The sequence below is a fragment of the Chenopodium album genome, chromosome 1 (assembly GCF_948465745.1).
Source record: "Chenopodium album chromosome 1, dcCheAlbu1.1, whole genome shotgun sequence".
NCBI lineage: Eukaryota > Viridiplantae > Streptophyta > Magnoliopsida > Caryophyllales > Amaranthaceae > Chenopodium > Chenopodium album.
Genome location: NC_137834.1, coordinates 26,570,808 through 26,642,896, shown reverse-complemented (window position 1 = coordinate 26,642,896; position 72,089 = coordinate 26,570,808). Strand labels below are relative to the sequence as shown.

The window sequence follows — 72,089 nt, the reverse complement described above, 5'->3', positions numbered from 1 at the left end:
GGAGACCGTCCCTGACAGCAAGATGAGTGCAAAGATGCGCACTTGCTGCTCTCGGGTGGTCGCACCATCGTCTAAAGCCGCTGCTAGAGTCGAGCGACGAATCCCCTAACGCTGAACTGAGACGACTCTACCTCAGCTCAAGACCAAATGGTAATCGGACCCAACAACTCCTCGACCTCAGGGGAAAAGACGTCGATCCCACTATCAAACGGCAGTGGCACAAAACTAAACTCGAGTTCTGTGATGAGACTGAAGTCGGTAGGAGTGACCATCATCTCACCCCAAGGAAAGTGGAAGGTATTGGTGGTATCCCAAAAGAACTCCACTAGAGCACGAACTACATGGTGACTCCCGCTGGAGGCAACCATTGCCTCGGAGGTCTCGTACAACGCAGTAAGACCGCAAGACTCCCACAGAAGTCTCGTCTTGACATCTCTGGCGATGTACATCTTGTACAGATCGCCCAAGCCGTCACAGCCAGAGCCATGACAGCGCGTCCTCCCAACGGTGATACCCCGTCTCACCCTCTCAGAAATGTGGTGGACGGGGGAAAAGAACAAGGTCCACTCATCCCACTCAGGGAGTCGACCAAGCGAAGTGGACGGCTCGACATCGTCCTCCATGGGCTCATGCTCCCATCGAACGTCTCGGGACCGTGAACCAGAACCTCGCTGTCTAGCCATGCTACATTGTGCAGAATTATCATTAATTAAGGTTCTATAGTATCTAAGGTTCGCCTAGCCGCATGATACTATGTTCACAAAAAAACAGAGTACGTATTACTAAAACAGAGCACAAATTCAAATTGAGCATGCACGGCATTTTTCAAGAAATCAAATAATTTCTTGCAATATTATAGTAATTATTGTGACAAATTGGACAAGAGTTGCTAGCAAGAACATAAAAAACGAGCCACATTGTATTCCCGGCCTCATGAGGTCCAACAATGGCAATTCGTTCATTTCTTCACCAAATTGAGTCAAACAAGTCTCAAATTACTCCCAAGGCAATATATAAACATAATCAAGAAATTTCATGGCATAAAATTTGACAAACAAAGAGAATTGAGCATTCTAAATTTTGAATTTTCATGAAATTCGAAAATAAACACATGTAAAATTCATTAAAACCGGTGTGATTTTGAAGAAAACTTACATAGATCGGGAAAATGGATGAAGTAAGCTTTGATTTGCAACAAATTTGAGTGAATTTGGTTGAGAAATGAGCAAGAACGAAGCAAATGAATTTCTGGAAATTATCGAGCAAAAACGCGACGAGCAGCAGCGAAAATGAAGAAGAAAGGGGTATTTAAGGAATACCTTATTCTGGCGCCAAGCGCTAGACCTTGGCGTCAATAGATAGGCTTGGCGCCTGGCGCTAATCCCAGCGTCTGGCGCTACGGCCAGTTATGTGGCGCTGACGTTATTTCAGCGGCGCTAGAATGTTCAGCCACTCAGTGCGGTTGTTCTAGTTTTTTGCAATATGTTTTGGGTTCCTTGGTACGCCAGTTAGCTCCTCAAAGCAATTTGACACAATTTTTAGTAATCGGCTTGATTGCACAAAGTGATCGACCTGATGAAAGATCGTCTCACTTAGCTTAAAGCGCCTAAGCATTGGCTCATTAACAAAAGGCACCGACATACTGGTTCATTCGCGAAAGGCACCGACGTATTGGTTCATAATTCGCAAAAGGCACCGACGTACAGGTTTAAAAATAACAAGAGCGCCGACGTACAGGCATAGCGGAAGCAAAGTTCAAGCGAGCTTTTAAAGATCGAAAGGCGGAGATCTTCGGTAACTTCCTTGGAAATTATCTCCACAAATGAGGATAGCTTCAAGCGAGGATATCTTAGACGGCATTCCCTAGATATCGGAGAGCTGTCAAAAAACAACGGAAGGTGATTGTTTCAAGCAAAGCAATCTTCGATAGTATTCCCTTGGACGTGGAATATTATCAAAGAGGAGAGGATCGTTTCAAGCGAAGCAATCTTCAATATTGGAAGCAGTTATAAGAGTAGCGGTTTTCAAGCGGGATAGCATTCTCTTGGCAGGAGGTCATTAAAACAAGGATACAGCAGCAAATCGGTTACTTTCAGAGACTTGTGCTTGACGGTGCAAGATACGCGTTTCTTAACTCTTTTATCTGTTTAACTAATGCTAGTTTGCAGGTATCGGCATTACAAGAGTGGTTTAGGATCGCAGAACGTTCTGAATCATTCTCCGTCCCTATCGATACTTTGACTTTTGTTTTCGAAACTCGCGTTTCTCCAAACTCAGTCAAAGTGGGCGCTTCTGTAGACACCCCATTTGTGTCTCCCCAAAACAAAACCCAGTGATGTGTACCTTTCACAACGAATCATAATTGAATGAAGTGAAAGTGTGGAAAGTTTAGTGATGCGGATAGTTTTAATTTCTTTTCTCTTCTCTCTGTTTTTGAAAACTTATTTTAAGAAAAAAGTCAATCCAGTTTGGTTGATCCATGATCTGGGTCCAATATTAGTGTAGTTGGATAAGACTTGACAAGAGCTTTCCAACGATATATTATAAGCCCAATTCCGATGAATATTGAGGAAGTTATGGCCAAATTACTGAACTAGGCCCGGTTTGAGCCTCATATGCGGCCCAATGATCTAGAGGAGGGCCTAATATGGATTTTTCATTCCTTATTTAATTAGCATTGATAATTGACTTTTGTTGACTTTTCAGAGTTTTAATTAAAATCAAAGAGCATTTTTGAGGAAAAATACGATTTTATCCTCCTCCTGTACGGCAATTTCTATTTGATTTTAAGAAAACGCGTCAAATTCCTAGTCAGCGCCAAACACCAGCTGTAGCGCCTGACGCTATGCTTGGCGCCTGGCGCTAGCCTTGGCGTCTGGCGCCAAGGTCAGCGTTTGGCGCTAATTCCTGTTTTACGCGTTAGAACTCTGTTTTTGATATTTTATCTTTTTGGCTGATTTTCTTTATAAATAACGTCGTAAAAACTCCGTTTTCATTCACCTACAATCTCTACAATCTACCAATTCTCTCTCTCTCTCTTTTCTAAACTAGCCTTCTCTCAAATATAAAAATTCCACATTCATTAGATTTAGAAACACCTAGCTATATTCGAAGTTGCCTTCGCCCTAGACGTGAAAGGTTTTAATTTCTGAGGGTTTGGTCCCAAATCTCTATTTCAATTATTTAATTTAATTGTTTGTTTATTATTTTTCTTGAAGTTACTAACGTGTGTATTTTGTTATTAGAAAGAGGTACGAGGCATCAAAGTAAGTATTTTAATGGTTTTTATGATGTAGAAATCATGTTTAGGTTGTTATTATGATTCCTAGTATCATGTCTAGGGTAAATTTAATATCAAGTATGATTGTTATGATGCCTTCTATTTTCTTTCCTAATATTTATGATTGTTAGTATCATGTTAGGGTTAAAGCTTTGATTTTTATTGCTTAGTGACATGCTAGGGTTTGTTATTAATCTTGTTAGTATCATGCCTAGGACCTTGCTATTATTATTATTATGCTTTAACATTATTATGATTATTTTTTTTAATTTTGATTGTTATGATTATAATTTTACGATTTTTATAATTATTGTGATAATTATGATGATTTATTATGTTTCTTGATATTATTTATTGCTTGATCACACCTTTTATGCATGTTTAAAGGGAATTGGTACTTGTAATCACGCTTAATAAGATAATTAATAATCTTGTTTAGGATCAATTTGATTATAATTCAAGTGATCGCCAATAATAGATTTATTTGTGCATTAATATTTAACCAACATAGATAAACAGGTTTAGGGTAATCCTATTGATTGCATGTTAGTCAGAAAGCGCACATGAATACGATCAGAATAAAGTAGAGGCCTATTATTAGGGCAGGTTCAATCTCTTTTAGGTTGGATTTGTACCTTCATCCCCGAACCCTATTTGGTTCAAGACCTTATGGAGTTGACGATCTCTTGGATCGTTAAGGGGTGTAACCTTCACCCTATGAACGGTTTACAAGTTCCTAAAACTTGTTGGCGACTCTTTTGCTCTATCTTCTTTCCCTTTGGACGCCACCGTACTTTAGTGTATGATCACAGTGGGGTTCAAGCTAGGGGATTAACGCTTCAAATATTCCCTACAGTAATTAAAGTGGCTCTAAAGAGCCAAAAACACTACTAATTATGACCAAGGGACGGGGGTAAAACACTATATAAAATAGACACATCACCGCCCAAGTGTTGCCGTTATAATCCCCTATTACGGCAGGCGTTTGACAACATCAAAGCGGACTAGTACTCATACAAGAGAACTCACAATACTCATGGTCGGGGAAATAGGTTCCGATAGCCATAATGAGAAGTATACTTATGAAGATTTTTTATCTCTTAAAGTATTCTCATAGGTCGATCCAGTATTGTTCTAAACCAATTCCTGTGGAAATGATTTATGACAATCATGTCCTCGTAGCACAAGAAACGGTGCTATAAATCAGACTACACACTAATCTAAATTGGTCATTAATCGTCCATTGTTTAAATGACCTTGATTAGGGATAATTTTCGATTATAATATTTATTGTTCAATTAATAGGTGTTTCCTTACCAAGACTGGTCTTGATACCCTATTTTGAATATTCCAAGAATCAAATGGACTCATTATTTAATCCTAAACCACACTTAAATAGCAAACGGAGTGATAAAATATTGCATGAAATTTATTACTCCAAAACTTGAATGGGTTTTCTTAGTGTCTTACATTAAATGTTCAAAATTTAACTAAAACACTAAACAAGGAAATCAAAGCCAGTCTCCTACATGCTTGATTCTCATTTCCTCAACGTGCTTGTTGTGCTTCACTTGAGGCAAAGGTTCAATAAGTGGATCAGCTACATTTTCATCCGTTCCAACTTTGAAAATTCTGATTTCATCTTCTGATTTCCATTCTCGAATCATGTGAAACCGCCGTTTGACATGTTTGACTTTCTAATGTTCCCTTGGCTCTCTAGCCTGAGCAATAGCTCCATTGTTGTCACAATAGAGGGCTACTGGACCCTTTTTGGAGGGTACAACATCAAGTTCACCAATGAACTTATGAATCCAAACAGCCTCCTTAGCTGCTTCAGCAGCTGCTAAGTACTCGGCTTCAGTTGTAGAATTTGCAGTTGTACTCTACTTGGCACTCTTCTAACTAAACGCCCCTCCATTTAGACAGAACACGTTTTCAGATTGCGATTTGAAATCGTCTCTGTCTATCTGGAAGCTTGCGTTGGTATAACCTTCTACAACTAATTCCTCTGAACCACCATACACCAGGAATTTATCCTTGTTCCTTTTCAGGTACTTTAGGATATTCTTGGCTGCAGTCCAATGGGCCTCTCCTGGATCTGATTGGTAACGGCTTGTAGCACTCAAGGCATATGATAAATCTGGCCTTGTACATATCATGGCATACATGATCGATCCAATAAACGAAGCATATGGAATCAGATTCATTCTTTCCCGCTCATCAGGTTTATGTGGACACTGCTTCTTGCTTAGGGTTATGCCATGTGACATTGGCAGGTGACCTCTCTTGGCCTCCTCCATGCCAAATCGAGCAAGCACCTTATCAATATAAGTACTTTGACTCAATCCAATCATCCTTTTTGATCTATCCCTATAGATCTTAATGCCTAGTATGTACTGAGCCTATTCTAAGTCTTTCATTGAGAAGCATTTTCCAAGACAGGCCTTTACAGAATCTAACAACGGAATGTTGTTTCCAATGAGCAATATGTCATCGACATATAAGACTAGGAAGGCGATGTCACTCCCACTGACCTTCTTGTAAACACAAGATTCATCTGGATTCTTGATAAAACCAAACTTACCGATGGCTTCATCGAATCGCAGATTTGAACTTCTGCTTGCTTGCTTTAGTCCATAAATGGACTTCTTAAGCTTACAAACCTTCTCATCATTGTTTTGGTCGACAAAACCTTCAGGCTGTGTCATGTACACAGTTTCTTCCAAAATACCATTAAAGAAGGCGGTTTTGACGTCCATCTTCCATATCTCATAATTGTAATATGCAGCAATCGCTAGGAGGATCCGAACGGATTTCAGCATTGCGACTGGTGAAAAGGTTTCATTGTAATCAATACCATGAACTTGTATGTAACCTTTTGCTACCAATCTAGCTTTGTAAATGAATACATTTCCATCTTTGTCGGTTTTCATCTTGAAAATCCAATTACATCCGATAGGTGTATAACCTTTGGGTAAGTCAGTTAACCAAGTCCCAGACTTGATTTTCAAACATGGAATCCATTTCAAATCTCATGCCCTCATGCCATTTAGCAGAGTCGGTGCTTGGCAGCGCTTGCTTGTAGGTTGCCGGTTCATCTTCATCCATAATCAAGATGTCCTCTGAGATCTCGGTTAATACTAAACCAAGATATCTATCAAGTTGAGATCTCGGCCTCTGAGACCTACTTAGGGTAATGGATTGAGCATTTGCAATGTCGGTTTGACTTTGCACATTTTGATCATTTTGAATTGCGTCAACAGATGCTGTTTAAGCACTTTGACTGTCAATCTGATTTTGTTGCTCATCCTCACGAACTTTGTCGAGTTCGATTTTCCTCCCACTTGTCATTTTGGAAAGGTGTTCCTTCTCCAAAAAGACACCATCGCGAGAAACAAACACTTTGTTCTTCGATTTGTTGTAGAAGTAATACCCTTTGGTTTCTTTTGGGTAGCCCATAAAGTAAACCTTGTCAAATTTGGGATGAAGTTTGTCAGAAATCAACTTCTTGACGTATGCTTCGTATCCCCATATCTTTAGAAAAGACAACCTAGGAGGTTTCTTCGTCCATAATTCATATGGAGTCTTTTCTACAGCTTTTGATGGTGCACGATTCAGTGTTAGTGTCGCAGTTAGAAGTGCGTGTCCCCTGAAAGAGATAGGAAGATCACTAAGACCCATTGTTGATCGTACCATGTCTAAAAAGGTCCGATTTCTCCTTTCGGATACTCCATTCCATTGTGGAGTTCCTAGAGGTGTCAATTCTGAAAGTATACCCTTTTCTTTCACATGGTCATCAAATTCTTGGCTCAAGTATTCACCACCTCGATCCGATCGAAGGTCTTTGATTTTCTTGCCAAGCTGATTTTCAACTTCACTTTGAAATTCTTTGAACTTTTCAAACGATTCAGATTTATGCGACATTAGGTAGACATAACCATATCTACTATAGTCATCCGTGAAGGCGATAAAATATCGGTGTCCGTTTCTTGTGGTGGAGCTCATTGGTCCACATACATCAATGTGTATTAGACCTAATAAGTCTCCTGCCCTTTCTCCCAGCTTGGAGAATGGCTGCTTAATCATCTTGCCTAATAAAAATCCCTCGCAATTCTCAAACGATTCTAAATCGAAAGAGTTAAGAACACCTTCCTACAGAAGTCTCTTGATGCGTTTGATGTTAATGTGGCCAAGACGACAATGCCACAAGTAAGTTTGGTTTGACTCCATGGTCTTAGCTCTTTTGTTAGTATTATTCACATTATAAACTTGTTTGTCTAAATCAAGCACATAAAGACCATTTTCAGAATGTGTGATACCATATAAAACATTATCGAGATAAAACGAACATTCATTGTCTTTTACTCGAAATTCAAAATCCATAGCGTCCAACGCCGAAATTGAAATGATGTTTTTGGTAATGTTAGGAACATAATAAACATTATCTAGTTCCAAAACTAGCCCGGTGGGCAAAGACAAGCTGAGAGTTCCTACGGATACAACACCAATTCTGGCTCCATTGTCGACCCGGAGTTCAACCTCTCCCTTCTCTAGCCTTCTAGCGTTCCTTAGTCCCTGATAATTGGAACAAAGGTGTGAGCCACATCCGGTATCTAATACCCATGATGCTAAGCTAGTGAGGTTAAAGTCTATGACGAATATACCTGATTTAGAAGTAACGGTTCCGTTCATCTTATATTCCTTGAACTTGAGGCAATCTCTCTTCCAATGTCCCTTCTTCTTACAGTAGAAACATTCGGAATCAGATTTAGAAGATGCTACCTTCTTTTCTTTGTTAACCTTGGTAGCTTTAGACTTAGGCGGAAGGGTTTTCTTCTTGCCCTTCCCCTTAAAGCCTTTCTTCTTCTTGCCTAAGAATTTGAACGACTTTCCATTTTTAATCATGAGCATATCATGCTTCCCCTCATCCTTGAGCGTTTGCTCTGCTTGCTTCAACATACCATGAAGCTCGGTGAGGGTTTTCTTCATGTTATGCATGTTATAGTTCATCTTGAACTGATCATAGCCTTTGTGCAGTGAGTGGAGAATGATGTTAATTGCCATCTCGGTTGAATACCCCGCATCAAGCCTTCCCATGTTCTCAAACAATCCTATCATTTTGAGTACATGTGGGCTGACTGGCTCTCCTTTCTTGAGCTTGCTCTCAAGGATCCGCCTATGGGTTTCAAACCTTTCAGTTCGGGCCTGCTCTTGGAACATATTCTGCAGTTCAGAAATGATCTCAAAAGTTGTCTCCTTCTCAAAGAAAGTTTTTTGAAGCTCAGGAGACATTGTGGCCAACATGATGCATTTGACATCTCGATTAGCACTTTGCCATCAATTTAGGGTAGCCCGAGTCACCTCCTCATTGGGAGCCTCAGGCATTTCCTCATCAAGGACATATTCCTTTTGCTCTTGCATGAGAACATTTCGCAAGTTCCTTTGCCAATCAAGAAAATTTGGTCCACGTAACTTCTCATTGTCGAGAATTGAGCGTAACGAGAATTGGTTGTTTGAGTTATTTGAAGACATGATTCTACAATTAAAAAGAATTTGAAATGAAAAACCATTCATAATACTTAAATAAGATTGAATTCATGCATTTTAATAAAACTTATTTAAAACATCTTATTCACACATTTAAAATTTGTCCCTATTTTGGGTGAGAATAAGTCAATTCCAAGATCCGAAGAAACAAATAGTGGTTAAGCATGCTTTGGATTATCTTAACACTCAATCTCCTAAGGTAAGCAACGCTTTGCTAATGGCTCTAAGCCACTCTTGGTTAAATAAATTGTCGCATCTAATGCTCTCTCAACAATTTATTCACTTTTCCACGACATGTTAGGACTCCATCACTCATATCGTTGAGTACAACCAAAACCAACTTGCATACCCGGTATACCTTACGTTCCTTGGAGAGGTAGTGATGCCTCGCTTTGGCGTAGCCCACCACTGCCCTCGTTCGTTTGGTAAGTGTTGTTTTGGAATGGCAAGTTTTACTCAATATTTAGGGACATAGGGTTTCTATGGTTGTTGATTTAAGTGAACTTAATTAATCATCACAACATTTGAAATCCTAAACATGAATCTAACATATAATTCATATACATAAACACACACACACACACACACACTCACACACACACACACACACACACACACACACACACACACACACACACATATATATATATATCGAAAGACATAAATAGAGATGCATTTGGCAACTAGCATGACCCCTTGAGATCTTCATATCTTCAAAAGGTCTTCATTTGCAACTTCATGGCTTCATCTTCCAAGACTTGACCAAAAATTAAATGCAACTACTAGTATCTACGATTAGGACTAATCTAAATATTAAGGTACAAAAATACTCAACGGTACACAAACCGTATTTAGATTTACAAAAATACATCACGGATCGCAGTCCGTATTTTCTATCCTAATCGGGCCCCACTAGTTGCCATTTCATAAAACCTGTGAGAGAATATACATTCCATTCATCCATTCACTATCTGTGAATGGCCCATGCATTTTACAACGATAAACGTGTAACAATGCATAAACACGCGAGAACTAGTAACTAATCTAGGTGGTTAATCCAATTAACACGCCAAATTAAAACTAGTCAAAGTTGTCTTAACTGGTTATGTAAATAAGCGCAATTAATTTTTGAAGCTCCCACTAAATTCCGCATCCAACTTAATTAATCCAATTAATTAAGCCGGTAAAACCCAAAATTTGTCAAAATAAATTTTGCCAATACCGCTCAAAACCGAGGCCTAGCCTCCAAAATTTATTAAAATAATTAAAACCAATATTAGATTAATAAAATAAAATAATTAAAATGACAATTCAAGAAAAAATTAAGTAGTCCAAAATGTCTAAGTGCCTAGCACTAAGACATGGAGTGCTCACATCCCGCACAACAGTTTGATGCTCAATTAACGTGGAAGTGGGCCCGATGTCGCTAAGCGTTACACCGCCCACAACATTGCAGTACATTGCTTTGCAAGCAACGTCTACGTATACTCCCCTTTACTCGACGTATGCACCAAGCCCAAGCACACCATGCTCGTGCACCACACCCGTGCCACAGCAGCCCATACACCACGCACCACAGCATGCACGCACGCACCATCAAGGCAGCGTGTTGCTGCTGCTATGCGGCCGTGCGCACCAGCCATGGCTTGGCTGCACGCACCCTCAAGGCAGCCCCTTGGCAGCCACATGTGGGCTGCTATGCAGCTCAGCTAGCCAAGGGTGCTTATGCCTTGATTTGCATGCCATAGCCACGGGACTTTGATCCCAAAATTTTCCGTGACATTATAATTAATTCTAAATTAATTTTAGAACTAATTTATTGAGCAAAATGAAAATTTTAAACAAGTCTAACTTAAAATAAAATTTTCAAAGTGCATCTAACCAAAATAATTCCCAAGAACCATTCTTTAATTAAATTGGTTTAACTTGGTGCAACAAAAATAAGAGGGCAATTACTCATTATTAATTTAATTAATTTAAATTAATCTTGAGTTTTTGACAAAATAAGAGGGCGTTGGAAAAATGAACATAAGTTCAATAAAGATTCCAACTTTAATACTTGTGAATACTTGAAAAAAAAATTATATCTTCCAATGTGAAGATAAACAATTTTCTATCACAAAGTTTCAAACTTCATGATTCCAATCAACTAAAAAATGATTAAATCAATAAAGTTTAACAAAAATTCGTGGAATTTAGTAACATAAAGTTTCAATCACTTAACACAATTAAAGATTGAATCTTTAGTACTTGTAAGCCTCAAAGAACAACAATTTCACACTTAATGCAATTAGTTTGCAATTATGTGAAAAATAAAACCAAGCTTTCAAACACAAATTACCACCAAGTAATCATTTCTAAAGAGGTTTAAAATTTCATATAAAATATGTATTGAACCAATTACATAACCACCATAAATATGCAATTAATTTTTAAGGTTAGAAAGACTTAAAATTTTTCGTTAAAACGAAAAAATCCCTCGAAAAGTGCATTTCTGGTCGTTTTTTGGCTAAAAATCGAGTTCTAAAAGGGTAAAACTATTTCCAAAACGCCTTTTCCACCCAAAATTCACTATTTTTGGGTCGAAATCTGGGCTCGGGAGGTGAAGACAGCTATAATACGAGGTTAAAATACATAAAACGAGCTACTAATCTAATTAGCAACTCAAAACCAGAAAAATTAAGCCATAAAAACACCTTGAAAAATATTATGATTTTAAAAATAAACGAGCAAGGCTCTGATACCACTGTTGGGGTTTGGTGAGTCTGACTCACCGCGGAAACAAACCCAAAACCAAGACCGCACTCACAATAAATAAAAACCATAAACATAAATAAATTAATCAAAAGATTAAGAAAAGATAATTACCTTTGGAGCGTGCTTCGCCCAAATGGAAGGGGTTCTTACTTCGAAAGCTAGCCTCGAAAATACGACGGCCTCCAACGATAGTCCACCCACAACTCGACCACCGAAAACGGTCCATTGCCTTGGGGTTAGCAAGGCCCGACCAAAACCTGAGTGATTAATGAGTTAAAAGGTTTTCACAATAGTGATGCCTTTTTCAACTCTGACTCAAGTGATTTTCCCAATACCCCAACTTGGGTATTGTAGACACCCATTTGTGTCTCCCCAAAACCAAACCGGGTGATGAGTACCTTTCACGTCGAATCATAATCGAATGAAGTGAAAGTGTGGAAAGTCTAGTGTTGCGGATAGTTTTAATTTCTTTTCTTCTCTCTCTGTTTTTGAAAACCTATTTTAAAAAAACAGCCAATCCAGTCTGACGCTAATGCCTGGCGCCTGGCGCTAGCCTTAGCGCCTGACGCTAACTTCTTTTTTTCTCGTCGAAACTCTGATTTGTTTTTCTATCCTTTTGGCTGATTTTCTCTATAAATAGCCTTCTAAAATCTCCGTTTTTCATCACCAATTATCAACAACTCTCTAATTCTCTTCTCTCTCGAATCTAAAGCTTATTCTTATTCTTTCTCTCTTTTCTAAAGCAACCTTTTTTCAAACAAAATTCCGCATTCACAAGATCTTGAAAGACCTAGCCAAATTCGAAGTTGCCTTCGCCCTAGACGTGAAAGGTTTTAATTTCTGTGGGTTTGGTCCCAAATCTTTATTTCAATTATTTAATTTAATTCTTTGATTTTATATTTTCTTTACTAACGCGTGTATTTTGTTATTAGAAAGAGATACGAGGCATCCAAGTAAGTGCTTTAATTTATTCATTGATATTATTATATAGAAATCATATTTATGTTATTTTTTTTATTCCTAGCATCATGTTTAGGGTAATTTCTAATATCAAATATGACAATTGTGATTTCTGTGACACTTCCTATGTTCTTTCCTAATATTCATGTTAGTATCATGTTAGGGTTGAAGCTTTGATTTTTAATGTTTAGTGACATGATAGTGTTTGTTATTAAACTTGTTAGTATCATGCCTAGGATCTTGCTATTAATATTATGCCTTAACATGATTATTTTTATAATTGTTATGATTATTGTTTTAATTATAATTATTATAATTATTTATTATGATGATTATTATGTTGCTTGATTATATTTATTGTTATTGCTTGATCACGCCTTTTATGCATGTTTAAAGGGAATTGGTACTTGTAATCACGCTTATATAAGATAACTAATAATCTTGTTTAGGATCAATTTGATTATAATTCCAGTGATCGCCAATAATAGTTTATTTGTGCATTAATATTCAACCAACTTAGATAAACAGGTTTAGGGTTAAACCTATTGATTGCATGTTAGTCAGGAAGCGCACATGAATACGATCAGAATAAAGTAGAGGCCTATTATTAGGGCAGGTTCAATCTCTTTTAGGTTGGATTTATACCTTCATCCCCGAACTACCAGTCATGGTTCCAGACCTATTGGAGTTGACGATCTCTTGGATCGTTAAGGGGTGTAACCTTCACCTCGTGAACGGTTTACAAGTTCCGAAAACTTGTTGGCGACTCTTTTGCTCTATCTTCTTTCCCTTTGGACGCCACCGTACTTTAGTGTATGATCACAGTGGGGTTCAAGTTTGGGATAATGCTTGAAATATTCCCTACATGTATTTATAGGAAAAATAAGAGAGTGAAAAGCTCTCCCATCAATGTGGGAGAATTTTATTTTTCCACTTTATTTTAAAGCTAAAATAAAATTAACAATCAAACTAATAATAATAAGTCAACAAGTGACAAGCTCATGAGAGAGGTTAGGTGAGGACCATTTGGAGGAGGAGGGGACCAAACTTGCTCCCTACTCCTTCTCCCAAAACCGGCTAACACGCCCCCTCAAACTCCTCTCACCTCGCGCCACGTGGCACCCACCCTTGGGCACCAAGGCACCCAAGGTGGGCTGCCTTGCCGTGGCTGCCCAGTAGGTCCAGCAGTGCTAGCATGCGCGCAATGGCCCAGTCATACTGCTACTAGATGTTGCGGCTGGCGCGCAATGCGTGCTAGCTGCTGCGGCTTGTTGGGGCATGGGTGCTAGCCAATGCGTGCACAAGGCAGCCCCTTAGCAGCGCTAGCACGCACTAGGCTTGTGCCTAGTCTTGCAATGCTAGCCTTAGTGTGCTAGCACGCACCAGCCAACCTAGGCTTGGCTTGGTGCGCATGCTAGCCACCATGCTAGGTTATATGCCCTTAGCACTCGTTTTCCTCGGGGCATTCTGATGCTAGGGGTATTTTGGTCTTTATTGATTTATTATTATTTTCATGTCTCGTCTTTTATTATTTTTCGACTCAACTTCCAACGTTCAGTTTCGACGCTCTAAGCTCGAATTCCCGACGTCTAAATATTAATTAATCGGTTGACTTATTAATTAATTCATAATTAATTAGTCGCTTCGGTTCGTTAGTTGCTTGGGTGTGACCCGAAGGGTTTAGTGAAGATTAAGATGTAATATTAATTATTTATTAATATTACTGATCGGAAGCGGCCTCCACCCAGGCATTCCGATCACTTGACCTTACTGAATATATTAGCTTTCTAATAATTCTGAACCCACTAACGGAATAGTACACTTGTTCGAAGGACACCATTCATTTCAATAAAGTCCAAGTATCATCTTCTGTGACCATCAAGTCTGGAAAGTCTTCTAGGAAATCCGGGACCACAGATCCTTTAATTACCTTTTGACGCATGAATCTTACATCGAATTGGGCTAAATTGACTATCCACCTTAATATGTGCCCATTGTGTGTTGACTTCTCGAATAGATACTTGAGTGGATCCATTTGGGAAACTACAAAGACTGTATGCATGAGCATGTAATTTCTTAGCTTGGTTGTGGTCCACAACAATGCGAGGCACAATTTCTCAAGTGGTGTGTAGCGTACTTCATACTCGAGCATTTTTTTGCTTAGGTAATAGATTGCATTTTCTTTTACTTCTACTTCTTGTCCGAGCATAGCCCCCATTGTCTCCTTGGTGACTGTCAAGTATAACCTAAGAGGTATTCTTGGAAGTGCTGGTGCTAATACGGGAGGATTTGCGAGATAGGCTTTGATCTTTTCAAAGGCTTTTTGACATTCATCGTCCCATATTACTGGTAATTTTTTTTTAGTTTCTTGAATATTGGTTCGCATATCATTGTTAATTTCGATATGAACCTGCTTATATATTGCAACCGGCCAATGAACCCTCAAATTTGTTTCACGGTTTTGGGCGGTGGCATTGACATGATTGCCTTGATCTTGGTTGGGTCTATCTCTATTCCTCTAGAGCTTATGACATACCCCAAGAGCTTTCCTGAGGTGACTCCAAAAGCACACTTGGATGGATTCAACCTCATGTTGTATTTTCTTAGCTTTTCGAAGAATTTTCTTAAGGCTACTTGATGTCCTGGTAGATCTTTTGATTTCACAATCATGTCGTCCACATATACTTCAACCTCCTTGTGCATCATGTCATGGAGTAGGGCAGTTGCTGCTCGTTGGTAAGTAGCACCCGCGTTTTTTAACCCGAATGGCATCACCGTGGAACAGTAACTACCCACGGTGTTATGAATGTTGTTTTCTCCATATCTTCTTCTGCCATGAGAATTTGATTGTATCCCGCGTATCCATCCATAAACGAGAGAAGTGCATGATTTGTTGTATTATCTACCAAAATATCGATGTGTGGTAAAGGGAAGTCGTCCTTTGGACTTGCCTTATTTAAGTCTCGATAGTCGACACACATTCTTACCCTTCCATCCTTCTTTGGAACTGGGACCACTTTGGCTACCCATTCGGGGTATTTGGATACCCTGATAAAACCTGCAATTATTTGTTTTTGAACTTCTTCTTTTATTTTAAGAGCAACGTCGGGTTTCATTCGACGCAACTTCTGTTTTACAGGTTTCATTCCTGGAATTAGTGATATAGTGTGTTGAGTTATTTCTCTGTTAATGCCTAGCATATCTTCATATGACCAAGCAAATACATCAATAAATTCTTTAAGTAGATTAATTAAATCGGTTCTTTCTTGTTCATTAAGTGTTAATCTGATTTTAACTTCTATTTTAATGGTTGAATCATTTTAGATATCAACTATCTCAGTTTCCTCAATTATCGGTGTTTTATTTTCAAGTGTTCCCATTGCTTTAATAATTTCTTTTTCATTTTCATTGTTAGTTAAGCTATGCTTGTCATCTTGGGTTAATGAAAAACACGAGGAGTAAGCAGAAGAAGACATATTATTGAATTCTGAAATCATTACATCGGAAAGGGAAATTTCCTCAGGGACTTGATTACTAACTATCCTAGGGGTAGAAATAGAAGAAATAGGGGGTGCTACAGCTAAAGACTTGGAAGACTCTAATGGAAAAGACTCTGACTCTGACTCTGACTCTAACGACTCTTCGAACATCGGTCCTTGCCCTGTTGTTATGGAGATTTTCCTTCCACTTGGAGTAATCACCTTGACCGTCTTGCGCCATCCTTGTACTAATCCTTCCGCTGGAGTGATGAGCTTTGAAGGGTCAAAGTTCTCGCTCTGTAGGACCGTTTGGATGATGAGGAGTTATCCTCTATATATTTCGGCTCATCTTTTTCTCGCCCAAATAGTAATCCCATGACATTAAAGTCAAAGAATGGGGGTGCTTTCTCCTTGTGAATAGGAGTTGGGATTTCATCTAGAAAGTAGCAATCCAGAAAGATTTCAAACCCCGGTTGCCTTATGCCATTTAAAACAAAAGGCTTGGGAAATTCATAGCACGGATAGTCTTCTCCTTCTCTTATGTATTTTCCATTGAGAGTAAGAGGATACTGATCCATTAAGATTGCTTTCTTTTGGATGCGAGCATTCCTACGTGCCTTAGACCTTTCCTGGGCTCGCTTAAGATCTTCCCGAGTCGGTTCGAAACCAAGTCTGAAAGTATCTAACTTAGGGAGGCCGGGTAATTCAAGTTGTCTTACTCTTTCCCTTTTCTTTCCTATAGTCATTTCAAGAAAAAGCTCTTGTCTCTTAAGAATACCATTTATTGTCATATTAGAGTGGGGGTCGTGACAGAAAGGGGTCCTTTCATCCTCCTCGATTAAGGAGACCTCTTCATTAAAGCCCCACAAGTCTTCATCATCTTCATCGTGCTCCACATTAATGATCTGATTTTCAACAGCTTTAATCCTCAATGGGTGAAGCATCGATTGTGATGGGGATTCCTCCAACTATGGATTTTACCTATTGGTGAAGAGATGAAGGGACGGCCTTGAGGTCATGAAGCCAAGGGCGTCCCAACAATAAATTGAATGAAGCTTTAATATCTACCACTTGAAAAGTAGTGGCATGTTCTATTGCTCCCGCCGTTATATTTATAGTAATTTTACCAAGAGCTTGGCGACAAGTATTGTCATAAGCTCTTATTCCTTGTGTTAACGGGGTTAAGTCTTCATCCCTTATGCCTAACATCCTCGTAGTTCTGAGTGGACAGACATTAATCGCTGATCCAGTGTCTACAAGAGTCATTGGGACGTTCATTCTCTTGCAGACTACTGTGAGGTTTAGTGCCTTGTAATGCTTGTCACCTTCTTGAGGTAAATCTTTGTCAGAAAAGGTGATCAAGTTGATAGGACTAGGGAGATCACTCGTAAGGAAGATAGCCAACCCCTCAGGAGTGGTGTCGGAATCTATCCATATCTTATCCAAGGCATTCATTACTGCTAACCTATATTCTCGAGACGTAGCTAGAAGTTTCCATACATTCATCTCAAACTTGGTCTTTTTGAATTGCTTGACAATGTCATTATCTTCTATAATAGGTATGGGAACTTGCTACACGACTAGAATAGGTTGTGTAGAGACGAGAGGTTGCGTTCTCCTAGATCTTATGAGGACGTCTATAGGTGAATCCTCTTCATCCCAAAATTCACCTATCGAATACGAAACTGAAAGTGGAGGTTTTTCCATGTCTTTTAGGTAGACGTCTTCTTCATCGCTGTCCCAAACCCCGTTAATGCTTATGTCTTCTTCTTGTGGGAAGAACTAGCTTCTTATCATCAATCATCTTCTGAATTAAATCTTTAAATTTAAAACAGCTTTCATTAGTATGACCTCCTGATTGATGGTATGGACAGTAGAATCGGTCTGTCCTCTTTAAGGATTCAAATGGTCTTGTTTCAACGAGAGGTTTGACTTTACCATTCTCGGAGAGCATTTTGAAAATTTTAGCATAGGTAGTCCCAATTGGAGTATAAAGTTTATTACTCTTTTTGGGTGTGTCAATTCCCTGGAGAGGGAATGTTTTCTTCTTCATGAGTTCTGAAGCTCCTCCCCTTGTTTCTTTGCAAATTCAATAGCCTCACGTAGTAAGTCTATTCCCCCCCCCCACATGAACCATATAAGCATTCGCACATCTTCCTTGGTTGTTGGTTCTGGAAAATCATCCATGACATCGAAAAAGGTTTCCTCCTCTTCTTTGATAGCATGAATTTCTTCAACAGGTTTGATGAGAGATGAGGGATCAACATCGTTTTCCTCATCAGAGATGGCCAAGGAATGGGAGAGAGGCGCATTGTCGATGCTTGGCTTCTTACTGGCAGGGGGCAATGGTAGTTTGTTGTTATCAATTAAATCTTGGATAGCTTCCTTGAGCTTCCAACAATTCTCAGTGAGATGGCCCCTACCTTGGTTATATTTGCAGTGTGCATTGGGGTTCCAATTAGATGTCCTCTTTTCAAATGGTCCAATAGGAGTTATAAGACCTTTTGCATTCAGTCCGTCAAATGCGGTGTCATAACTCATACCGATAGGAGTAAAGTTTCTCCTAAATGATTTCTTTTGTCCTTTGTTGTTCATAGCAAGGACTTCACTCAAATGAAAGGTGCTAACATTATTTGAGTGGGTGGTTTTGGAAGAAGAAGGATTGTCGTTCTTCTTGCCTTTCCAGCCACTGTTGGAGTTATTATTAGCAGCTTTTTGTTTAGCAAGGTCGTCTTCAATGTTAATCCCAATATCATAGACGGCCTTGAAGGTGTGTAGATTGTTTTGATATTTTAGATGCATGGAGTACTTTCTTGAAGGTTCTTGATGAACAACCTCACATATTCTTTTTCACTTGGTACTTCAATCATCCTAGCAGAGGTTTCTCTCCATTTATTGAAGAAAGAAGTGAAACCTTCATTTTCTTTCTGTTTCAGTATTTCAAGCTCCCTATGATCAGTTTCAACTTGAATATTGCATTTGTACCTATCAATGAAAGCGTTTACTATCGATTCCCAAGTAGAGTTTTTCTCTTTATCAAGGGAGAAGAACCATTGTTGGCAAATGGTTTCAAGAGATAAGGAAAATAGAGAAGGAAATACTTTTTTATCGATACCCTTAATACTCATTATTGTTTCAAAAGCTCTTAAATGAAAATAAGGGTTATCAGTTGCCTTGTCGTTGGCATTGAACTTCTGCAGAAGAAGCTCCTTGTCCACCGAGACCCCTTGTGAACTAATGCCCTAGAACTTGTAATCACTAGATAGCTTGCTCAAGCTTTCTTGCATAAGATCCATTTGTTGTAGTTTCACAGGGTCATTAATTTGGAGGGTTAAGGTCTTCAGTAGTTCAGTAACACCAGCCATTTGCTTCTTGAGCTCATTAACTTCTTCTTGACTCGCCATTATCTTCTTGGCTTTCCTTTTTCGAGCGATTGGTTTGTCAAAAAGTTGTACTTGAACAAAAAGGTTGTCTCTGATCAAACGCCCTTCCTTTCTTGACCACGCGCTGTAAATTAAACCATTTTTATTTTAATGACTTGACTCAAATTGACTTTGACTTTACGGGTTTATAAAGAAAAAGAAAAAAAAAGGCAAAAATAGGGTGTATATTTTTAGGAAATAAGGGTTCAAACAAGTGGTTTAATTGGAGGATTATTATCCGACTTACCTCCTAAAAAAATGACGGAAAACACGCGCATACAAGACTCTCTAGACATGGTCAAAGTGTATATACATATAAGTGTGTGCTTTTTATTTGTGAGTGCAAGTGACATGCTTTGACTCTTGTGTAAGACCATGGGACTTAGTGTCTAGACTCAATTAAGGACTTAACAAAGGTACTGTTATCAACAAAATAGTCGAACTGATTAGCAAACTGTTTAATTAGACTCATCGTGATGACTCTAGCAAAATTCTAAACTGTCGCCAAAGCAATAGGACTGTCGTCGCACTCTGCAGTGCAGCGCCAGGCGACAGAGATGTCGCTCGGCATTGCACATCAGCGTGTGGCGCTGCCGCCCAAATCGTGGCACCAGTACTGTAGCGTTAATCTGGGATTGCTTTCAGTATTTTTACACTACGGGACATGCCTAAAGTCGTACTAAGTCAATTCCGATTAAAGTATTAGACTTTAATTACTCAAATTAATTAATTAGGCAAAGCCCTTTTAGTCAGTAATCAGTTTATTTTTGTCTTAAACACAAGTAAAACAAACGGTTAGGAAAAACACATAAAGTATGCACAAGAAATAATGCACAATTAGTCAAGTAGTCACAACATGATGCAATGAGTTTGCAACCTAACCATGGCTCTAGTTCTCTAAAGTTCGGGATATGGGTTAGTAAAAGAGGGTTCATGGTTAATTGTCTAGCTGCACCGCGCGGAAGCCTTACCTTTTGAAGGGTTGGTGCGAGTGGATGGGACACCGCAAATTAAAAACTCGCTTCAATGGTTTGGTGAATTCAACATTCTCGGATGTACCCTTTGTTACACAGAGCGTTCAATAAGGTAAATGGAGCATGAATTCCCAAAGGGTTATGTCCATATGTAGAACACATATGGATTTTTGAAAAGTGAGAAAAACTCAATCAGGAAGTAGAATCGAGCAAACAGTGCTAAAAACTGGTCAAAATTAGAACTCATATTATTTCAGGCTCGGTATTGGAAGAACTTGGCGCCAACGAACAGAGGCTGTCGCCGTAATATGGCTTTGTCGCCTGGCGACATTAGTGTCACCTGGCGACAGAGTCATATCATCGGCGACAGACTCTGTTTTCTAAACGCCAGTTCCTACATGCCTCAGCCGCTTTCTGTGTTCGATAAAATTTTCCAGTTTTTCGCAGCATTATTTCGATCCTAGTTGTGAAAGATATTCCTCAAATTTCCTACGTGTAAAAATCCTATGTTTTTAACTCATTACGGATGGTCTTTCCAAAGAGATCTTTTTTATGCATATAACAATAATGTTATTCATAATTACGCACATGAAATACTTAGAACTTTTCGAGTCTCATCCACTCATTCTAAATCATTGCCGAAATAAATTTCAGGAATTAAAATAGAAATTGTCCCCAGTGGAGTCGCCAAAAACTGTAGGGAATATTTTAAGTATTACCCCAAACTTGAACCCTACTGTGATCATACACTTAAGCATGGTGGCGTCCAAAGGGAAGGAAGCTAGAGCAAAAGAGTCGCCAACAAGTTTTAGGAACTTGTAAACCATTCACAGGGTGAAGGTTACACCCCTTAACGATCAAGAAGATCGTTAACTCCAATTGGTCTGGAACCATGTCTGGAAGTTCGGGGATGAAGGTACAAATCCAATCTAAAAGAGATCAAACCTGCCCTAATAATAGGCCTCTACTTTATTATAATCGTATTCATGTGCGCTTTCTGACTAACATGCAATCATTAGGTTTACCCTAAACCTGTTTATCTATGTTGGTTGAATTTAATGCACAAATAAAACTATTATTGGCGATCACTTGAATTATAATCATATTAACCCTAAACAAGATTATTAATTATCTTATTAAGCATGATTACAAGTACCAATTCCCTTTAAACATGCAGTAAAAGGTGTGATCAAGCAATAACAATAAATATAATCAAGCAACATAATGATAATAATAATAATAATAATAATAATAATAATAATAATAATAATAATAATAATAATAATAATAATAATAATAATAATAATAATAATAATAATAATAATAATAATAATAATAATAATAATAATAATAATAATAATAATAATAATAATAATAATAATAATAATAATTATCATAATCATGTCCATGTTAAAGCATAATAATAGCAAGATCCTAGGCATGATACTAACAAGATTAATAACAAACCCTAGCAAGTCACTAAACAATAAAAATCAAAGCTCTAGCCTTAACATGATACTAACATGAATATTAAGAAAGAAAATAGGAAGCATCATAGAGATCATAATAAGCATATTTGATATTATAACCTTTTCCCTAAACATGATACTAGGAATCACTGAAACATCCTAAGCATGATTTCTATATCATAATATCAATGCAAACAATTAAAGAACTTACTTAGATGCCTCGTACCTCTTTCTAATAACAAAATACACACGTTAGTAACTTCAGGGAAAATAATAAAACAAACAATTAAATTAAATAATTGAAAGAGAGTTTTGGGACCAAACCCTCAGAAATTAAACCTTTCACGTCTAGTGCGAAGGCAACTTCGAACTTGGCTAGGTGTGTCTAGATCTTGTGAATGCGGAATTTTGTATAAGAAAAGCTAGGTTAGAAAAAAGAGAGAGAGTAATCAAGAATTTCTTGATGAGAGTTGGTGATTGAAAACGGAGGTTTTAGGAGGCTATTTATAGAGAAAATCAGCCGGATATGATAAAAAACGAATTAGAGTTTCGAAAAGAATAAAACACGACGTTGTCGCCAAACACCCGCCTGTCGCCAGACGACAAGGATGTCTGACAAGGAAATAAACGTGTCGTCAATTGTCTATCCCTAGATCAAATACAATTTATACAACCTAAACAAACCTAATACGAGTATAAGGCAAGCATAGGGGTCGAACCACAGAGAACGGTAAACACCACCAAATGTTATCGACAATTAAGCTAGTCCGGAATAGGGGATAAATAAACTAAAGTCTAAAAATGCTAAAACAAGAAATAAAACATTAAGGGAAATGGTTTAGGTATAGCATTCACTTGAACATAAACAAAGGCATAGAAATTGAATTAATTATGAACTAAACATGCTCAAATATCGAAATAAAGGATCCAATCTAGCCGCCTTCCGGGGTCAATTGGCTTCTCCTAACATAGCCTCTATGTTTCCACATTAGAACCATATACTAGAAGGTACTATTAAATAACAATCGATAGTAATGAACCTTAACTAAGTCAACTTCCGTTTCTTGTTAGCAAAGATTCACCTTTAATCAACCAACAATGTGCACTTGCAAGAAGATTAAAGAATATCAAGCATATAAAGACTTTAATCACAAATAAATCAATTCTAAACCCTAGAACATGCTCAAGGTCCAACTACACCACAACCATCCCCTTAATGGGGAAATTACTCACTAATCATGATAATAACAAGATTAATCAACAAATAATCAAGAATCAACATGATCAACAAGCAATACCAACAACTAAAATAATAATCAAAATAAACAAATAAAAATAGAGGAGAGAGAGTAAGAAATTGCTCATTAATTGAAGATGAAGGTCTACAAAGGATTGAACAAGCTCCTTCTTCAAAATCCAAGTTCATTAATGAAGAAAACCTCACTTTCTCTCTCTACCAAAGAAGACTAATCCTAACCTAACCTAAAACTAATTAGAGAGAAGAATAGATAGTTATTCCATTCCCCTTTTTCTAATTACCCCAAAATTGGGTATTTATACTAAGCTAAAAACTAGGAAAAGAAAATAAAAATAGAAAAAGAAAACAAAAGAGAAAAGAAAATAAGAAAAGGAAAAGGAAAAGAAAGTAAAAAAAAAGAAAAAGAAAAAGAAAACCAAAATCCCCCAAAACATCAGCTACCCCGATTTCTTTCTTCTTCTCCTTCACATTAGCTGCTTCAAGTTGAACTCCATTGAAGCTCATCTTATCACCACCGTTCATCAACCATCATCATCAAATCGAGGCCGTTCGATCCTCATTAAAAGCCATGTGCATAGCTCGTGAAATAGTTCGATCGAACCGGGGTTGGTGCGGCCGAACTACGGGGTTGGTTCGGTCGAACCATGGGTATGTTCGACCACTCCTCTTCGAATAACAAAACCCCCAAAGTCTCTGACTCGAAGTTCGGCCGAACATCTCAATGGGTTTGCTCGAACTTGATTGATTTTCAATTTGTTCTGATTTTTTCTGTAATTGATGCTGGTGGTTTGCGGGGTGAAGCAGGGGAGTTAATTGGTGGCTGTTGCGAGGTGAGGGTGGCTGTAAATTGGTGGCAGCAGGGGAGTGGTGTTGCGGGGTGCGCGTTGGTGTTGCAATTGCGGGTTGGTTTGGGGTATGGTTGTTGCGGCAGCTATGAGGGGTGTTCTGATTGGTGGTGTTGGTGTTGTGAGGGTGAGTGGAATTGATGGTTGATGGTGGTTGTTGTTGCTGATTGGTGGTCGTTACGGAGGTGATTGAGGGAGGCAGCAGCTATGAGGGGTGTTGTGGTGCTTGCGGGGTTGCAGGCTGGTTGTGGTCGTGTGAGGTGGTGAGAGCAGGGGGTAGCTGCTGTTGCGGGGCAATGGTGCGAATTGTAGTAGGGGGAAAGGGAGGTGAGTGGTGGTGTGTGTGGTGGAGGATAAGGGAGGGGTGTGGTGTAGTTTAAGCTGGCAGCAACAGGGCAGCAGCTTTAGAACAAATTTGCACCTCAAATCCCGGACTTTGAACTCGAACACGACTTTAAAACCCGAAACACCAAACTCGACCTACAACAAAAACACGAGGCATTATCAAAAAAACAAAATAAAAATAAAATAAATAAAATAGAGATAAATAAAATAAAATAGAAAATAAGGGACATAAAACTAAACTAATAAAAATAAAACAAAAACTATACAAGCAAACAAAGTAAAATAAAATACGAAAATAAACTAAAGCTAATAAAATAAAGAAAAATAAACTAAAACGCTCCAAAACTACCAAATAAACAAGAAACTTTATTAAAAAAGAAAACAAGAGAAAGAAAGGGAAAATAAGATAAAATAAACACGAAAATGACTCTAGAACTACTCCCTAAGAGTGACATAAATGTCACTCATCAATGTCGCTAGGCAACAGACGTGTCGTACAACGCTTCAAAAAGTTTTCCGCGCGTTTTCTTATTTTGATAAAATTTAAGCAGACGAGAGGGTAAAATTGTAATTTCCTTAAAAACACTTCTTTTATTCTAATTAAAACTCTTAAAAGTCAATTTATCAATGCTAATCAAATTAGGATTCAAAAGAACCTTCTAGAAGATTCTAGAAAACTATAATCAATCCTAATCGCATTAGGAATGATAAATCAATAATAGGCCCTCCTCTAGATCATTGGGCCGCATATAAAGATCAAACCGGGCCCAGTTTAGTAATTTGGCCATAACTTCCTCATTATTCATCGGAATTGAGCTTATAATATATCGTTGGAAAGCTCTTTTCGAACCCGACCCAACTACACTATTATTCGACCCTTGATAAGGACCAAAACAACTGGATTGGCTGTTTTCATAAAATAGGTTTTCAAATATAGAGAGAAAGAGAAGAAATAAAAACTAACCGCAACACTAGACTTTCAACACTTTCACTTCATTCGACGTGAAAGGTACTCATCACCGGGTTTGGTTTTGAGGAGACACAAATGGGTGTCTACACACATATAATAATTTTGTTGACCAAATTGAATTTACAGCTCAAAAAAGGGAGGAAACAATTTCCTCCGCACCCCACCGCGGCATAATGCTATTGGCCGCAGGGGGGTGCGGAGTCCCCTGCCAACACCTCTGCTCCGCCGTTTCAAGAGAAACAACAGCACGTTGAAGTGAAGCAGCCACTTGCGGCAGAAATTGTACAGCATCAGCACGAAAGGCAGCTGCCACCTGAGGCAGAAACTGCCTAGTCAATGCGCTCGGAGGAGCACTCCCTAGGTCCGGAAACTGCCACGGACCAGCACAGTCATTCTGAGCAGCCCTCCCCCCAGGCAGTTCCTACGGCACAACAGTCTTCTCGTGTGTTGGGTCGTGGTTTTCGGGATAATTATCCCTCGGTTTTGCTCCGTGATTTTGTTACACACACGGTTGTTGCTAATAGTCGCTCTCCTACTTCCAATCAGACTCCAGGTACCCCATATCCCCTGGCACACTACATAAACTATGACATGTTTTCTGTGAATTATCGCAAATTTCTTGCAGCCGTAGTTTTGGGAAAGGATCCAAAATCCTTTAGAGAAGCCATGAAATCTGAAGATTGGCAACGTTCTATGAAAGAAGAAATACGGGCATTAGAAGACAATGGGACTTGGACTTTAGAGTATCTTCCTCCCGGTAAGAAGTCTCTAGGCAGTCAATGGGTGTACAAGACGAATTTTTTGTCTAATGGTGATGTTGAACGTCTCAAGTCTCGCTTGGTTTTTTTTGGTAATCATCAGCGGGAAGGTATAGATTATAATGAGACATTCGCTCCGGTTGCAAAAATGACTACAGTTCGAGCTTTTCTTGCTATAGCCACTTCTAAAATTGGGAGCTTCATCAGATGGATGTTCATAATGCTTTTCTACATGGTGATCTAGAAGAGGAGGTGTACATGAAATTACCTTTGGGTTTTGAGAGCTTGGATCCAAACTTGGTGTGTCATTTGAGAAAGTCTTTGTATGGGTTGAAACAGGCTCCAAGGTGTTGGTTTGCAAAACTCATTACGACTCTGAAAGGGTACGGTTTTATTCAATCTTACTCTGATTATTCTCTTTTCACATACACTAAAGGCAATGTTCAGATTAATGTCTTAGTTTATGTTGTTGATCTTATTATTTATGGGAATGACTCCGCTGAATTAACCGTGTTCAAGGCTTATCTTGGTGATTATTTCAAGATCAAGATGAAGGATCTTGGTCCTTTAAAGTATTTTTTGGGCATTGAGGTAGCTCGTAGTAAATATGGATTACTTTTGTGTCAACGTAAATATATTTTGGATATTATTTCAAAAGCAGGGTTGTTAGGGGCAAAGCCAAGTGGCTTTCCGATTGAGAAAAATCATAAGCTTAGCCTTGCTAGTGGTGAGTTACTTGCTACTACTTAGTCTTATCGCAGACTAGTAGGATGGTTAATTTATCTCTTGGTTACTAGACCAGATTTGGCGTATTTTGTTCATATTCTCTCGCAATTTATGCAAGAACCTCGCATTGAGCACTGGGAGGCGGCTCTGAGGGTAGTTCGTTATTTGAAGGATACCCCAGGTTAGGGTATTTTGTTGAGTGCGGATAGTGACTTGATTTTACAAGGTTGGTGTGATTCAGATTGGGCGGCGTGTCCTTTTACTCGTCGTTCGTTGACAGGTTGGCTTGTGTTTCTTGGTAAATCCCCTATTTCCTGGAAAACCAAGAAATAACCTACAGTTTTCTATTCTTCCTCTGAATCTAAGTATCGATCAATGGCGTCGATTACACACGAGTTGAAATGGTTGAAGACTTTACTTTTAAGTTTGGGGGTTCAACACCCTAAAGCAATCAAATTGTTTTGTAATAGTTAATCGGAACTCAATATAGCCAGAAATCCAGTTTTCCATGAACGAACAAATCACATTGAGATTGATTGTCATATTGTTCGTGATGCTATTACAGAAGGACTAATTGCTCCATCTTATGTTTCCACTAAGGAGCAATTGGCGGATATTTTCATTAAAGCGCTTGGGAAGACTCAGTTTAATCACCTCCTTTCCAAGTTGGGCATCTTTGATCCACATGCTCCAACTTGAGGGGGGTATTGCGGGATATATTTTGGGAATATTTTTTGGAATATTTTAGGATATATTTGGTTCCATATTTTATGCCTAGAATATCTTTAAGATATATTTTTGGTAGTTTCCTAATCTTATCAAATTAGGGTTAGCTTGTATTTTATATATTTGGGTTGAGGCCATCAATAACAATCAAGTCATTCTCTTCTATATATTTTATCTCTAATTTAGCAAAACACAATTGCTAGGTATAATTGGAACGACTTGTTGATCGAAATTTTGTTCTATGTTTCAACTAGATTATGCATACAAGATTTTGAGAGTGGTTAGTTAAGATTATGAATGAAGGACAAATAACAATGAAGAACGATGATGGCCTTTTGATTTTCTTAATTATAATTATAATTTAATTTTCGAAAATGATTTTTAAAACTAAAAATAAAATTTTCAAATGCTATAATTACATATTTTAATAAAAAATATACATGTATTAACAATTATTCATACATGCATGATACATTTGGCTATTAAAAATAAATTAAAATTTAACCAATTATAAGTTTATAACATGTCACGTCAGCATGTTATGGTCCCTTTCTTTGAAGATTGACATAGTAGACACTTCCAAAATAACATAATAGGAATTATATTATGGGACGGAGGGAGTATATATTTTCTTAATTACTCAATTATATTTAATGAAGTGGTGGAAGTCTGGAGAGTCTTCAAATGAAATTATCAAGCCAAGATGTTTTGAACATTTAAATAATTTAGCTTAGCAATCTTTGTTTTTCCACATTGTTTGTAAGTTTTTGTATCTACTACGGAGTAGATATCAACTAATTTTAGTATTTTACTGACATGTTTTAAAAAGTACGGAGTACAAATTAATTAGCTGATGAGTGAGTTGCATCTTACATTCTTACCGTATATACAAAAAAATGCAAATTACAATGAAGTCTGTAGAACTACACGCGCTTTTTTACTCACTTGTTTAATATACAAGCTTAACTTATCTCTCAACACTTCTCAAAATCAAATTGATCATCATTCTACTTGTATGATGTAAAAACCTAAATCTCTTGTGTAATAGAGTTTCAATTAAATCTTTAGTATTACTTGGTTACAATTTTTTTGATCTTTAATGATCTTTTAGTATGGTTTGAAAATGTTATTGACAACTACTATATGGGAGACCTAATGAATATGATGATCTGATATACTTCGAATTCTAATCTAGTAATTAAAGAAATCTTTAGCTGAAGTTTTGATGTCACGAGAGTGCTGAAATCAGTAGCAGTAGCCAGTAGGCTATCTGTTTTGAAAAGCAGGGGTTTCAGCGTAGTTATAAATACTTCGGTTTTATATGAATCATTGATGCCTTAATTCATCGATTTTGATTGAGCACGAGATAATGAATTTGACTAGTTGGTTAAGTTTTGAAGCTACAACTTGAAAAGGCTCTTGAACCAAGTCATACTAATAGATTTGACTAGTTGATTCTGTACTACTACTTATAAATATCAACCAAGTCATACTAATTCTGTTGTGCAAGAACTAATAGATTTAGAGTGGCAAATGATTCAGATGAACATCAATGCAACACAACATTAAAATGTTATCAAATAGTGTATCACTTTATCACTTAAGAATCTGCAACATTACGCAAAAGTTTATTAGGAGACGAATTAAAATCAAGAAATATCTAACTTAAAACTTTAATAGAAAACAGAGGAGATGCAAACCAACCACTCCAAGGTCAATCAAGAATCATTCTTTCAATAAACTACATTGTAAATAAAATTATGAATATAATTTAACACAGTATTTGAACCAAAAGAGCATGCTAGGCTTTAATTACTGTTTATGCTAATTTTTGCTAAGTGGGATTGAATATCAAAATCTAGGCTACGGATCAACTAAGCAAAATAAAATGTAAGGCGAAAAGTAAAAAGAGAGTAAACGACACAAGGGATTGGTGACGCGGAAAACCCAATGAAGGTAAAAACCGCGGGTAGAATGAGGATCTACCAAACTTTCACTATGTAAAAAGTAATATCGGTTTACAAGGTTTAATGTAGGATGAACGTTGTGAGATAAAGGCTATACTCATTGCTACTATGACCTTTATATAGATGATTTTCTAGGTCACATCCTAGCCGTTGCAGGAAGATAATGTCGTGCCCATGATTTTAGGACGTTAGTTGCGGAGATTAATTCTCTTCTGTTTTGAATTCCAACGGACTGGAGTGGCTGAAGTTGGACTAAGTCTGAGCTTATCCCGTCCCTAGGAAATAGGAGGTCGTTACTTGACTTGGTCTTCTGTCGATGCTTCAGGCTTCGTCGAACTTATGGCTTCGTCGAGGGGAGTCTTCGTCATTGACCTTCGTTGACAGTCGTTGACTTAGTCTTGCATATTTTTACCCATAACAATTTGCCCCTAATTGCTAAAACGTGGATGACTACACACTTTTGGCAATTACTTAAAAAATAAAAATGCAAGACAAAATAAAAAATAAAAAATAAAAATGACAAAAAACAGACACAAATCAAATGACTGGAAAATTTCAAATTATCTGGAGGGCGTTTTCGTCCTTTACCACGCACGTCCTTCAAAGCAGTTTATTCCACTTCTCCCACTCCCTTAATCTAACCGTCCCTTCACTCTTTATTAACTGCAACACGCTTCGCGCTTCCCCAAACTTCTACCCTCTTCTACTTGCTTCTCTCCAATTCCTCTCTTTCTTGCGAGGTTTTTCTGGCGGTTTGGTGGCAGCATGCGGCGGCAATTTCAAACTCTCGGCATCTTCAATTACCAGGTAATCTACTTTACTTCCTTTTGCATTAATCAATTTTAGGCACAATGTCGAAAAAAATTCCAAAAACTAGAACTAGGTTTTCTCTTCGCGTTGTTGAAAAACAAGGAACAATTGTTTCACAGCAGAATTCAAAGTCTCAGTCTAAGTCGTTGATGGCTCCAAACATGACGATTGATTTCGTCAAGATGGCGGGATTTCCCGGCACTACCTTTGCCTATATTCCGGAGCCCGGCCAGACGGTGGCGGATTGTCCTGAGGATTTCGTTGTTTTCTTTAGATATCCTTTTGATGAAACGACAATTAAATTTCCTTTCCCGCCCCTGGTTCGTTCTTTCTTTGAAGTTCTAGGCATTAGTCCTGGACAGTTGATGTCGTCTGGTTGGAGAATTTTGTCAGTAATAGTGGAATTGACCAAAGATTGGGAGGATCCCTTTACTTTGGAAGATTTGGCAGCAGGGTATAAGATAAAGATGGCGGAAAGTGGTTTCGTTAGTCTGTGCAAAAAAGGAGATCGGTTGGTTTTGAATACTAATGTGAATGACAGGGGTTGGAAGAAATGGTTCTTGTTTGTAAAAAGGGTGTCGTTGGGTAACGATGGTTTGTGGTTGACGGAAGGATGGCCGACGAAGGGTAAGTATTTCTATGGTATTCTTATTCTTATAGCTTGATTGTAGCTAAAATGGTTTGATCTTTTCCCCCATAATGCAGAGTTGGACTTAGGCTTTCTTGAGTCGTCGGAGACCTCTTCGTCGAAGGTGAAAGAATTCCTTGCCATCAATCCTTCAGCAAGAACGTTTGTGCGAAAGAAGAAGCCGATAGGCGATCAAGCGGGGCAAGACCAGAGTACTCCAGTGAGCACACCGAATCAAGCAGAAGATTCCGAAGAAACAATGTCAACTCGTAAGTATTTACTTATTTTCGTTGCGTCGTCATTATGTCATTGCTGTATAGTTAACAGTTTCCGATGCTTTGTCAGAGTCGGCCGCTTAAGGCACTCGTCGAGGTCGAAGCTTGACTTAACAAGAGGCTGACTTGCGAATGAGGAGGAAGCGAGGGTTGGCGTCCCGAGAGCAGCAGCCGGCGCCTATGGTCGAGAAGGTGGAGCTTGTCCTGACTCCGCCACCTGAGAGGACGGTTGATGAGTCGGGGACGATTACGCTGTCGGCGACCCCTCCGCGCAAGCAGCAGAAGACCGCTGATGAGCCCCCGGTTCCTGACATCTTGATGCGTTTTCCTGCCAACTTCTTGGATCGCCGCAAGGATGACCAACATTCGTTGTTTCCTGCCCTGAATCAACTGTTGTTTCCTAAGTTCAGGGAGGTCTTGGCCGGATCGTCCATCTTGGACATAGCCTCTGAAGCTGCCTCGGTTCACTTATACGTAAGTCTTTATTTTGGTTTCGTTTTTACTTGTCAATTGTTACCTTCGAGGTTTGTAATTAAGGATGTGTTTGGCCAGTGTCTGCAAAATTCTTTGGTGTTGAGGGACAGGGTGATCGGGCTGGCTAAGGAGATGCAAAGGTTGGACGGTGCTGCCAAGAATAGTGAGGCTCAGCGCAAGACTGTTGTTAATGTATTTCAGATAACCAAGAAGGAGCTGGACAAGATGAAGAAGAAGGTGGACGATCTGGAGAAGTAGCTACAAGTTCAATCGAAGACGATGGAGGAGGAAACTCAAAAGCTCAAGGATCAGCTGGAGGAACAAGCTAGGCATTTGGAAGATAAGGTGGGGGTTATCGCTGTCAAGGATGAGGCTTTGTCGAAGGTTCAGGATGAGTTGGCATCGACCCAGAAGGAATTGGACGACACGCTGGATGACTATGCCGAGCTAGATATCAAAGTGAGGGCAAAGCTGATGAAGCAGTTTCTGGATGGAAAGGATTCAGAATGGCGTCCTCAAGAGGTAATCGACCGTTTCCTTGCAAACGGCGGGACACTTGACGAACTGGAAGAGGACGCTGCAGTGGCGTCGACCGCGGATTCAGGTCGTGGTCCTTCCGTCACTATTGCTTCGTCTGTCGCTGCAGTTGATGTCCAGTCTAACGTCGTCGAGGATCGGCCTGTGATTGCTGACGACCAGCCGTCTGTTGTTGAAGACCAGCCTACTACTGTTGTCGACCAATCCGTCGGCGGTGATGAGGAGCCGCGGGTTGAAGTTGTTGATGACAACGTCCGAGCTAATGAAATCGTCAAGGAGGTCGTCGATGGGCTCCCTGCTGATGGGATCGATGCTTGAAGGTCGTCGTTTGTGACGGTTTGAACTTTGCTTTGTATGTTTTAGACGATGTTTTGCTTTTGCTTCAAGAACTTGTATTTTGATTTGGTAACACGTATCTTTTGTTCCACTTGAGGGCAAGTGGTTCTTTTGACAATTTGCTTTCGTTTTGTATGCTAAGTATTCCTTTGCTTTTGCTCAAGTTTTTATCTGTGGACGTAAGGTAAAAATCAATTAAAGTCTGTTTGCTAAAAATGATAAGTCAAATAAGCGAGAAAATTTGTTTGCTAAAAATGATAAGTCGACGAGTAAGATTATTAAATTCCAAAAGACTTCGAAAAACTTTTTATTAACTTTTTTAAGACAACATGTCTAAATAAAAATTGACGCTTTTAAATACAGATGTGTAGCTACACAATATGCCTCGCTGAAGACTTTGTGATTTTAGGCCTATCGTCGCATTGTTTGCCAATGCCCCTTGCGTCCCTGCGTCGACGCTGAACCCTGAAGACTAGTTCGTGGCTCAGGTATCGGGTGTTTTGCGTCAGACGCTAAGGTCAAGTGTTGCCCTGGGCTTCGTCGTGCTTTCGATTGTCGATTGTACGGTGGCTTTGCTCGCTTTTTGAAGGATGCTAGTGTAGCTAACGTCCGTCGTCGTTTGTTTCCTTAGTGGAATGTCTCGTCGGTTGTTTGTACTGCAAAACAAACGTGGTTAAAGCACCGTTGGCCGTTGGCACGGCCAACGGCCCTCCGATGCTTAAGTTAGTACACTTAGTCATAAATAAAAACTTTGAATGAATGAGGTAAGCAGAGTGTTTTATTTAGAACATTACTGTTTTGTCGACGAACGCTTTTAACTGTCTGTTTAAAAGTAGTATTTTCTGAGATGGGTTGCGTTCCAACTTCGTGGAACGGGGTTACCTTGCTGGTCGGTTAATCGATATGCACCGTTGCCGATGACTTGGGTAATTTCATATGGTCCTTCCCATGGGGGGGCGAGCTTTCCGTCGGCCGGATTCTTTGTATTCTGGAATGCTTTCCTTAGTACCCAGTCTCCTAATTGAAACGTTTTGGCTCTGACGTTTTTGTTGAAGCTTCTAGCGACGATTTGTTGTTGCGCTGCCATTCTGATTAACGCTATTTCTCTTAGTTCTTCAACTGCATCTAAATTATCTTCCATTTCCTCTTGATTTCTCTCCTCTGTCATGAGACCGAACCTCGACGTTGGGAAATCAGCCTCGACTGGAAGAACGGCTTCGCACCCATAGACAAGGGAGAAGGGCGTCTGCCCCGTCACTTCTCTCGGCGTCGTCCGGTTAGCCCATAGGACTGATGGGAGCTCGTCAGCCCATTTGCCTTTTGCTTCTTTTAGCCTTTTCTTAATGGCTTCCATGAAGACTTTGTTGCTAGACTCAGCTTGTCCATTGGCTTGTGGGTATCTTGCGAAATTTCTGCAAAAATGAACGAGTTTTGTCACTAATAAACTGTGACTCATTGTCACAGACGATCACCGATGGAATTCCGAACCTGCGTATAATGTTAGTCCATATGAATGCATGTAATGACTTCCTTGTCCGTCACCTGTTTCAAAGCAACTGCTTCAATCCATTTAGAAAAATAGTCAGTTAGTGCTAGCATATATACTCTTTTTCCCGGCGCCGCGGGTAGCTTCCCGACGATGTCCATTCCCCACCTCATGAAGGGCCATGGAGATAATTTCTGGTGGAGAGGCTCCGACGGCTTATGGACGGTGTTGGCAAATCGCTGACAGCTGTCGCATTTGGTCACATATTGTATTGCGTCTTCATGAAGCGTTGGCCAAAAATATCCTTGTCGTTTTGCAATTTTGGCTAGTCTTCTCCCTCCGACATGACTGCTGCATATTCCATCATGCAAGTGGCTAAGGACGGACTGTTGTTCATGCTTTTGGATGCATCTTTGGGATAACCCCGACGCTGATTTGTGGAATAGGACTCCGTCAATGATGTGGTATCGGGAGGCTTTGTATTTTAGTTTTCGTGATTCTGCTTTGTCACTGGGTAGAATATCTCTGGTCAAGTAGTCTATGATAGGTTTGGTCCAGTTGTCGTCGTTGTTAACGTCGTCGACTGGTAGGATTTCCTTAAAGGATACGGACGGTTTTTGTAAATGGACTAAGGGGATATTTGTGAAGGTGGTCTTTTTGAGGGCGGAGGCTAGGTTTGCTAATGCGTCGGCTTGGGCGTTTTGGTCTCTTGGGATTTGAGAGATGGTAAAAGGATCAAAATTTTTGGATTTTTCTTTGGCTATGTCGAGGTACGCTGACATTTTGGAGTCTTTTGCTGCGAAGTCACCTGTTATTTGGCTGACGACGAGGAGGGAGTCACTGTACACATCCAAGGTTGTTGCGCCTAAGTCTTTAGCAACGGTCATTCCTGCAATCAAAGCTTCATATTCTGCTTCGTTGTTAGTTGCTTTAAAATCACAAGATACAGACCTTACTATCATGTCCCCTTGTGGCGACTTTAGCACCATTCCCAGGCCCACTCCTCGTTGGTTGGATGAGCCGTCGACGAACAGGATCCATTTACTTTTGCTCTGGACGTTATTTATTTCTTCGAGCTCTTTGTTGGCTATAACCTGTAAGTCGGGGCTGAAGTCAGCCACAAAATCTGCGAGAGCTTGGGATTTAATTGCTTTTCTGGGTTGGTATTCGATGTCCATCGTGCTCAACGAGATGCTCCACTTACCCAAACGCCCTGTCAGGTCTGGTTTTCTTAAGACAGACTTAAGCGGATAATTAGTCATCACCACTACGTGGTGGGTTTCAAAATAATGCCTTAGCTTTTTAATAGCAGTAATTAAAGCGAGGGCTAACTTTTCTAAGGAAGTGTATCTTACCTCGGCTGGGAGCAAAGTTTTACTTACATAGTAAACCGGAAGTTGCCCAGCTTCGTCGTCTTCTCTTGTCAGGACTGCGCTGACGGCTACAGCACTGACGACAATATAAAGCTGCAAAGGCTCATTAGTTTTGGGTTTCGACAGGAAGGGTGGCGTCATTAAGTATTTTTTCAAATCTTGTAGAGATTTCTCATGATCGTCAGTCCATTCAAAACCTTTATTTTTTCTTAAAACTTTGTAAAATAAATGACATTTGTTTGACGATCGGGAGATGAAGCGATTTAATGCTGCCACTCGTCCTGTCAATTTTTGGGTTTCTTTAACATTTTGGGGAGATTGAATATTTATTAGGACTCTGACTTGGTCAGGGCTAGCCTCAATTCCCCTTTGTGTTACTACATAGCCCAAAATTTTCTAGCGGATACTCTAAATGAACATTTAGTGGGGTTAAGTTTCATACCATATTTTCGCAATACCTCAAAGGTTTGTCTGAGGTGATCGACGTGGTCCTTCGACTTCTTAGATTTCACCAGCATATCGTCGATGTATACCTCCATCGTCTCTCCTAGCTGGTCCTTGAACATCTTGTTAACGAGTCTTTGGTACGTCGAACCTGCATTTTTTAGTCCAAATGGCATAACTTTATAACAATATATACCTTTGTCGGTCATGAAGGCCGTCTTCTCCTGATCGTCGGGATGCATTAGGATCTGATTATATCCGGAGTAGGCGTCCATGAATGTTAAGAGCTCGTGACCTGCCGTTGCATCTACCATGGCGTCGATGTGCGGGAGCGGGAACAGATCCTTAGGGCATGCTTTATTGAGATCGGTGAAATCGATGCACACTCTCCACTTGCCATTCTTTTTGTTGACGACGACAACATTTGCGAGCCAATCTGGATACTTGACTTCTCTTATTTTTCCTATGTCGATCAGCTGCTGTACTTCGTCGTTGATGATTTTATTCCTTTCCGGAGCAAACTTCCGACGCTTCTGCTTGACGGGCTTATGATTTGGGTCGACGTTCAGCTTATGCGAGATGATGCTCGGGTCTATACCAGTCATATCCTTATGCGACCAGGCGAAACAGTCTTTGTTCTCTCGAAGAAAGGCTAATATGCTGTCTTTGAGTTCAGGTGTTAGGTTGGCTCCGACACGAATGGTTTGATCAGGTTTTTCGGGGTCTAAAGATATTTCGTCGATTTCGAGGTCGTTGGGGTTGTCTGGTGTCGGGCCATGCTGTAATTGCTATGCGGTTCTCATGGTTGGTTTAAGGGTTGTTTTGTAGCAGTGTTTGGCTTCGCGGGGTTCCCCTTTAATTTCTTTGACTCCCCACGGGGTAGGAAATTTGATTGATTGGTGGTAGGTGGAAGGAATGGATTTCAATCGGTGGATCCAGGGTCGTCCTAATATGGCATTATAGGCTGATGGGCAGTCGACGATGTTGAATTTGGTTTGAGGGTTTAGGCCTCCTGCATAGGTTGGAAGGGTTATGTCTCCGAGAGTTGACATGCTTTCTCCACTGAAACCGACCAGAGTCGTTGACCTTCTGTTGATGTCGCTATCTTTTAATCCCATATCTTCCATGGCCCTTCTGAACAGGACATTTGCGGAGCTTCCTCCGTCGACCAACACCCTTCGAAGCAGACAATTCCCGACGACCAAAGAAATTACCAAAGAGTCTTCATGCTCTCTGTTGATGTTATTGACGTCGTCATCATCGAAAGTAATCGACATCGCTTCTAGCTTCTTTTCCAGGGGGTCTCTGATCTCGTCCGGGACATCTGCATTTTTTATCGTCGACTTTGCGATCCTTTTTGCTGCATAGTAGGTTAGTCCACAAATATCAGAACCACCAGTGATAACATTAACTATTACCTTTGGTACAGGGGGCTTGGGAGGTCCAGCTGTTGCCGTCTTTTCGGGCTCACGGCGACCTGCGTCATTGCTTTTCTTTTTCCCTAATAGATGCTTGAGGTTGCCTCTCTTCAGCTGGAAGGCGATTTCTCTTCGTAAGGCATAGCATTCTTCCGTCTTATGACCATGATCGCTATGGAACTCGCACAATTTGCTCATATCTTTCTCTGATTCTGGCTTGTTACTTTTTTACGGCCAGCGCACTTTGCTTCCCAAGGGCTCCAATTCTTTTACTACCGCTACGATATTCACGTCGAAGCCATACTCCGATATCTCGGGGTATTGGGGGGCGTCGAGGATATCTTTTACCTGCACATCATTAACAGAATTGATCTACCTGTTGCCTCATAAGGTTGATGCCGCCACGATCCTCTTGGGTTGCTAGCGGCCTTACGATCGGACAAACTTCTGGAACTTGGATAGGAACTGCGATTGGCGATATCTTCGTCGAAGCGCATTTGAGCCACGGCTCTGGTCCGGACTTCTTCGAACGTTGAGCATGGGTATTAGACCATATCTTTATACAGATCCGAGTCCGTATGCAGTCCGCGGAGGAAGGCTTCAATGGCAGTCCTATTGTCGACATTCTTGATTGAGACTTTCTCTTTGTTGAACTGAGACCAATAAGCTCTGATGGTCTCCTTAGGACCTTGGACGATCCGATACAGATCGCTCGTCTGCTTGTCGAACTGCCTGCTACTTTCAAAATGGGAATAGAATTTGTTAACTAACATAGCAAAACTAGTTATACTACCTGGTTCAAGTTTGCCGAGCCACTTGAGGGCGGGGCCTGTCAGCGTCGCACCAAACAACTTACACATGCATGCTTCCCAACACTCGAACAGGATCGAAGCTTGCCACATTCGCTGCTTGTAGTACTCGACATGCTGCTCTGGACAGGTCGTTCCGTCATATAGCGATGTAAACGTTGGGAGCGACAATCTTCTGGGAATTCGGGCCAGGGCCAAATCGTCGCAGAAAGGGGTAGCTGCGAATCCATCTGGAGCTTCTCGCTGGACGGGGATCGGCATGCCGGGCATCTTTTTCATCATTGACAGGACCTTGGAGTTCTGCTTTTCTAAGGCAACCAGCCTCTGGAGTAGGATTTCCGTCTAATCGGGCTGCGGGCTACCTTGATCGTCGCCTGAAGTCCGAATGGTTCCTTGCCCAGCATTCCTAACAGGGGGGTCCACGTTCATTTCTCCGTCACTGGATTCAGTATCAGTATCATGGGGGGACTCAATGACATCCAGCAACGACATTCTAGGAATCAGACCTAGCTGCCTAGGCTGGCGACGACGATTGTTTTGGGCGGATTCCAATTGCTGGCGGAGAGCGGCTGCATCGGAATCTGACGCTTCTTTTTCCTTGCTGAGACGCTCATTGGATTCCCTAGCTGCTTCGAGATCGGCTTGAACTTTATCATAGGCAGCTTTTAGCTGTTCAGGGGTCATTTCGTCGGCTGACATGTTGAAGGTTTGGCGAGAAATTTTTAGATTTTACCTAGTTGTAGCCCCACGGTGGGCGCCAAATTGTTTATGCTAATTTTTGCTAAGTGGGATTGAATATCAAAATCTAGGCTACGGATCAACTAAGAAAAATTAAATGTAAGGCGAATAGTAAAAAGAAAGTAAACGACACAAGGGATTGGTGACGCGGAAAATCCAATGAAGGTAAAAACCGCGGGTTGAATGAGGATCTACCAAACTTTCACTATGTAAAAAGTAATATCGGTTTACAAGGTTTAATGTAGGATGAACGTTGTGAGATGATGGCTATACTCGTTGCTACTATGACCTTTATATAGATGATTTGCTAGGTCACATCCTAGCCGTTGCAAGGAGATAATGTCGTGCCCATGATTTTAGGACGTTAGTTGCGGAGATTAATTCTCTTCTGTTTCGCATTCCAACGGAATGGAGTGGATGAAGTTGGACTAAGTCTGAGCTTATCCCTTCCCTAGGAAATAGGAGGTCGTTACTTGACTTGGTCTTCTGTCGATGCTTTAGGCTTCGTCAAACTTATGGCTTAGTCGAGGGGAGTCTTCGTCATTGACCTTCGTTGACTGTCGTTGACTTAGTCTTGCATATTTTTACCCATAACAATTACCAAGATCGTCAATAACTAGTACGGAGTACTAAATTATATTGTGCTTAGCCAAGCGAATGCTCCGACGACCGAGGAATGAAGTTCTTATTTGAAACTTTGACATGTTTACCAGAATAAGTGATCTCAATACCTGAAGAATTCCGAAGACCAAACAGTTTCTCACACAAATCATATTCTTTCGACATGACATTTTCTTCGGTACCATATGCACAATACACTACCGATAGCAATTCTATCTTCTTCGGGCAATTTAATATATGTTCGACATTCTTTAATAAACCAGCAGCCTTAGTTAGCCATTATATCACTAATTGCAGGACCTTTAAATAGGGACACCATCTTAGAAAAGACACCACACTATTAATACTTCGGACAGTTTATCAAAGCTAGCAGCGCATTCGTATCGTAAACTACGAATAACAGCATTCAAAGTCCTGCCTTTTAGGCTAAGGGATTTTATACTAGATATCAGCTTCACGAGTCCTACTACATCATCTTGCTTCCAAGGATGTCGTAAACAAATATCTGCTTTTATTAGCGCACCTGTATCCCCCATAACACGAAGTAACGGCATCCTAACAACATGTAATGTAAATTCTTCCAGCTTTGACACATTGATTACAAGCTCTACTTGTAGTTTGTTTGGATTATACTTTTCCATAACAACCAATCTTTTGAGATTATGAGCCGATAAATCCAAAATTTGCGCAATGTTAGCTTCAATTCGCACATTTAAATCTTCCAACAGTGGACAACCCCTTAAAATTTTAGCCAACAAATTATAACCGGCCAATAATTGTAGTTTCTTCAATTTTGGAAGAGTCACATCAAATCCTTCATCGAGACATTTGATACTAATATCTCCGATCAGTGTAAGCTCAACAAGAGATTGACATTGAAGAATACAAGCAGGTACAAGAATTCTTTCCATTGATACTAAATATCCCTGCGCTTCCATTACAAATTCTTCTGGATTTCGGGGGCATATACCACGAATACAAAATTCAATATCGGAAAACTCTTTCCATTTCTCAGGAGAACGAAATAAAAATGGTGAATTTTCGTCGAGGTGAGCAGCGGAAGGATGTGGTTGACAGCCGCAGAGAAATCATGAGTTCGAAACGGGAGACAAGTTCGGGTGAAGACTATGTTTGTGATGTGAGTCCAGAGGTAACGCCATTGGTGCGATAAGACGGAGGTTGATGCGGCGGATTTGATTGGTAGGAGAGACAGAATTTGTATAAGAATGGCGTCTGGGAGAAAACTTAATCGATCAATCTCTTCAATTGCTTTGAATCGTTTTTTCGCAGCCATGTTAACAAGGGTTTTTGTAGTACTAAAGCTTAAACAGGAGATGGGGACTTCGACTAAAAACGTCAACAAGCTAAAAAACCCTAGCCTCCTCTCTCTCTTCTCTCTCCTAAACTCTAGCCTCCATTATTAATTTTGAAGGAGCTTTCATCGGATTTCACTGGTGGAAAGCCCCAATCTTTATTTTCCTTTAAGCTATTTGTTTCTAAGGTTACAATAATAATGTCTCCCTTGAAAGAAATGGTCTATCTCCTTCGAAAGACAAGGTTTTTTCGATCTCTTTCGAAAGACAAGGTTTTTCAAACTCCTTCGAAAGACAAGGTTTTTTTTGGGTTTAATTTGGTCTCCGGTTGTGCGGGGCTACAAATGATTATGGCTCGAATTCGGGTTACGGAATCAGCACAAGAATTAACTTTCTCACAAAATTGCGAAGCGACGACGGATCCACTCAAAAAGTTGTATGAGACAACGAATCGAGAATGTGCTGAATTGTTATATTTATGTATTTGGATTCTTAGCCCTTTCCCGATTAATTCTTGTTTGATTTTGATAAATTCGTTTTCATTATCGTTAATTGTCAATTGTAGATGTCGTATGCCTTTATTTAATGGAATTTAATGTCCTTTAGGACTTTTTTCTAAAAATATTATAAAAAAAAAAAAAAAAAAAAAAAGAGAGGGGGACTTCAAAAGACTTGAAATAAAGTTTTCAAGTTATAAGGCTTTAGGTATTTTACTTACATTTTTTTTATGAGTGTTTTACTTACATTGGGTCCTGTTTGGCTGATTTTTTTTTTATGATTTTTTTTATAAAGTTAAACTGTTGTTGGGTGATTTTTTTTTGTTTTTTTAAAAAAAAATTTTTGACGGGATTGTTGACTTTGTTGTTGAGTTTTTTTTTTTTTTTTTGAAACCTTGTTGTTGAGTGATTTTAAGTGTCATGTCTATTCTTTAAAAAAAAAAAAAAAAAAAAAGCGTCAAGCGATTATTACGGAGTAGTCAATTAAATCAGTAAATCACCCCTATCTATTCCATTTTCTTAAAAAAAATTGAGTATAGGACTATAGGGTGCTCGAGACTTTAATTTGGCGGGTAAGGTAAACTTGGATTTTTTGTTTGGAAATACGCTATATTTACCGTAAGTCAATCAAAATGGTTTTGGAAAAGATATACTCTAGTTATTTCTTATTTCTATCTTTTTAACTTCTTTAGTTAGATCAATTTGGTAAGGTAAGTAGCGATTGATTTCTATACGTATATACAAACTTCAAGAGCATTATGTATTTATGCATAATGGAGGTAGAATATTCAAAAGTGACTTGGTTGTTCTGAAATATGCTCTCTTTCTCTAGCTATCTCTCTCTCTCTCTCAGGGGTCATCAAGGAACTCCCATCTTGCCTAGGCAAGATGGCCGTGGGAGCTCTTCTTTGAGTTAAGTTAGCTATTCTTCTCAAATTTTATTTCTTTTTTACATGATTCAGCCTTGGAGTGTTTTTCTTAGTCCTGTCCTGTTTCTTTCTTTTCTTTCTAAGTCCGCTTTCTTTAGTTTTAAGCCACGGAGTTGCCTTCTCTTGAAATCTTTGATCAAGAAACATATGATAATAACATGCTTGAAAGTGCTAGTTTGACTAAAGGTGTTCATGAAGGTAATCAGATTATTCCTTCAATGAAAAGTGACAACGTAGTTGTTTAGGGTAAAAATAACTCCAAAAACATGGTCCAATCCCGTAGTGACACGTGGCCCAGTCAAAGGGCGACACGTGTCCCTACGAGAAGATGACGCGTGTCAGATGCCTAAAGAGCACCTGAAATCAACAAGAGAAAGGGCCCTTATTACACCAGGGCCCAAATCCCAAGGAAAGTCATTAAAAGCCGCAAAGCGGCGCCCCCATACGACACGTGGCATTCTCTGATTGCGCAGCCAATCATGTCACGGAATTTTAGGGTACAAACCCTAAAGGGGCACACACTCCCACCCCTATAAATACCCCAATCATTTATGATGGGAGGAATGGATGCTGACATAACCTTAAAAAAGAGCATTAAAGAGCTTCAACTTCTCTCTACTTTCTCTCTCTAAACTTTCCGTTTCCCGATCTCTAACTTGATCGTCGGAGGCGAATATTCCGGTAAAGAAATATTCGTTTATTTTGCAGGTGTCCCTGTCTCATTGCCTGAAGAGCGCGACCAGTATTCGAGGAGATCATAAAAAACCCCGAAACATTTGGCGCCGTCTGTGAGATCAAATTTTTATCTAAGGTCATTTTGCATAATAAAAAACGGGGAGGTCACCATTGGTGCGTAGTAGAAATTGGGGATCACCGTTGAGAATTTTCTAAAATAGAGTGATTATAGAGAAAGGTAAAGGGGAGGATATTTCACAATTTTGCTTTATGTTTTTAACTACTAAGTATAGATTCCATAACTCGTGAAATATAAGTGACTGAAGTGCATCATTTTCACCATTTAAAAAAATTAAAATTAATATATACTGTTCATATTTACTGAATTGAATTGATTAGAGCTGAATTGAACTGAATAGAGATGAAATGAATATTTTATGAGAAAAGAAAATTACGAACTGAACTGAAATTAAGCTGAAGTGAAAAGACCCTTAGTGCACATTATATCTATTATATGTCCGTCTAAAAAAAAAATTATAATATGAAGTTTGAAAAAATTTATTCATTCCATTTCTTGACCGTAAAAAATCTATTAGAATTGAGATCGTGTGATAAATAAGGTGAATAATAGGAATTAGGAACAAATCTCACCTTTTAATCACCCTACATCCGACGGCTCACATATCTCCTGCATTCATTAATGACATTTTTGTAATTTTGCAAATTTTTAAATTTTTTTTCCAGTTTTTTAACTTTTAAGGCAATTTCATTTACTTGATGACTGATTTTATTTAATTTTACTAACTTTTTATTTACTTGTTAGAAATGAAACTGGAAATCACTTTATAAAGTTGAAATATTACGAAAATGCCATTAATGACATGGGAAGCATGTTGACCGTCCGATTAACACGATCTAAGAGCCTTGATTAGTTTTTAGTTCTCATTATAACTTGGTTCTCATTATAACTTGGTTCTACATATATACTCAACAAATTTATAAATAAATATAACTGATGTTATTACTTTCCACATGTGAACCTCTTATAAAAAAAATTTCCTCCAAAATAATAATGACATCATTATTTTATTAACATAAATAAGTATTTGAAAATTGTAAATTAATTATACATTTTCCTAACAGATTTTTATATTTAAATTGACTAATTATACAATTTTTATTGGAGAAAATAAAGGAAAGTCGGACTATTCCATTTTCTTATAAACATTATCTTTTTTTCTTGCTCTGTATATTTTATATATATTATATGAATTGGGGTTTCCACTCTTTATTAATTTCTCAATTTATTAAATTTTGTTTAAATTATTTGTACTACGTACATATTACACACAAATAAGTTAAAAAATATAGTTAAAATGATAAAATAATGGAAAATTTGATTCTTATAATCCAACCTTTCACCCGTCTTTTTCTATTAATCCCACCTTTTGATTATACATGATTACTCCCACCTTAACACCCCATTCTAGTTCATTAGGCAAAGGTGACCGATAACCTTTTCTTCAGGTAATTTATTTTATTATTTTTTTCTTTTACAATTTTTAACAAAAATAATAATGAATTAAAAAAATAATAAAAAATTAAAGACATCCCCTACCAACCCCTTCCCCGACCAGGCGACCACCCTCGCCCATGCCAACCCTATTCATCCAGTTTCCAATCACTCCCTCTTCTTCCTGCACCCTCCCCCTCCAATGGTAGATCATGTATAATCAAAAGGTTGGATTAATAGAATAAGACTGGTGAAATATTGGATTATTAGAATCAAATTTCCTAAATAATGTTAAAATTGTGCATCGCACGAGTTTAATCTAGTTTTTTTTTTTTTATTAATGTGGTTTAAAAAAAAAAAAAAAAAAAAAAAAAAAAAAAAACCCTGTTATGATAATATCTAAATATGGATGACTATTATCCCATGTACAATCTAGAATATTCTAGAGTTGGGTATTTGGTCTTATCCATTGATGGATCCCTAGGTAATGTACATTATATATATCCCGTACTAGATGGAATATGAAATACAACGTAACAATCTTCCCTCATCTCTCTATATTTTCTCTTCCATATTCAACACGTTATCAGCGCCAGGCCATTGCTACTCAACTGAGTAGGATTGCCAAACATTTATCTAGAATCCCATATTATTATTATCATGTAAGTATGATCGTAGCCCATAACAATTATAATTTAACATTTATCTACTTTTGCATGCTTATTTATTGGAATATCAACATATATAACGAATATAGAGCATGATATATAATTTAAGGTTCCATTCTTATTTTCCTCCATGCTAACGTTCTCATATTCTATTTCGTTCTTATTTATGCATGATTATTATCATGTTTATTTATGCATGATTATAACGTTTAGTACATATTTTGGATACTATTTATATATACTTATCTTTTAATACTATTTTGTATAGTGAAAAATGTCGAACCTTGCCAAGATCGAATTTGTGGCCCTTGATATTACCGAGAATAATTATTTATCATGGGTGTTAGATGCTGAAATACACCTAGATGCTAAAGGGCTTGGTGAAACAATAAAAGAGGCTAATAAGGAAACACCTCAAGATAAGGCTAAAGCCATGATTTTTCTTCGCCATCACCTCCATGAAAGGCTCAAAAATGAATATTTAACTGTGAAAGACCCACAAATCCTTTGGAGTAATCTAAAGGAAAGGTATGACCACCAAAAAACAGTGATACTCCCTAGAGCTCGTTATGAATGGTTGAATTTGAGATTGCAAGATTTTAAATCTGTTAGTGAATATAACTCAGCTATATTATGTTTAAAATAACTTCTCAATTGAAATTATGTGGAGAAAATATTACTGATGCAGAAATGCTTGAAAAGACATACTCCACTTTCCATGCTAATAATATTGTCCTGCAGACACAATATAGAGAAAAAGGTTTTAAAAAATATTCTGAATTAATATCTTGTCTTCTTGTGGCTGAGCAAAATAATGAGTTGTTAATGAAAAATCATGAATCACGTCCTACTGGCTCTACTCCATTCCCTGAAGCGAATGTGACAACCCATAACGGGAAAGAAACTAAAAATAGATACCATTCCAGCAGTAGTGGTCGAGATAGAGGTCGTGGTCGTGGCCAATGGCGCGGCCGGGGTCGTGGACGTGGATATGGTAGAGGTCGTGGAGGTCATTTCACAAACTCACATTCCCACCAGAAGTGGGAACGTAGGGATGAAAAAGAGAAAAGTGATACCAATATATGTTACTGTTGTGGAGGAAAAGGTCATTGGTCTCGGGTTTGTAGAACTCCAAAGCATCTTATTGAAATTTACCAAGAATCCTTGAAGAAAGGAAAGAAAGTTGAGGCAAACCTTGTTCTTGAAGATGGTAAAGGTGATTTTGATTTTGGCAATGCAAATCATTTCGATGTTGCTAATTTCCTTACTTCCCTGTAAGGGAATAATTTTGATTTTGGCAATATAACTTATTTAGAAGTTGTTGATTTCTTCACTACCCCAGAAGGGAATAATTAATATTATATTGTTTTGTGTCAATTTTAAGTATTAGACTTATGTTTGCTTATTCTAGTGATTTACTTAAGTTTATTTCTTTCGTTGTAATAAGGACTTTTGCTTTATAAATTTAAGAACTATTTGAGTGTTTTTATTGATTTATGTGTTTTATCATCTTTATTTTTATGCTTAATATTTTGACATGTATTTTATTTCATGAAGAACATGGATATAACTCAAGTTCAATTTGCTATGAATGGTGAAGAATTATGTCTTGCTGACAGTGCAACTACTCATACAATACTTAAAAATAAAAAATATTTCTCTCATTTGATGATGAAAAGAACTAATGTGAGTACCATATCGGGTAGTACAAATATCATTGAGGGCTCCGGAAGAGCAACTATAAAGTTGCCTTGGGGAACTGAAATTAAAATAATTGATGCTTTATACTCCCCATTGTCTCAAAGAAATTTATTAAGTTTTAAGGATATTCGCAACAATGGTTATCATATTGAGACAATCAATGAAAAAAATAACGAATTCCTTCAAATCACAAATATAACTCAAGGCTCAAAACATGTTTTGGAGAAACTACCTACATTCTCTATTGGTTTGTACTACACAAAAATTAATGCTATTAAAGCTCGTGCTATAGTAAACCAGAAGTTTACTGATGATTTTGTTGTTTGGCATGACCGGTTAGGCCATCCCGGTTCAATAATGATGCGAAAAATAATTACAAATTCATGTGGACATTCTTTGAAGAGCTAGCAGATTCTTCATAATAATTTCTCATGTGCTGCTTGCTCAGAAGGCAAGTTGATTATTCGTTCATCACCAGCTAAAATTAATTTTGAATCAATTAGTTTTCTGGAACGTATACAAGGAGATATTTGTGGGCCCATACATCCCCCATGTGGACCATTTAGATATGTTATGGTTTTAATTGATGCATCAACTAGATGGTCACATGTGTCTTTGTTATCAACTTGTAACCTGGCGTTTGCGAGATTACTTGCCAAATTGATTAAGTTACGGGCACATTTTCCAGATACACCCATTAAGACTATTCGGCTTGACAATGCTGGTGAATTTACATCTCAAGCTTTTAATGATTATTGCATGTCCATTGGGATAAATTTTGAACATCTTGTAGCACATGTTCATACACAAAACGGTCTGGCAGAGTCATTAATAAAACGTATTCAGTTAATTGCTAGACCATTTCTTATGAAATCCAATCTCCCAATTTCTGCTTGGGGACATGCTATATTACATGCAGCAGCACTAATTCGCATTAGGCCAACAAGTTATCACAAGTTCTCCCCATTACAATTGGTTTATAGTTAGGAACCAAATATTTCCCATCTAAGAATTTTTGGATGTGTGGTTTATGTTCCAATAGCTCCACCACAACGCACTAAGATGGGTCCTCAAAGGAGGTTGGGGATATATGTTGGGTTTGAATCCCCGTCAATAATTAAATATCTTGAGCCTACAACAGGGGATTTATTTACGGCTCGTTTTGCAGATTGTCATTTTAACGAGTCACTTTTCCCAACATTAGGGGAGAAAAGAGAGAGCTGGAAAAGGAAATTAAATGGAATGAATTATCATTATCCTATCTTGATCCTCGAACTAAACTATGTGACCTGGAAGTTCAAAAGATAATTCATTTACAAAGTTTAGCAAATCAATTGCCAGACTCGTTTGCTGACCCAAAAAGAGTGACCAAGTCACATATTCCAGCTGTAAATGCTCCATTTAAAATGGATGTCCCGGAAGGACAAAATAAATTTGCTAATGAGTCTAAACCACGTCAGAAACGTGGAAGACCAATAGGTTCCAAAGATAAGAATCCTCGGAAAAGAAAAGGAGCATTGATTGATGATGGTCAAATTGAAGAAACAATTTCCGAAGGATATCCAGAAGAGACTTTAGACATGATACAAGAAGAAATTCAAGTACCTGATAATGAAGAAATTTCAACAAATTATATCACGTCTGGAATTACATGGAACCGAAATCAAATTGATGTCGATGATGTTTTTGCATGCAATGTAGCATTAGATGTTATGGATAATAATGAGGATCATGAACCAAAATCCATTGAAGAATGTAGACAAAGAAATGATTGGCCAAAATGGAAAGAAGCAATTGAAGCAGAATTAAAATCTCTTGGAAAAGAAGAAGTATTCGGACCTGTAGTCCGTACACCTGAAGGTGTAAAACCAGTGGGACATAAATGGGTCTTTGTGAAAAAGAGAGATGAAAAGGGTGAAGTTGTAAGATATAAGGCACGCTTGGTTGCACAAGGATTCTCATAAAGACCTGGTATTGATTATAAGGAGACATATTCTCCTGTGGTGGATGCAACTACTTTTAGATATTTGATTAGTCTGGCAATAAGAGAAGGACTTGACTTACGTTTGATGGATGTAGTCACAGCTTATTTATATGGCCCACTGGATAATGACATTTACATGAAGCTCCCATAAGGATTTAAACTGCCAGAAGCAGTAAAATCTAGTTCTCGAGAACAATTCTGTATTAAATTGAACAAATCTCTTTATGGATTGAAACAATCTGGGCGTATGTGGTATAACCGTCTAAGTGAGTATTTGTTGAAAGAAGGTTATAAGAATGATCCTATCAGCCCATGTATTTTTATAAAGAAATTTGGATCGGGATTTGTTATAATTGCAGTGTATGTTGATGATTTGAATATCATTGGAACTCCTGATGAGATTTCAGTGACTGTAGATTATTTAAAAAAAGCTAGAGTTCGAAATGAAAGATATAGGAAAGAAAAAATTCTGCTTGGGGTTACAAATAGAGCACCTAGAGAATAGAATCCTTGTGCATCAATCAACATACATAGAAAAGGTTCTTAAAAGATTTTCTTTGGATACAGCACATCCATTGAGCAACCCTATGGTTGTAAGATCACTTGAAGAAGAGAAAGATCCATTCGGACCTCGGGAAAATGATGAAGGAATTCTTGGTCCTGAAGTACCGTATCTTAGTGCAATTGGAGCACTAATGTACCTTGCAAGTCATACACGACCCGACATATCATTTTCAGTTAATTTATTAGCAAGGTTTAGTTCATGTCACACTCGAAGGCATTGGAATGAGATTAAACATTTACTTCGTTACCTTCAAGGTACGAAGGATATGGGTTTATTTTTCCCAAAGTTGTCCAAGGAAAATTTGATTGGTGGTTACTTATCTGATCCTCATTATGGTCGGTCACAAACTGGATATGTGTTCACATACGGTGGTTGATGAGTCTATTATATATATATATATATATATATATATATATATATATATATATATATATATATATATATATATATATATATATATATATATATATATATATATATATATATTTATATATTTATTCCTTGTCCCATGGTTATATTTGTGCTTCTTTGAGCTCCACATAGCTATTTTTATTACTAATATACGTTTTTTAGTATTTTTGTAGAGTTGGTATTATTTTGTAGGAAATTTTGCAGATTTATAATAATTCCTGAGCTTATCGAGCCACTACAAAGATATTGGAGTTTGATCGTATTTTATGACCGGATATTTTAAGCCCAAGGCCGAGTTAGGAAAATTTAATTTGGTGATTAAGCACTCAGTTTGGTGAAGGATTAATTTACAAGCTAAAGATCAATTGCATAAAAGACAAGATTAAAGACCCAAAGACAAAGAGCCCAATCGGACGAAGCACTTCAGTGTAGGGGCGTGATGTTTAAGAGGTCAAGTTTCTTATGGGTTTGGCTTGATTGTTTAAGTCGGTCTACAATTCTACAAATGTTGGCAGAATGATGAGATAATAGGAGCAAAGATTATCTTCTTGTATAAGCTTTTAAGATAGGTTTTGTCAGCTTATGATTGTTTGGATAATACTTATAGTTTGATTGGGATTAGGAGGCTTTGACTTTTCTTATTTATAAGGAGGTAGTACGTAAGTTTGGAGGAGGTAGATTAGGTAGTTTTAGTTGTAGTTTTAGCTTCTAGATTTTGTTCTTAACTTGTTTAGCTTTTTCTCTTTATTTAATTATATTTCTTATTGCTTTTAATTATTCTTTATTTAATTGCTTTGATTAGTTTAGTTTTAATTATGTGTGAGTAGTTCTATTTCTAGTGTTTGTGGGGATCCATAAATAATATGAAGGGGTAATTTATTGTTGTTAATTATCAATGCTAGATTAATTTTCTATTGATTGATTTAATGCTCTGTGACTAGATTTGCGTGCGCAGATCTTTTATGCATGAGTTTGACAATATTGATTCGAGATTCGACAGATGAGAATTAATATTTAGGTTTAGTTTCAATAGGCAGGTTAATTTATAAATGGTTAAGTCGAGATTCGAGAGATGAGATTTAATGCCGGTAGATTAATTGTGTGATTGTAATACGTAGCGAAAGCCCTTTATGATCTAATTAATGTATGCATTGATGATTGATTATTATGCTTTACCCTGGAATATTATTTATTGGTGAACCTATACCCTAGGCCTTTTATTCATTGTTTTCTCCTTATTCTTTATCTTCGTAGTTTAGGTTCCTTTGATTACAATATATTGGTTACTTTATAATCTAGATTATATTAATTAATTAGGAATAGAAAGACTCGTTTCTCTGTGGATTCGACCCTACTTCCCTATCTACATTAGTTAAAGGATTTAGGAATTACTTTTGATTAGGTGATACGACTTTAGCCTGTCAGTGGTACTGCCATTTCTTGGCATTCCATGAAACAAACCATTGCAGCTACTTCTTCCGGATCATTCTGAGATTTTAGCAATTCAAGAGGCTAGTCGTAAATGTGTATGATTAAGGTCGGTAGTTCAACATATAAAAGAAGTTTGTGGTTTATCATCTGGGAAAGAGGCACCAACAACTTTATATGAGGATAACGCAGCTTGTATTGCTCAACTAAAGGAAGGATACATCAAAGGCGACAGAACAAAGCATATCTTACCCAAATTTTTCTTCACTCATGATCTTCAGCAGAATGGAGATATAAATGTATTGCAGATTCGTTCAAGTGAGAATTTAGCAGACTTATTTACTAAGGCTCTTCTGACAGCAATATTCAAAAAGTTAGCTTACGGCATTGAATTGCGTCGTCTTAAAGATCTCAAGTGATGTAGTCATGAGAGGGAGTTAATTCGCGCTGCACTCTTTTTGCCTTAACCATGGTTTTTTTTCCACTGGGTTTTCCTGGTAAGGTTTTTAACGAGGCAGCATCTTATGCGCATTATAGTGTATTATTTTGTATGGGTTTTATAGTAAATGTTAGTTATTGTTTTATTCAATATATAGTCATCCAAGGGGGAGTGTTATGATAATATCTAAATATGGATGACTATTATCCCATGTACAATCTAGAATATTCTAGAGTTGGGTATTTGGTCTTATCCATTGATGGATCCCTAGGTAATGTACATTATATATATCCCGTACTAGATGGAATATGAAATACAACGTAACAATCTTCCCTCATCTCTCTATATTTTCTCTTCCATATTTAACAAAACCTTCATTCTTTTCCACCTCCTCCATCTCTCTTTCTTTTAAGCTTTAGCAATAAATCTCATCACAATTATTATACTCCCTCCGTCCCCTTTTGATAGTCACTTATGCCATTTTTAGTGACCCAAAATGTTAGTCATATTTGCTTTTTTCCAGTACCATAAATATTCTTTTTTTTTTTAGGAAATACAAGTTGATATCAGATATCAACAAAACTTGTTAATATCAAGGTTAATTTTATAATTTAGCTACCACACTAAGGGTAATTTTGTAATTTTAGCAACCACACCCCTTTCTCTCCCCTCTATCACCACCGTGCAACCTCTACTACCACCCACATCACCACCTTTACCTTCACGAATCGACCCCATCCGACCACTAATCGACCCCAGCCGACCACCACACGACCATCGCACCAACATTCGACCGCCGCAACACCACTACTCCACTAGCTACCACCCACAACACCACCTTTAGCCTCACTAGCCTCTACCTTCGCGAATCGTCCCCAACCGACCACCACAGGCCGCTACACCAACATTCGACCGCCGTAACACCACTAGTACGAGCAAATCCCTTTCCCTAAAGGGTTTGTATGGCCCCAATTTTCATAAATTGCTACTAGGGTGTCGTTTTTTGGCCGGCCGCTTTAGATCCGCTAATGTCATCGACCTTGGGCATGGGAATGGAAGAGAGAGAAGGAAGTAGTGGCCATGGGAATGGAGGAGAGAGAAAGAAAAATTGGTCATGTGAGGGGAGGAGAGAGAAAAATTTGTGATATTAACAAATTTTTGTTGATATCGGTTATCAACTGGGTCTGGCTCTTTTTTTTTTACCAAAATTCTCTCCCATTTGCAAAAATATTTGTGCAAATTTAATTTTTTCATGTAAAATTTATTTTCCCATATACTTTAATTACTTTCTCTCTCTACTTTTTTGCTTACCAATGTAAATTTACTTTTTCAATGTACTTTTGCTACTTCTTATTTATGTTTATTAATTCCCGTGATTTTCTACCAAAAGTGACTATCAAAAGGCAACGGATAGAGTATGATAGTATACCTATATTAATCTTTGTATGTTATATCAAAAGTTAACTACAGAAAAGCATATATATGAATCATTAGCGATACTCAAGCAATTCATTTTTATTGAATAAACAGATTTGTTTAGTCTTCAATCTTAAAAGTATATATATAATATATCTACCCAATTTTAGTTTGTTTTCTTGATAGGTATGTTTATAACATCTATCAATGATGTTTATGTAAATATTTTTGTTGTTGTTATCATTCTATTTTAAGGGTTTGATCTCTAGATTCAAATCATTCACTTAATTACTTATTTTCATAAAACTATCACTTCAGAATGAACTCACATTATTATGCCAAAGATTGCTTTGTGCAGCACCATACCGGTAGCATCATCAAGAATGAAACCAAGAAATCCCTCACTTCCGAAAACAGGGGAGACTCAAACAAACTAATTTACTATATCAAAATTAAAATACAAGGAATAATACGAATATCAACTAAAACACATGAACTAAAAGATCATATTAGGCTTTTAATTATTAAGCTAACAAACTACTACTTACTAAACTACTTTGTGCTTAGCCAAACGAATACTTCTACGACGAGGAATGAAGCTCTTATTTGAACCGTTAACAAATTGACCTATGAACTTGATCTCACAAGTTGAGGGATTCTCAAGGCGGAACAATTTCTCACATAACTCATGCTCTCGCCATATGGCTTCTCCTTTTGAATAGCATTGCCGGTCTAGGTACACATCGACTGATAGCAATTCTAACACTTTTCCACAACTCAAAATATACTTGATCATCTTTACATCTTCATCAGTATCACTAAGGTATTTGATCTCTACGTACTTTAACCGAGTCCCACAAGTAGGCCAATGTTCAGGCAAATTCGATTTTATAAAGTGACTCGAATGTTGAGGTAGTGATAAGTGGAACACCTCTAAACAAGGACAACATCTTAGAAGTAGCACCACATCATTCCACCTAATAAACTCAATACCACCAAGTTTAATACCATCAATATTATCATACACGACGATTCTTAGTTTGGACAACTTAGCAAAGCTAGGAAGAGGGTCATACTGTAATCTATTAGCAAGAACATTAAAAGTACTAGTATCTAAGCTAAGGGATTTTACACGAGAAATCAAGTACGCGAGTGTTGTACCACCATTACGGAAATCTTCTTCTTTCAAAGGACCATATCCTCAACGAATATCTGCTTTTTTTAATGCACCTATACTCCCAACAAATCGAACCAACATTAGACCAGGAGCCTGTAATGTAATTTCTTCCAGCTTTGACAGATTGATCACGAATTTCGGTTGCAGAAGGGTTGGTTCATCCCATTCAATAACCAATTTCTTGAGATTATGGGTCGATAAATCTACAATCTGCTCAATCATTCTAAATTTATTTGTCGACAGACTTAAATCTTCCAACAGTGGACAACACCTGAGAATTTCAGCCAACTGATGACAATTGAAGCCAGATAATTGAAGTTTCCTCAACTTCGGAAGATTCATAACAAACCCTTTATCCAGTGGCTTAATACTGACATCTCCAATTATTTTAATCTCCACCAGAGATTGACATTGAAGAATACAAGACGGTAGAGTAATATCATTTTCATTAAAACGAGTCGATTCCAATACAATCTGTTCTGGATTTCGGCAGCATATATCATGCATCCAAGATTCTATATTGGAAAATTCCTTCCCCTCAATCCACAGAAAGAGATAAAAACGGTGAATCTTTGTTGAGGTGAGCTGCGGAAGGATGCGATAATCAGACGCAGAGTTATCATGAGTAGGATGAGGAAGACAAGTTGAGGAGAAGACGATGTTGGTTATGTGAGTCCAGTGGTAACGCCATTGGTGCGATAAGACGGAGGTGGTTACGGCGGATTTGATTGGAAGGAGAGAGAGAATATGTATAAGGATGGCGTCTGGGAGTAAGCTTAATCGATCAATTTCCTCAAATTTTTTGGATCGCTTAATCTCAGCCATATTAACAAGGATTTTTGCGGCATTAAAGCTTAAACTAGAGATTAACTGAGTTATGGGGACTTAAATAATAGACTAGAAATAAAGTAGTACTCCGTATTACTTATTTATTTATATATATATTTTTTTTGGAAGGATATTTATCTTGTTCAACACAACTGAAAATTAGGAAATATGTTCTATATATTTTATTTTAAGTAATCTTATAAAATCAATTTAAGTAATACAAATTCTTAAATGAACCTGGTTCACACTAATTTATTGTGGGGACCACTAATATTAGAGAAACTATTATTGTTTTATTAATAAAAAAAAGTCACTATAATAAAAATAAGGTCACTATGTTGAAATAAAAGTTATTTTGGTAATATATAGGCTATAAGAGGTTAAATTTTTTAATGAAATATATTATATACTAGTCAATATGAAAAATAATGGTCACTATGTTAAAATTAGGGTTATAACGTTGTATTCAAGTTCACAATAATATTAAATGTTATACAAGTTTTAATAAAGGTTACTATGTTAAAAATAAAAAAAAAAAGGTCATTATGTTCAATATAACGTCATTTGTATGTGTATAAATATCGGGTCCACAATAATATTATTGTGGACCAGGTCCACGCAAGTCTTTTTGTTTAAGTTTACAATATCTTTATTGTTAATTTAATCAAATATTATCTTCGTTTAATCTGGCATAATCTAGGGTTGTTTGATCGGATTCAAGTAAGGTGAATGATATTTTTCCTACTTTTTCAATAGTATTTTTGTTTATTATTTAGCATTTTTATTTAGTAGTGTCAATATAGCTTTAGAGTGGCAGATTTTTACCCTGGAACAGGTTTTCAATTACAACTAGCGTTAGGCCCGAGTGATACTTTGAGTTATCACTTATTTTATAAAAAAATTTATAAATCTTTAATTTTTATTAAATAATAATATTAGTCTCATATATTATTTTGGGCGTTTCAAAAAAATATACCCATATTAAATATATTCTATTTTTAACTTAACTAGCATAGTGCCCGTGCGATGCACGATTTATAAATCAAATTATTAAACCCGTAGGAAAAATAAAAATAAAAACAAAGGTAATTCATTTACTATTAAATGACTTGGGGCCTGTTCATATTTACTTATTTTCAATTCAGTTCAGTTCAGTTCAGTTCAGTTCAGCTCCAATCAGTTCAGTACAGTTCAGCTCTTAATTTCACTCTCTCATAAAATATTCATTTCAGCTTAGTTCAGTTTAGTTCAGTTCAGTTCAGCTGCAATCAGTTCAGTTCAGTTCAGTTCAGCACCAATCAATTCAGTTCAGTTCAGTTCAGCTCCAATCAGTTCAGTACAGTTCAGCTCTTAATTTCACTCTCTCATAAAATATTCATTTCAGCTTAGTTCAGTTCAGTTCAGCTGCAATCAGTTCAGTTCAGTTCAGTTCAGCACCAATCAGTTCAGTTCAGTTCAGTTCAGTTCAGCTCAGTTCAGTAAATATGAACAGACCCTTGGTTACTAATGGTCAATAATAAAAAATAAAAAATAAAAAAAAGTTAAAGGAACGTTATTTGAATAGTATTTTATGTTATTTGAATTTCTTTTAATTTTTTATAATGTTATTTTATTAATTGAAAAATAATTGAATAATACTCCACATAGCTATATAAGAAGTGGACTAATTTATTTATATCTCCCGTTGAGAACGAAAAAACTAAAATTTTCTTATCATACCATTCGCATCAGTAGCTACAATCAATCTAATATACACATGTTTTATTTACCCGTTGTACTCATTCAATCTATAGACACAATAATAACCTTATATTTGACCTACCAGAACATATATTTTCCTAAGTTAAGCATTGTGCCAAAAAATATATATTATATAATAGTCATATATATAACCAACAGCTGATTAAATATAGTATACAACACAATTACTTCGTATATAGGTATGGATACTGATAATTTTATATAAATAAAATATACAGAGTATATATTACTAAGATTTATCCCTACTTTAATTATAAAATGGTTAACAAAACTCTTATAATAGTGCATGGACATTTATATATCTAAAAATGTTTTTTTAACATATATTTTCCCCCATTTAATTTTAAAAGCCTTAAAATTGTCTCTTGAATTCGCTAAATTGATTTAAAAGGTTATGTTTAATTCAATATTTAAAGCCATTTACTATTTTCATTTCCTTTTGTTTTAATTTTTCTATTTAGAATTTATTAGACTATTAGGTTTCAAGATCGAAGTCAATATCTTTTTACCGTACAATCACTAAATCAAAGTCGCTCAACTAAAGTTTTGGACATTGCATAGCTACACAACATCCAACACATTTAATGATTATATGCAAATAATTTTAATAAAACTACGCATTCGATATAAGTTATTAAACAATTTAACTATAGATACATTTTGATAGGTTTATATCTTTCATATTAACAAAAATTTACAAATGTTATTATTATATTTTGAAAAAAAAATTTAGACTTTGGAGTTTTGTATAAGATAGATAAAGGATAAGTTAAATAAATCAGCAACTTTTTAGTAAATTTGGGTCCCACTATTGTTGATATATTTACGAAAATGCCATGATGACTGGGCATTTATGTTATTTTATTTAACATTTTGCCATTTGATAAACAAATTTTGTTTATCAAATTGATTAACTGGGGCTTCCTCTGGTTAACATCATTTGGCACCTAATAATCCCAATCATCATCATATAAAGCGTTTTTTATATTTCTAAAATTGAAATTGAAATTGAAATTCATTGGACCAAAGACATTTAATGGACCCTAGGCGAAATACTAGAATTCTCACTGATTGTTTAGAAAGAAGCTCCGCAACCAATTCCAACTTTTTGTGTTTTGTACCTCAAACATCTGCCATGCTTTATTGATTAAACACTTACAGCATTGCCGTTTAAATTTAGGAATTTCTAGCAAGTGCTTGTACCAAGATTAATAAAAACAAGTTAAAATTCAGGGGAACCTTGGAATATGTAGAGTAAATTGGCCTGCAAATTAAATTTAGGAAAATTTGTTTAAAATGACCTTTTAAATGCAATTCTTTGTTAAAAAGGACCTTTTAAAGCTAAAGTTGTCTAGAGGGTATAAATTTTGGAAAAAATTTGTGACTTGGGACCACTCACCGGAAAGTCGAATTTGACCCACCAAGTACGGCGTTGACCACCCTAGCCCAACCCCCCCCCCCCCCCCCCTTCCCCTTTCATGGCAGACCCCCCCCCCCCCATTAGCCCCCTCTCTCCCCCTCCACTGTCTAAGCGACACCCAAGCCGCCTCCCTTTCCTCAACCCCGGTCCTTTTTCTCGCCTGATTACCCACCCCCTCCGTTTTCAACTTAATCTCCGGTAAGGGTTCGATCTTAATCTGAAAGATCTCAACTTTCCCCAAATTCGTCACAAATTAATCCAATTTCATACCCTAATTTCATTAAACTCGATCACTCAGAAATTTGATTTCATCTTCTCTCTTTGCTCCATTCTCTCATCCCTAAATTACAAGGTTTGGGTGGAGGAAATCGCTTGAACATATTTTCAGTAATCACAATGGAGGAAAGGGAGTGGAGGTGGGGGAAGGGGAAGGGGAGAAGTGGGTTGCGGCCGTGAAAGGGATGGGACTGGGGTTTCGGGATTAGTGTCGGCAACGGAGGATAAAAGGGGGTGGTTGGGGCTGTCGACTTGTCGTGAATGGGGAGGGGGAAGAAGGAGGTAGTGGGGTGGAGGAAAATGGTGGCCGCAAGTGCTGGTTAATGCCGGAGTTGTGCAGTCAACTTTGGCTTCCGGCAAGTTGTCCCAAGTCACAAATTTTTTCCAAAATTTGTACCCTCTAGACAACTTTAGCTTTAAAAGGTCCTTTTTAACAAAGAAATACACTTAAAAAGTCCTTTTTAACAAAATTTCCTTAAATTTAATGAATAACACATCTGATTTCAAAAGACTAGTATGATCAGTTAAAAGATAGATGAACATAAATTTATCAGGCCATTACAAATACACAAAGTTTTATATGTGGTTGGCCACACCGTACGGCTAGCCACAATATTTTTTATTTTTATTTTCTCTCTCATCTTCTCTACCTCCTCTCTAGTCTCTTCTAGTCCTCTCCTCTCAATTTCTCCAGAAACTAACGATCAAACAAAATCAGCAACAATTTCTTCAAAATAAACAACAAATCTACAACCATCATTCACCATCATCGATTTCGCCGTCATTTCAATTGAAGACAAAATTGCAGGAGGGTTACGGTTTTCGATTTCAATCGCCGATAGTCATGGAAGTTTGTTCGTCGATGGTGTTGGTTTTTGGTGGTTTCAAGGGTGGTATTTTGTTTGTTGTTCCAGATCACATGGTGTTTCGTTCGTCGTTAGATCTAGTATGGTGGTTTTTTCGTTGGGTGGGTAGTGGTGGTTTGATGGTGGGTTCGTTGTGGGTACGTACAAGTAGTTCGTTGGTGGTGGTCGCTGGGTGCGTAGTGGTGGTTTGTTGGTGGTTTCGTTGTTGGTAGAAGTGGTTTGTTGGTGATGGTTCTGCGTTCTAGATCTAGGTTTGTTGGTGGTCAGGGGTTACTTATTAGGTCCGGTCAGGGGTTACTAGGTTCGGTCAGGGGTTACTTATTAGGTCGGCCAGGGGTTACTAGGTCTGGTCAGGGGTTACTTATTAGGTCGGTCAGGGGTAACTAGGTCCGGTCATGGGTTACTTATTAGGTCGGTCAGGGGTTAATTTTTAGGTCGGTCAGGGTTACTTGGTCCGATCAGGGGTTACTTGATCCGGCCAGGGGTTACTTATTAGATCGATCAGGGGTTACTATGTTGGAGGGGTTACTTTTGTCATGTGTTAACTGGCCACACCGTGTGTCAGCCACACACAAAACGTGCTGTTACAAATAATAAATTGTTAAATTGGCATCATTGTACAAAAGATTAAACAATGCACCATCAAGATTCATGTCTTGATTAACAACGAGCCGAAATGAAACCAAGAAGTTCCTCACTTCACATTAAATAGATGAGACTCAAAATAACTATTTTACTCATAAACCAAATAAATTTAAAGGTTCAAAACCAGAAAAAGAGGGGAAAAAAATGCAAAGATCTATCAGGTACAAACCAAGGAAGAGCATACTAGCTTTAAATTACTAACATCATCAATAAATTATTAATAACCAAAATAATTTGTGCTTTTGTGCTTAGCCAAGCGATTACTTCAACGAGGAGGAATGAAGTTCTTATTTGTAACGTGCACATATCGACCAGAGAATTTGATCTCACAAGCTGAGGGATTTGGAATGCCAAACAATTTCTCACAAAAATCATATTCTTCTGGCATGACTATTGCTTTGTCACTCTGTACATCATATGCTTGATCAACACAAAAAGAGAGCAATTTTATCTCTGTTTTTTTTTTTTTTTTTTTTGAACGGATTTTATCTCTGTTTTGTACTGTAAAAGAAGCCTAATCATCTCTGAATTAGGATGAATTCCTCTACACCAATATATCACTAATTGCAGGACCTTTAAACAGGGACAACATCTTAGAAAAACCGCCAACTGGTGCACCTCATTCAACCCAGTACAACCGATAACAACCTGATAAGCAATGACATTTAGGCTAAGGGATTTTACACTAGAAATCAGCTTTGCGAGTTCTGCTACACTACTTCGCTGGTATTCTAAAGGAAATACTAAACGAATATCTGCTTTATCTAACGCACTTGAATCCCCAACAAAACGAAAAAGTGCCATACTAGAAGCATGTATTGTAATTTCTTCCAGATTTGACACATTGATTACAAATTTTGCTTGTAGTTGGGTTAGATAATCATACACATCATCAATAATAACCAATCTCTTGAGATTATGAGCCGATAAATCTATAAAATGCTTGCTCTTACCAGAACACTCAATGTTTACATTTAAATCTTCCAGCAATGGACAACTCCTAAAAATTACCGACCACAACTCAACAAAACCCCCAGATAAATGAAGTTTCTTCAATTTCGGAAGAGTAACAACAAATCCTTCTTCGGGACATGTAATACTAAAATCTCCGATCAGTGTAAGCTCAACTAGAGATTGGCATTGAAGAATACAAACAGGTAAAATAATCCTCTTACCTGATAAATTGGGCTGCATCATTTCCATTATAATTTGTTCCGGACTTCGGGTGCATATATTACGAATCCATAATGCTATATCTTCTTTATTTTCATAATTATTCCACAAGAGATAAAAACGACAAATTTTCGTCGAGGTGATCTGATTAAGGATGCGATAAACAGTTGCGGAGAAATCACGAGTTGGAGGAAAAGGATTACATGTTGGGGTGATGACGATGTTGGTGATGTGAGTCCAGAGGTAACGCCATTGGCGCGATAAGACGGAGGTTGATACGGTAGATTTGACCGGTAGGAGGGAAATAATATGTATAAGGATGATATCTGGGAGTGAGCTCAATCGATCAATATCCTCCATCATTTTTAATCGCTTAATTTCAGCCATTGTAACAAGGTTTAATTTAATGTCAAAGCAATAGTGGTATTGAATAAATAATATGTAGTTTGAAGTATATATACAATGATGTATATCCGTATATAAACGATACTATCACATCATAATAATTTCAAGGAAATTTTGTTAAAAAGGACCTTTTAAGTGCATTTCTTTGTTAAAAAGGACCATTTAAGTGCATTTCTTTGTTAAAAAGGACCTTATAAAGCTAAAGTTGTCTAGAGGGTACATATTTTGGAAAACTTTTGTGACTTGGGACCATTTGTCGGAAAGTCATCGTTGACTGGTCAACTCCGGCGTTGACCAACACGTTACTTTAAAAAAAGCCCCCATTTCATTTTTTTCCCACGATTTCCCTCCTTGTTCCTCCTTTTCTTTCAATTTCCCCCAAAATCTTTCTCTCTCCTCTGCAAGTGCAAACCAAGAACCCTAATTCTCTTTTCTCCATGAAATTTGCCCTTCTACATTGTAATTAATCACAATTCGAACTAGGTAAGTCAAGTATTAGTCATTAATTGCGTTCATAATTGAGTTATTGTTGCGAATTAGGGTTATTTTGTTTCCTGATTTGCGTTCAATAACTTCGCGCAGCATGCATTTCCCCCAAAAAAAGGTAAGCAAATACAATTGTGGGATTTCTCTTGCTCAAAGGATTTCGTGGACTCATGATAATTGTTTAGCCTGTTTTTTTCCTTTTTGGATTTCGCCATTGTAGACCCAAATAAGAAAGCTATTGGTAGAAGGCGTATCCAGGAATTCCGAACTGTGGGTTCGGAATCTTAAAAAACAAATGATGCTCATATATTAATTAAATATTCAATATATAAGTTCAAATTTTTTATTACAAATGGATGGATTAAACAGTTATAAAATAATAAATAAATAAAAAAAAACCTACAAAAGCATTATTCGAGTTTTATACTTTGAAAGCGTGCTAAAACATTACTACTTCTATAAATGATAAATCTATAATTATATTGCAAAAAATCAATATTACACGAAAATTCGAAAAACAAAAATCCCAAGTCCCCAATAAACACAAATTTGATAATGATTTTTTTTTTCTAATTATCAATTAAAAGACCAAGTAAAAATTTTAAATTCTAAGTTTCTAAATTCAATTTATACGTCAACAATATATCAAAACTAATTAAACAAATCAATAATTAATCTAATTATCACTAATTTACAAACAAATAACGATTTAAGAATTAAGAGGAGTAGAGGAATAAGAGGACTGTTGAAACTAATTTAATACGTACTAAAGGATAAAAACAATAATAATATTAGATAAGTATGAAGCAAGTAAAATAAAGAGCTCATAATATTTCTTCATGCTTACTTCACCAAATACAAGAGCCATATATGTAGGCTAACAAACAACAAATAATAAGCTAAAAAACTGATAGTATAATGCCATGTTTAACCCACTAAATAAACTCATTAACTTCTAAATTCATTTAACTCTCTAACTTAACAAAATTAAAATGACCAACATACTACTCCTAAAATTATTGACCCAACTATGGACTAACTCATGAAGAACAACGGAAGAAATCGAAAGGGGGGGAAAAAAAACAAAAACAAAAAAATGAGAGTGGTTGGTCTCGAACCCATGATCAAAAGGAGCCTCACTACTCTATTAGTCACTCCCTTACCAATGTGCCAAAGTTACATATTTGTTTATTTACTTCACAAAAATTTGTTTTAACCTTATTTTTTTTCTTTTTTTTTTTAAAAAAAAAAAAAAAAATCAAAACTTATAATTTTTTTTCACAAAATCTGGGGGTTCAATGAACCCCCTTGAACCCCCCCTAGATCCGCCCATGGTAGAACATAAAGGGAAATGAAAAGGACAGAAGAGAGAGAAAAGAATATACATACCTCACAAAAATTAAGTCTTCACTTGAATTCAATGTTGCAACAGAAGGTAGATGGAGAGAATTCAATTGCACTTGTAAAGGAGAAAGAAATATTTTGGGGGGAATTGAAAGAAAAGGAGGAAAAAGGAGGAAAATCGTGGGAGAAATGAAAGGGGTGGGGTGGGGGGTTAAGTCACGTGCTGGTCAACGCCGGAGTTGACCAGTCAACGACGACATTCCGACAAATGGTCCCAAATCATAACTTTTTTCCAAAATTTGTACCCTCTAGACAACTTTAGCTTTAAAAGGTCCTTTTTAACAAAAAAAAATGCATTTAAAAGGTCCTTTTTAACAAAATTTCCTAATTTCAAACATATTATTTTGCTGGGATATCAAAGAAATTGTTCACCAAAAAAAATGTGGAAGATATTATCACCTTTTTTTTTTTTTGAAGATATTAGCTATGTATACAATGTTTTAGGTTACAATTTGTTTTATTTTTTTTTCTTGTTAATAAAATATTTATATAACTTATTTGTTATAAATATATATCTAAAATTTGGCCTATTCGCTATCCAGAAAAAAAATAAAAATCAGTTAAAATAAGTTCTATCTAATTAAATTATTTTAAAATTTGAAGATTAAATATATATCAAAAAATTAATATTGATTCAGCAAAATAAGGTAAAGCTAACGGGATTGACGCATATTTTTTCCACAAATTTGATTAGGTTTATTTTAGTTACGAAATATTTATAAAGAAGTCAATATTAAGATTTTTTTTAATGGAAAAACTCAATATTAGAACATAATGTATCAACTAGTATAGCACTCGTGCAATGCACGGCTTACAAATCTTAATAATCATATTCATTTCACAAAATTTTAAAATAAAACGATTTAATGAGTAATAGTGAATATACTTATAAATATGTCTTAATCATATATTTTTAACCCTCAAAATAATGATATACAAAGTACAATTTGAAAACAACCCTTTTTTTTTTTAATTCTTAAATTGTATGGAAAGATTTGAAAAACAATTTAACTCAATGAACTAACAATCAATACCCAAATTTAGGGCATGTTCACATTTACTGAACTGAGCTGAACTGAACTGAACTGATTGGAGCTGAACTGAACTAAACTAAACTGAACTGAGCTTAAATGAATATTTTATGAGAGAGGGAAATTAAGAGCTGAACTGAACTGAACTGATTGGAGCTGAATTAAACTGAACTGAACTGAAATTAAGTAAATGTGAACAGGCCCTTAGTCATATTTTTTTTCCCTCATTTCTACTTGCGCCACTGGCCACCTCATTTTTAAATGGGGGGATCTTTCTGTGTGGTTGGGATACTCGAGTTACTTAGTCAGGGGTTACTTTCTGACCGAGTAATTCCCAACCTAGTAACTAGTAACCCCTGATCGAACCCCTCGTGTAAACCCTTGACCGAGTAACTCGGGTAATCCTTGATCGAGTAACCCCTTACCAAGTAACCCCTAACCGAACACCTCAAGTAATCCATGACCGAGTAACCCCCAACAGAACCCCTCAAGTAACCCCTAAATTAAATCCTAATAGAGTACGAGTAACCCATGACCGAGTAACTCATGACCGAATAATCCCTCGAGTAAAACTCAACCGAGTAACCCCTTAAGTAACCCATGACCGAGTAACTAACCCCTGACCGAACTCCTCTAGTAACCCTTGACTAAATAACTCGAGTAACTCATGACCGAGTAACCACTTAATTAACCCCTGATCGAACCCCTCAAGTAACTTCTAACCGAACCCCTTGCCACACGCCTTTTAATTGTCTATCTCTGTCCTCTAACTTAATACGAAGTATATAGTTTACCATTATAATAATAAGGAAAATTTAGAAATAATAATCCCAACTTTGCTCCGTTTTGTATTAATAATCCCAACTTTGGATTATTCTACAATAATCCCAACTTTGGGGGGTGTTTTGTTTCTTCAATCCCAATGACCGGTTACCGGTTGAATGGGTTATTATTTTTTTTATTTTTTCTTTAAATGACATGTGGTGCAGTTTTATTGGTTAAAAAAAATTTTAAAACAAAAAAAAAAATTAAAAACAAAAAAAAACCCACCCAGCCAAACCCCACGCAGCATCGCCCAGGCGCCCAACCACCAGAACCTTGACGCCAGCCAACTGCCCCCACCCCTGCATCCTCTCACAACGCCCGTTTCCCCTCTCCCTCCGCGCGACCCACCAACTCACCACCTTCCTTCCCTCATTTTCCGACCCTCGAAACGCCTTGAAAACACCTTCCCCACCATCAAATCAACCTTAAAACACTCGATAGGCCTTAAAACCACCTTCCCCACTTTCGAAAACCGCAAACACCCCTCCCCTACCTTCGAAAACCCTAGCCGCTAGGGTTTTGCGATGGTGGAGGAGCGGTTTGGAGTTTCTGGGAGTGGGGGATGGGTTTGCTTGGTGTTGCGTGGAGAGTGTTTCGAGGTAGCTAGGGGAAATCGGCGGCCGCTCGCCGGAAAGAAATGCAGTGGCGGGCTGGGTAATGGTGGGGTTAAGGTGGACCGGTGGTGGAAAGGGAGGAGGGCTGGTGGGCGTGGGGACTGATGTTCTGATTTTTTGTTTTTATTTTTTTGTTTATTTTTTTATTTTTTTGGACCAATCAGGACTTGACACGTGTCAAGTGACCTGATATAATAGGTCATTGACTTTTGTTGACCGGTTTGGAATTGAAGAAACAAAACACCCCCCCCCCCAAAGTTGGGATTATTGTAGAATAATCCAAACTTGGGATTATTAAAACAAAACGGAGCAAAGTTGGGATTAATATTTCTAAATTTTCCTAATAATAATATGATCATTATATATTTTACTTTATATCACAAATAATTTTGCATTCTTTTTCTCCTCAATGGCCTCTAAAAACACTTAAAGTTTAACATGAATTTTTTAAAAATAGGATTTTTGATCCCATCACTTATTACCTTAATTTTAGTATATGATGAATTCACCTGATCATCACCATACACCTATTGGACCTTCAACAACAAAAAATCTACAAAGCCTCAAACTTAAAGCTTAGTATGAAGTTTTTTTTCTTCTAAAATTTTAACCTCGGAATGATGTTTAGGCTTGTCAATTATTTGATTATTTATCTTTTTTTTAAATTATATGTAATCATTTAATATTTTATTGCATATATATAATAGCAAATAAAAAAAATATACAAGCATATAAGAGAAGAAAAATAAATTGAATATCATTCTTACATATCACTAGTGAGGACGTATACAAAATCTATAACATATTTTCTGTCCGACTGGTCACACTTTTTGACTGCTTGTAAAAAAAGGGAGTATTTAACCCCTATGACACTCACAAACTAATCCCTATCATATTGATATAGTAACTTTTAACCCTTGTTCACTTCATCTTATATTTGTCGAACTAAAATTATTTTTGCTAATCTTAAATTATTTTTAACGAATTGAAATTATTTTTGTTGATAATTTTTTGGGAAATTCTCATTGGTAGAAACAAACTATTTCACATTCTCATACAGAGAAATCCCTTCCTTTAATTTCTCTGTGTTTCCCTTGTGTATACCTTGTTGTTGAATGTCTTATACTAAATCCTACAACCATAGCATGAAGCCTATATTGCTCATATATTTCATCCAAAGTTAAGGCTGTAAAACCTAGTAGACTTCCTGCAAAATCATCCAATTGTAGTTCAGCTTGATTTGCACTTTCTTCTGTCAATGTGCTATTACTTGTTTCTGCAGTACTTGTATTTATTTCTGCAAATTATAAACTAAATTTAGGAATATATAGCTTGAAATTGACATAATACATAGGAGTTATAATCAGGGATTACTTATTAGAAAGCACTACATTTACTTGTAAGTTTTTTTTAAAGTAGAGTTACTTGTTGTTAATTATTAAAGTAGAGTTACTTGTTAGATTTTTTTGAAAGTGGAGTTACTGGTTGTTAGTAAATAACAATATAATCTGGGTTTACTCGTTGTTACTTATTAATGACATAAAAATGTAGGGTTACTTGTTTTTCAATGGTTACTTGTATATAATCAGAGGTTACTTATTATAAAGCACTAGGGTTACTTGTAAGTTTTTTAATATAGAGTTACTTGTTGTTAGTTATTAATGTATAGGGTTATTTGTATTTTAATATAGGGTTACTTGTATATGGTTAGATTTACTTTTATAGGGTTACTTGTATGAGGTTAAGGTTACTTGTATATGGTTACTTGTATTTTAATATAGGGTTATTTGTACAGGGTTACTTATATTTTAATTTAGGGTTACATGTATTGAGTTACTTGAATTTTAAAATAGGGTTACTTGTATATGGTTATATTTACTTTTATATCCTTCAAAATATTTACTTTTATAGGGTTACTTGTATTTTAATATAGAGTTATATGTATAGGGTTACTTGTATGAGGTTAGGGTTACTTGTATAAGGTTACTTTTACTTTTATAGGGTTACTTGTATTTTAATATAGGGTTACTTGTATATGGTTACTTTTATAAGGTTACTTGTATTTTAATATAGGGTTATTTGTATTTTTATATAGGGTTACTTGTATTTGGTTACTTGTATTTTTGTTCATAGTTACTTGTATAGGGTTACTTGTATAAGGTTACTTGTATTTTAGTATAGGGTTACTTGTATATGGTTATATTTACTTTTATAGGGTTACTTGTATTTTAATATAGGGTTATATGTATAGGGTTACTTGTATGAGGTTAGGTTACTTGTATAAGGTTACTTTTACTTTTATAGGGTTACTTGTATTTTAATATAGGGTTACTTGTATATGGTTACTTTTATAAGGTTACTTGTATTTTAATACAGGGTTATTTGTATTTTTATATAAGGTTACTTGTATTTGGTTACTTGTATTTTTGTTCATAGTTACTTGTATAGGGTTACTTGTATAAGGTTACTTGTATTTTAGTGTAGGGTTACTTGTATATGGTTATATTTACTTTTATAGGGTTACTTGTATTTTAATATAGGGATATATGTATAGGGTTACTTGTATGAGGTTAGGGTTACTTGTATAAGGTTACTTTTACTTTTATAGGGTTACTTGTATTTTAATATAGAGTTACTTGTATATGGTTACTTTTATAAGGTTACTTGTATTTTAATATAGGGTTATTTGTATTTTTATATAGGGTTACTTGTATTTGGTTACTTGTATTTTTGTTCATAGTTACTTGTATAGGGTTACTTGTATAGGGTTACTTGTATTTTAGTATAGGGTTACTTGTATAGGTTAATTGGTTATTTTTATTGGTTATTAGTAATCTACAATTAATTACTATTTACTTACTTGTATTACTTGTATTATTTTAGTATAGTCTTACTTGTATATGTTACTTGTATTACTTTAAAATGAATGATACTTTTATTATAAAATAATAAATTGATTACAGAATTCAATAGAGTTACCTTTTCATTCATTTTTTTTTTACTTATTAAATGATAAACACAATGTAGATTTTACCTTGTATGTAGTTGTTGACATCAATTACTTCAATTTGTTTGTATCTGTGTTCATCTTCCAGATCCAATACTTGATTATTGGTTTCGATTTCGAGATTCATCAATGAATCCTCAATTTGCTCCATCTCTATTGATTCCTGCGAATCAGGTAATTGTTCGAATTCTTCTGCCATAGTTATTCTTGAATTTCTGAAATAAAAATGGATCGAGTTTTCAATTCGATTTTTCTTCATTTTTATCGCCCTTCTGGAAGATTGAGTTTCACCGCAATAAATGTTTTTTTCTGGGTTTCAGGGTTTAGGGATTTGTGCGCGTCTTTTTTATAGTCATTTAGTTTCATTTAGCGCGTGTGATCAATCCCGTTTTGCGCGACTATACTCCGTTATTTTTGCTGACATGGCAGAAGGCCGCACCATGTGGCCTGCTGCACCAAAAAGGCGCCGTAGTTAAAATTATGCACAAGAATATTTACTTAACAAAATTACGCGATATGATACACATAAATACGGAATATAATTATCTTATATTTTAACACATAAAATATATTTTCAAATTTCTATATATTGAGTATTAAAAAAAATATTAATAAAAAAACAAACTTAGACAAGGACACGTGGCAACCATGGAGCTAGTGAACCCTGTTTTAGTATAGTATATAGATATATAGATAGATTATGTGCTTTTGTTTGTATGTATTTTTATATTATTCTCTTGTACACTATTTGTTTCATTCGTCCTTTTTCATTTCAGAAACCCTAATTTAATGATTCCTTCATGATTTCACCTGCTTAAGAGTGGAACACCCATTAATGTTCTTCAGAAAAAAAAAGAAATCCAATATTAGCATAGAAACATCTCGAGTAAAATCTGGTAAAAATGGAGTTTCTAACCAACTAGTTTTTCATCTAGTTGTACATAGCTGTATCTTACAATTCATAAATTCACCAAGTCCTTCGCCTTTTATCATTTTGGTTTTACGACTACCACAGGTTGAGTTGAAATGTAATCAATTAGTATAAGCTTGTTTACACAGAAATGAAGGAAGATAGTTCCACCACACAACTAACCCCAAAAACTGCGGCGCCTTTTTGGTGCAGCAGGCCACACCGTGTGGCCTGCTTCCAAGTCAGCAAAATAACGGAGAACGACGCGCGTATAATGAGATTAGGAAACAAGCGCTGAACAAAATTGCTCTACAAAACACGCGCAAATTTCTAAACCTTAAAACCCATAACAACTCATTTACGAGGAACAAATGCGAAAATTGAGCGAAACCTCACACAATTTTTCTTCCAGAAATTAAAGAATAACAATGGTAGAAGAATTCGAAAAATTACCTGATTCACAAGAATCATTAGAGATCGAACAAATTGAAGATTCTTTGATAAATCTTGAAATCCAAACCAGCAATCAGGTATTGGATCTGGAAGATGAAAACAGATACAATGAAATTGAAGAAATTAACAAGTAACCCTTGTAAAATTAACATGTAACCCCTGTAAAACTAATAACTAACCCCTGTAAAATTAACAAGTAACCCCTGTTAAACTAACAAGTAACCCCAAAAATAAACAAGTAACCCTAACAAAAATTAACAAGTAACCCCTGTTAAACTAACAAGTAACCTTTAGACACCCAAATGTGTCTCCCCAAAACCAAACCCGGTGATGAGTACCTTTCACGTCGAATCATAATCGAATGAAGCAAAAGTGTGGAAAATCTAGTGTTGCGGATAGTTTTAATTTCTTTTCTCTTCTCTCTGTTTTTGAAAACTTATTTTAAGAAAACAGCCAATCCAGTTTTGTTGGTCCATGATATGGGTCCAATAGTAGTGTATTTGGATGGGGCTTGACAAGACCTTTCCAGCGATATATTATAAGCCCAATTCCGATGAATATTGAGGAAGTTATGGCCAATTTACTAAACTGGGTCCGGTTTGAGCTTTATATACGGCCCAATGATCTAGAGGAGGGCCTAATATGATTTATCATTCCTAATGCAATTAGGAATGGTTTTAGTCTTCTAGATTCTTTTAGAAGGTTCTTTTCATTCCTAATTCAATTAGCATTGATAAATTGACTTTTGTTGACTTTTCAGAGTTTTAATTAAAATCAAAAAGCATTTTCGAGGAAAAGATACGATTTTATCCTCTAGTACGGCAAACTTATCTGATTTTCTAAGACGCGTCAAAAACAGGTCTGGCGCCTGACTCCAGGCATTGGCGCCTGGAACCAGGCCTGGCGCCAGCTCTGTTTTACGTGCGCCAAGTGCTCTGTTTTGATATTTTATCTTTTTGGCTGATTTTCTCTATAAATAACGTATTAAAAACTCCGTTTTCATTCACCTACAATCAGTTTTCATTCGCAATCATTAATTCTCTAATTCTCTCTTAATCATTCACCAATTCTGATCAAGTTTTCTTGATTATTTCATCTCTCTATCTCTGTCTTCTAAAATTGCTTTTCAAATACAAAATTCCGCATTCATTAGATTTAGAAACACCTAGCCATATTCGAAGTTGCCTTCACCCTAGACGTGAAAGGTTTAATTTCTGAGGGTTTGATCCCAAATCTCTATTTCAATTATTTAATTTAATTGTTTGTTTATTATTTTCCTTGAAGTTACTAACGTGTGTATTTTGTTAATAGAAAGAGGTACGAAGCATCAAAGTAAGTACTTTAATTGATTTATTGATATTATGATGTAGATATCATGTTTAAATTGTTATTATGATATTCCTAGTATCATGTTTAGGGAAAAGGTTATAATATCAAATATGCTTATTATGATTCCTGTGGTGCTTCCTATGTTCTTCCTAATATTTGTGATTGTTAGTATCATGTTAGGGTTAAAGATTTGATTTTTATTGCTTAGTGACATGCTAGAGTTTGTTATTAATCTTGTTAGTATCATGCCTAGGATCTTGCTATTATTATGCTTTAATATTAACATGAACATGATTATGATTATAATTGTTATAATTCATGATGATTATGAATATTATTATTAATATTTTGATGATTATTATTTTATTTATGATTATTATTATTGTGATTATTATAATGATTAGTCATGATTATTATTATGTTGCTTGATATTTATTTTTTATTGCTTGATCACACTTTTTTATGCATGTTTAAAGGGAATTTGTACTTGTAATCACGCTTAATAAGA

The 72,089-nt window shown here is 36.9% G+C and overlaps 6 protein-coding genes across 6 annotated transcripts; all 6 read right to left on the bottom strand.

The window, feature by feature from the left end:
- Window positions 1-33,369: 33,369 nt before the first annotated feature.
- On the bottom strand, window positions 33,370-33,999 carry LOC145630299 (uncharacterized). The gene has a single exon (XM_081682552.1). It carries the CDS (start codon window positions 33,997-33,999, stop codon window positions 33,370-33,372), a length of 630 nt encoding a protein of 209 aa, XP_081538678.1.
- Window positions 34,000-34,043: 44 nt separating this feature from the next.
- Window positions 34,044-35,543, bottom strand: LOC145630290 (uncharacterized). Its single transcript, XM_081682540.1, has one exon. It carries the CDS (start codon window positions 35,541-35,543, stop codon window positions 34,044-34,046), a length of 1,500 nt encoding a protein of 499 aa, XP_081538666.1.
- Window positions 35,544-36,634: 1,091 nt separating this feature from the next.
- On the bottom strand, window positions 36,635-37,462 carry LOC145630269 (uncharacterized). The gene has a single exon (XM_081682526.1). The coding sequence runs from the start codon at window positions 37,460-37,462 to the stop codon at window positions 36,635-36,637; it is 828 nt and encodes a 275-aa protein (XP_081538652.1).
- Window positions 37,463-37,809: 347 nt separating this feature from the next.
- Window positions 37,810-38,352, bottom strand: LOC145630259 (uncharacterized). The gene has a single exon (XM_081682516.1). The coding sequence runs from the start codon at window positions 38,350-38,352 to the stop codon at window positions 37,810-37,812; it is 543 nt and encodes a 180-aa protein (XP_081538642.1).
- A 15,166-nt stretch (window positions 38,353-53,518) lies between these two features.
- On the bottom strand, window positions 53,519-54,973 carry LOC145630248 (FBD-associated F-box protein At4g10400-like). Its single transcript, XM_081682506.1, has 2 exons — window positions 54,228-54,973; window positions 53,519-54,053 (listed from the first exon to the last, which is right to left on the bottom strand). Exons 1-2 carry the CDS (start codon window positions 54,971-54,973, stop codon window positions 53,519-53,521), a joined length of 1,281 nt encoding a protein of 426 aa, XP_081538632.1.
- A 5,236-nt stretch (window positions 54,974-60,209) lies between these two features.
- On the bottom strand, window positions 60,210-61,504 carry LOC145630240 (FBD-associated F-box protein At4g13985-like). Its single transcript, XM_081682497.1, has 2 exons — window positions 60,563-61,504; window positions 60,210-60,350 (listed from the first exon to the last, which is right to left on the bottom strand). Exons 1-2 carry the CDS (start codon window positions 61,502-61,504, stop codon window positions 60,210-60,212), a joined length of 1,083 nt encoding a protein of 360 aa, XP_081538623.1.
- Window positions 61,505-72,089: the final 10,585 nt, after the last annotated feature.

Excerpts from the sequence above, each read along its gene's own strand:
- LOC145630269 (XM_081682526.1), bottom strand. The coding sequence starts at position 37,462 with ATGAGCAAATTGTGCGAGTTCCATAGCGATCATGGTCATAAGACGGAA.
- LOC145630248 (XM_081682506.1), bottom strand. The coding sequence starts at position 54,973 with ATGGCTGAGATTAAGCGATCCAAAAAATTTGAGGAAATTGATCGATTA. Across the intron at positions 54,054-54,227 it reads TTACAGGCTCCTGGTCTAAT|ATTACAGTATGACCCTCTTC; the intron begins GTTGGTTCGATT and ends TCTTGCTAATAG.
- LOC145630259 (XM_081682516.1), bottom strand. The coding sequence starts at position 38,352 with ATGAAAAAGATGCCCGGCATGCCGATCCCCGTCCAGCGAGAAGCTCCA.
- LOC145630299 (XM_081682552.1), bottom strand. The coding sequence starts at position 33,999 with ATGAGTCACAGTTTATTAGTGACAAAACTCGTTCATTTTTGCAGAAAT.
- LOC145630290 (XM_081682540.1), bottom strand. The coding sequence starts at position 35,543 with ATGACGCCACCCTTCCTGTCGAAACCCAAAACTAATGAGCCTTTGCAG.
- LOC145630240 (XM_081682497.1), bottom strand. The coding sequence starts at position 61,504 with ATGGCTGAAATTAAGCGATTAAAAATGATGGAGGATATTGATCGATTG. Across the intron at positions 60,351-60,562 it reads GTTGTACTGGGTTGAATGAG|AGTGACAAAGCAATAGTCAT; the intron begins GTGCACCAGTTG and ends TATGATGTACAG.